The following is a 54,587-nucleotide window of genomic DNA, read 5'->3' on the forward strand; positions in this document are numbered from 1 at the left end:
TTACTTGTAACAAGCCTTTTTAAATACTGGGTTGATCAATTGAAATAATTAATTAGAACAGTACCACCCACCCCTCCTGCCCCATAACATCCCACAATCCCCCAAACATGACCCCTGAAGCAAAAATAAAGGAGCAATCCTCAATATAGGAAGGCAGGATCCAGTGATGAACTCCAAGTAACCTAAAGTTCAAAGCAGACTTGTGAAACGATGGAGCACAAAAACTACTGGAAATACTTCATGATCTTCTGCCTCCCCTCACCTCTCTAAGTACATTTACTTATAAATACGAAAACAAAAACATCAGCTTTGGGAAAGCGACGGCACTTATACAATTTACATTTAAACGCTGTACATGTCACCGTCGGGCTTGGATAGAAAAATAATAACAAAAAAAAAAAAAAAAACGACAAAAACTACCGGGTTAGCTAATTGGGAAGCATAGTTATGTCGATACACGGAGTTGACCGTCGTGCAGCAAATGGCAAACGACGAGGCAAATATAACGAATTGTGCAGGCTTGCTATACACACAATAATAGCAAAAATCCGAAGAGGTTTCGTGCCTTCGTCTATTTACAAACGTCATTTTGAATGCTCAAGTACGATAAATCGGTGACAGGTGCGAAGGTTACACGTAGCATACAAAAACACAAGGGTGGAAATCACGACTGCTCAAAAATACACATCTGTAAAAAAATTCATCTTTCATACCATCATCGGTCATCTTCCCTGTTGTTTTCAAGCGGCAATCCAGAAACTCAATCTGGTACCGAATAAAGGAACGCATATTTATTTATTTACATTGTTACAAAAAAAAAAACTGTCCCAGTGAGCGAAACGGTTGTTCGGGTAATACTACTCGGGGAATGGACACAATCATGATGGCTGGTCTGTTCACCAGCGAGGAATAGATACAAAGAAAAACTTTTTAAGTCCTGGAAGCTTTAAGCACTGAATATCACATAAAATGGAATATAAAAACATGAATGAGTAACTCAGATTAACTCAGTAACTCAGTAAGGTGGAAAAAAAAAACCGAGAACCTCAGATTTGCCAAAAAAAAAAAAAAGAAGAGTTCAAGGAACGGTTGCCACAAGCAGAGGTGACATCCACAATGCCACCACTTTGGCTATCCAACCCAAGGGCCGAGACCACCTAGACCTCGAAAAAGAGTCCTGGTACCAAAAAGAGCTCTAGCTCAAACACAAGGATCCTTTTGTGGCCTAAACCTAGACCTGGCATAAACTTGCGTGGTCAGCAACGTGCATTAATTTGATTTTAAAGAAACTAAGCAGGTCCAGCTGGAATGATGGTTTTGTCCAAGTTTGATCCCAGCAATAGCTCAAATCCTATTGTCTTTGTAAACTCCACACTGCCTCCCTAACCCCCCAACCCACACTGTCAGTGCCACCCAGTCAGTCACCATTCTTTCCATTTCACCAGCTGATCTCTCATGCAACACAACTCGACACTCTTCTCCCTGTAAACCATACAACTAGCAGTCCCCTACCCCTATCTGAGGAATTATTTTCAAGAACATTCAAAAGACACTTGAATCTCATCACACACTTTTAAGATGAGTCAGAACCTGCAAAGGTAATAAGAGTTTGTTGACACGACTCCAACTGGTCATGGCAAACGTCGATCACCTTGGCCATTGACGAAGCAAATGATCTACTCGATGTGACGAGCACATGTGAACCTCGATGGAAGGTCAAACCATTATATTTTGGTACAACAACCACTGCTATACCACCGCACTGTTTCCCAGAGCAGTCACCACGCGGACACGTGGCATTGCTGGGATCAAAACGGTTTCTTCAGCCGTTCTCAAGAACTGCCCGTTTTTCAAATACCAGGCATGGGGCAGAGGCCTGAAGCTGAGCAGTGCCTGAGCCCTGGGAGGTTTCCATAATTGGCCACGGCTGCTTGAGGGCCGAATCAATGCTCCTGCTGTGCGAAGGGATAGCGCCAGGCAATCCTGCTTCAGCTTTACTCGCAAATTGCTGAGAGTTCTGGTTAAGCTTTGGGTTGATCACGGGAAAGGTTTCTGTTCCCGGATTTATCGAATCCATTACTCCGTTATGTCTGACTGTTTTTGTGCCCTTATTTGGTGACGTCGCTGCTGCTATCGGAATGACAGGCATGCTGCTTACTTCACGGGATAAGGCAGGAGCATGCAGTGGTGTACCGTGAGCAGAGCGGCTGCTGCAAAGCGAAGGAGAACCCTTGACTGAACCTTGCACCAAACAAGTTTCGTGTTCCACACCTTTGGAGGGTGCATTCCTCCCCAATTGCTCCACGCTGTTGTGACAATCGTTTCCAACTATGCTCTGCCTTTTCGACAAGCTAAGCACAGGCCTACTGTCTATAACCAAAGTTTCACTTTCACCATTCAAGCCTCCATCAGAACTCTCAATCACATTTTCATAAAGCGAATGCCTCGACGTGCATCGCTTGGAAATATGATCATCCCCTCGCACTACATTGCCCACACTTATAACTGTACTCCAGTTCTGCAGGAAAGTGTCTGTGACTGGAATGATTTTTGAAGTAGAAGCACCATCTGTGGCAGTAGTTGACCTGTCTACGTTCTCTGCAGGTTTCCTCCACTGTGGGACAAAGTGAGGTGATGGCGACACATTCTCATTCGCCAGCAGGTTTGTCAAACCATTTTCCGGGCTTGAAGGAGAACGATGTCCCACAATTTGTTTCTTTCTCTTGTCTCGAGTCACTGCTGCTGACTCCACAGAACGAAGAGATGTCGCTGCTGCAGTAGTGCTGATTGCCAAGACTCGACCCTCAGCCTTGGCTGTTGGTGTAATAGCTTTGCTACTCTTTTGTTGCCCATTCACTGTACCATTAAGCTCGACTGGTGGGCTCGTCTCCTGAGGAAGTTGGCCCAAAGGCCTCTGTGGAAATTCTTCAGGCTTTCCTAGAAAAGTACAAAAGAAAAGAAAAATTAGTCGTGGAGGGCATGGTCAAACGGAAGGGTGGAAATCATTTTGATAGATACCCAAACTTGCAAAATGGACACAAAGATAGTTGGACAATAAAAACTCCCAGGCCCCAATTCATCAAAACTCGGATATTTAACCACAGGATAAGAGCTATTCCTGTGGTTAAAATTCGTATCCGAGGGTTAACTCTAACTAACCGAAGGATAAACTACAGTTGTTCAAAGGGTGGATAAGGGTAGGATAGCTATCTGCTGGATAAGGTGTGGATAAACGTTTGGCAGGTACATGGTATCCCACAATGCATTGCACTGTTGTCTGCTGGCAAAACAATAATGGTGGCAGAAGAGCGTCAAACGAGAAAGAGGAAGGCAAACTTTACACCAAACGCAAGGGATATGTTGTGTCGGGTGACAAGAGTACATCAGGGTCATCAGGAGTAAATTTTCCAACACCGTAACGTATGATGAGAAGAAGAAGCGTGGTTGGTGATTGCAACGACGCCTTCCACGCCTTATTAATTTGACAAACCTAGGTACGCCTTAGTAATCATGGGCAAGGCGTTTATCCAGGCCAGAGGAGACTCGGATAAAGTTATCTGGAAAATCAACACCTTATCCAGCGGAAAAAGTTATCCAGGCTTTGAACAACGGACATTATCCTTTGGATAAATTTTATCCTCTGGATAAGTAACTTATCCACAGGATAGTGCTTATCCGAGCTTTGAGCAACTAGGGGCTGATGTCCGAAGGGTTAGACTACAATAAGCGGTAAAAACACCAGATTGTGTCGAGCCCACCAGTGATTGATAAAAGCAGGGAAGATCCAGTGTTAAAGATAATGGGGTTAAACAAAGTGTGCTCCCTTATGCAACCTTCACATACACGGATTATTCTTACGAGTCCTTACGGATCGCCAACTCGTAGTCAATCACAAGCATCCGTAAATAACTCGCTGGTATCCGTAGATAACTCGTCACAACTCGCAACAACTTTTGACATGTCAAAAATCATCTTCCGTTATTTACGCTCTCGGTCAAAAAGGGAAAATTTTGTCAATCAACTTAAGGCAAAAATTCCTGGCCAAGAGCCTGTGGAACAAAGATTCACGAGTTAGTAGGCAAGGGCAAAATAAAACGTCTTTTTGAATAAATAACCCAGAATCGTAGTACTGCTTCGCACAGTCATACCCTCGTGTGTACCTATGTGAACCTATGCACACCTGTAACCGCCAAATAAACGAACAGAGTGACAAAAACTTCCTCACCCCCTAACAACAACCCCCAAATCGAGATCACATGCAGTTGATAATGAAACATTAGCTAGTTTTTAGAAATGTACAACTAGATATGAAATCAAATCATTCAAATTAGCAAAAAAGTGAAACATTACAATGCTCGACATTTTGTACAATAAGGATGTAAGGACATGGAATTCAGGAAATCTGATCATCTCGGAGGTGGGGACAAGTTGGTGAACTGATCACATCGGTATAACATCTCACGGGCAGACAGGCCACGATTGCATATGCGGGAGTTCTGGCTGTATGTCCCAAAGGTGAGGGTATGAGATGTAACAGCACAACCTTCAGGGGTTTCAAGTTGTAACTTGTCCCTCAGCTCCTCAAGTAGCTCGTTCGGCCACGGGATCCTCATTGGTGTTCTTGATTCATCCAATGTCTATGGAGATACCCAAACCGCCGAGCGTGGGACTATTGGCCATGACTTTCAATCCAAGAGCGGGATCAGTTATAAGGGGACCATGAACAGGGCATAAATCTATGCATAAACGAGTCAGGACATCGAGTTGTGTCGCTTTGCATTCGTTGTTGATAAAACAGGTGGTGGTGAAGGAAGTGGCACTCTCCCGAAGAACAAAGATCAATTGGCGGTAGTATTTAACAATGTCGGCAAATGGCCTCTTAAAGGTGGTTCTTCTATTTAAGAATGTCAGCAGCATAGGAAACTGCTCCTGTATCCTGGGCGTAGATCGAAATTGTCTGCTCAATGACCAGGTTGGGAAAGTGCCTCAGGGATGTGCAGGTATGACATGACTCAGTAACACTTTCAATGGAACCGTCAAGGTCCAGAGCGAAGAAATATCGATGGAACATTTGCTTCAGCTCGTGTTTGTTGCTCGGGTGTCCAAAGCGAATGTGAAGCACAGATAACAGACCAGCAACTACTGACCATGATACAATGATACATTCACGAGTGAGGGCAAGTGGCTCATCATGCCGTACAGACAAGAGTCCATTGCGCAACTGTTGCGACAGTCAGATACCTTTTTACATTGCTGACGGTGGCTTTTTTGATAGGTGAGTACTCTGTCGTTAATGAACATTAACTCGGCGAACATCACTGCGTTCCATCTGCGTAGTGATCCATGCGGATCTGTTTAGTAAAGGGTAAGGGTCACTCAGTCAGAACATCATGGACAGTGACGTCTGGATCATTGTTTATTAGCTGACCATCATCTGTAAAAAGAGGAGGCTCATTTTAGTAAGGGAAACATGAAAATCTGTTAACTAAATTGTTACCAAAAAATTTCTTCACCAATATGTTTGTAAAGGTGTGTAATAACATGTGTTAAAATGTTGAAGTTCAACTCCCGTGGGAAACCCAGAAAAAAAGCTGTTGAATTCGGGTACCGAAAAATTATTTTCGAGAATTTTTATTTTTTTTAATCGGCCCTTAAGTAACTTATGAGGGGTCAAATAAGGGTTTTTCATGATTCTGAGTTGATTGTTAACATTTATATTTCACCACAGACACTCCTTTGTGGAAAAATAATTTCTAAATATATCTCATTTTCTACTTTGCAGGACATGGAGTCTAGCAATATGGATGAAGACGTTACTCCACCTGTGCTCAATTGCTTCATCTGTGCACGCTCGGATACACCAGCTGAAAGGCTCATACAGGCAACTCCAAAGGGATACTCAACTTTATTGAAACAAGCAGAAACTGTCGAAAATGTTACTGTTGTGGAACATATGAAGGAGGCTCAAAAGGAAGGAAAACTGAGGTGCCACCAGAAGTGTAAAAATGATCTGTACAACAACTTTGTTGCAACCACCAATAAGTCAGCTCAAGCATCAAAGGCAGAGAAAGAGTCATCAAAGTTGAAGAGAAGACGCACTACTTGTGAGTTCAGTTCATCAACTGGCTGCAGTTCTAGAAGATCACAGTCAGTTGACCTCCTGTATAAGGATGTATGCATTCTTTGCAACCAACCAGCCCAGCTCTACAAAAATAATCCAGCACAAGCTAGAAAGAAATACAGAGTGCCAGATAATTTGACTGCAGATACACTGAAGGCAAGCTTGCTGAAGACAGCATGGAGTCGCGGGGATGACTGGGGCACTGAAGTCACTGGACGCCTGGAAGGGATCAACGACTTGGTAGCAGAAGAAACACTGTACCATTTGCGATGCAAACTTATGTTTGCGAGAGGTGACAGTTTGTCCAAGACTGATGAGGAAGGAAAAAGGAAGAGAGGACAGAGGAGTATTGATGAGGAGCGAGAGGCAGTTTTTATTGAATTCTGCGAATGGTTAGACTCAGAATTAGAGCATGGGGTAATGAACATGGACCAAGTCCATGAAAAGCTGCAGGAGTTTGATCAGTCACCAGAGAAGAGCCTTTCTTATTCAAAGCATTGGCTAAAGATAAAACTTCTAGAGAAATACGAAGACACCTTGTCTTCCTTGAGAACATGTTGTACCGAATTTCACCCAATGTAGTATCTCGTCCATGGTATCCCTGTTCCCTGTTCCTGTTCCCTGTTCAGCAACAAAGATCAGAAGATGAACAAGGCAAACAAGGCAGACTTTTCAAATATAAGCCTGAAGGCGTTAACTGATCCACTTGACTTGACTAACCAACCCTGCTGCACCCTCGTAATTGATGGCGGATGGCTTGTCTACATGGTGAAGTGGGAACAACGTCAGACCTGGCAGGAGATCGCCAACAGTTACCTGAGCTACGTGCAGTATCTGGGCCGCTGCTCCCAGAAGATCATTGTGGTCTTTGATGGCTACAGCAGATCACCAAAAGATCACGACCACATCCGGCGTACCACGAATTCCTGCTGTAATCTCCAGATTCGACCGGATATGTCCAACTGGACCCCAAGAGCAAAGTTTCTGGACAACACTCATAACAAGAGTGAGCTCATCCACCTTCTCTCTTCAACCTTCCAAAAACATCACATCACTGTGGAGCAGTGTGACAATGATGCTGACACTTCAATTGTGAGAGAGGCATTGGCTGCTGCTTCAGATGGCTCTGTTGAGGTCAGTACCATTTGTGTCTTCAGTTAGTATAACTATTGGATGGAGCCCGGGGGGAGATGGGGTAATTTAAAAATAAGAGAATTCACACTGTTGAAAAGTTTAATCTGTTCTTGAACGGTTCATTATGCTTTGTACATGTTGTTATATTTTCAGGTGCGGGCAGAAGATGCAGACGTGCTGGTAATGCTGGTGCGCCATAGCTCAGACAGCCACCATCCACTCTTCTTAACCACATCAAACGGCTCTTATGACGTCCGAAAGATCAAAGAATCTCTTTCCGAAACACAGAAGAGCTACCTGCTCTTCTGTCACGCCTTCACGGGGTGTGATACGGTTTCTGCAATCGCTGGTCATGGGAAAACAACTCTATTTGCCAGGTAATAATGATAATACTACTATTACGTCGGCAAATAATACTAATACTAAGAATAATAATAATAATTATAATCATTGTCATCATAGTATAAATGTTAAAAATAATAATAATTTTATTTCTGTTTTACATTATACTTTACTTGACATAGACCTGGTGCTTTTTTTTAGGTTTTGCGAAGGGGACGCGGCTGAGTACATCGACATCTTCCTTGACACAGAAGCCACCAAGGAAACAGTGATTCAGGCTGGTACTGCGATTTTCAAGTACATTTACCATGGACGAGATACTACATTGGGTGAAATTCGGTACAACATGTTCTCAAGGAAGGCAGCGGCAGGAGTGATCAAACCAGAGACTCTACCTCCAACAGAGGGTGCAGCTGCACAACATTCACTCCGTGCCTACCTGCAGACCCAGGACTGCATCCTTCTACAGAGCATGTCTCTGAACCCCAGTGACTATGGATGGACAATAGGTGTGCATGGGTATGAGCCAGTTCCAACACTGGACCCCACGGCTCCTGAGGAGCTATTGCAGTTCACGAGCTGTAATTGTCATGGAGATTGCAGCAACCGGCGATGCAGCTGCAAGAAGAATGGGGTCACGTGCATCTCGGCCTGTGGAGTCTGTAATGGCATTACATGCAGAAACTGCAGTCATGATGTTGTTGAGTCTGAAGAAGACATAGACAATGACTGTTGAAACTTCTGACATTGTGAATGAGAAATAACTCTTGAGTATTATATATGTATGTGAAATAAAAGCTACTTTGTGTGTAAATGTAAAAGTGAAAATATAAATGTTAACAATCAACTCAGAATCATGAAAAACCCTTATTTGACCCCTCATAAGTTACTTAAGGGCCGATTAAAAAAAATAAAAATTCTCGAAAATAATTTTTCGGTACCCGAATTCAACAGCTTTTTTTCTGGGTTTCCCACGGGAGTTGAACTTCAACATTTTAACACATGTTATTACACACCTTTACAAACATATTGGTGAAGAAATTTTTTGGTAACAATTTAGTTAACAGATTTGTGAAATATCTCGTAAAATGCCGTTACTATTTGTATGGATCGTGGGTGAAGGCAGTATCCCATCAGAAACGCTGGCAACGGAGTGCACAATTCACACGTGGGTGTGTTTACAGAGCTTTATGGGTAGGTCAATGGTGTTGGAAATTCTGAACCGATCAGCCACAGAGTGAACATGGTTAGGCTCAGGCCAAAATCGCTTAGGCAGCAGCAAACAGGTGCAAGGGGAGTTGAGATAGAGCTGAATGCCAACATAAGACTCGTGGTCGATGCCCTCAGGAATTACCATTTCAATCTAAACTCCAGGACAAATTGTGGGGCCACCAGCAGGAGCACTACAGCCCCTTATGTACGTCGAATGGCATGAGTGTTCATAGGTAATTGGTTCACAGTCAAATATTAAACGAGTTGCATAGTTGGACAAAGGCCTATATAATTGGCAATCAATAATGGAGTTCCAGCTGGTACATCCACATCCAATTCGGGGACCACAAGCACGTTCAAAGTTGAGTAAAATTGTTCCTCAATAACAACAGTCGAGTTTCGCTCACGATGTTTAAAGGCATGGCACCGTCAGCCTGAAACACCTGTTGAGTACTTTGCACAATCTTCGTGTCCACACTCCTGTCCAATAACAAGCGTATCATGTTAGTTTCTGAACAACTGTCCAATGTAAGACGAAGGGGATGCTTGTTGAAAAATGCAAACATGAATGGGGACTTGTTTGTATCCACATGCCTCACAGCCAGCCCAGGGCTGGGAGGCTCAGGTTTCACATCAAGGTGGTCTTCTTCACTGTCAGAACAGTCAGTAATCCCCACATGACGAATACGGGCCATAAATCGATGGTCGGACTCAGGAAGAAACTTGCACTTACTGAAGAAATAATGAAATACTTAAAAATGCTACTGAGAACCTCTTTTCCTTCTATCTTGTTCCCTCAGCCTATCCTTTGTCATTCTCTCTTCCCCCATCCACAACAAATGCCAGCCCATCTCAGCCAGAATTTTACCAATCTCCCCATCAAGCTCATTTGCACACCAATCTCATCCCTCAGTTCATCCATTCTCCTTCTATCCACCCTCTTCATTCCCACAATCCTCCTGACCTAGTTGTTCTTGCACACCTGGAGCCTCCGTTGTCTTTCTGTCAGTGCCACCATCTACAGACCGTAGAGGTAGGCTGGCGTTAAACAAGACAACAGAACCTTTCCTTACAATCTCCTTGACATCTTTGTCTGCCATTGCACTCTACATTCTCTTTGAGGCATTCACACCCACCTGACTCCTCCTCCATACATCTACCTCTGACTTACCATTGCCGGTCACTGTTCCACCCAGATACACAAACCTATTTCCTCGTTTGATCTCCTCCTTTCCCTTCCAACCTGACATTCATTTATTTTTTCTGCTGCCCAACCCACATCACCTCCACCTTCTCCATGCTCATTTTCAGCCCATGTTTCTTAAATGCCTCCTTCCACTCCCCCAGTACTTCCTGCATCTCCCACCAACTCTCCACCCCAACAACCAGATCGTCAGCATACAATATCCTCCCCAGAATATCTTTCATGTCTACCTTCCTACTTACCAGCTCCATCACCATGATAAACAGGAGTGGGTTGCAATCGCTTCTCTGCCTCAGACCGATGTTCACATTGAACTTCTCCGACATCTCAGGACCAACCAAAACTCCTCCTTTTGTTCCCTTGCCCATCTCGTCCACCAACCTAACTTCTGCTTCTGGCACTCCCATCCATCTCAGTGTCGCCATCACCATCTCTCTCGGAACAGTGTCGTAGGCCTTCTCCAGGTCCACAAATCCCAATGACATTTCACCATGCACCTGCAACCTCTTTTCCAACAGCTGTCCCAGCATGAACATCCCTTGTCATTCCCCTATCGTTTCTAAACCGGTTCTGCTCTTCTCCGATCTCCTTCTCCCCACTATTCCTTACCCTCCTGTTCAGAACCCTCTCCAGCACCTGCATAACATGACTAAGGAGTGTAATGCCCCTGTACTTCCCCGTTCCCTTTCCATATCGGCACAATTAACCCTTTCCTCCACTCATCCGAAATGGAACCATCTCTCATACATACAACTGGTCGAGTTGTAACGGCTAGGGTGCTAGTTGTTGGGCTAGCGGCTTAACCCTGGTGTTGGGCTAGCGGCTAGGGTGCCGGCTTAGGATCCTTGGATCCTGGGTTCGAATCCCGGTCAATCGCTGAATTAACGCCAGGGGGGTTGACTCAGCCTGTCATCCTTCCGAGGTCGGCTAATTGAGTACCAGTTCACTGGTAATTCCCTGTTTGTCGTTAAAGGCGGCAAAAAGGGCTGGCGTCAGGAAGGGCATCCGGCCGTAAAACATTGCTTCAAAAAGGGGACCAAAAAACAACAACAACCATGGTTCCCGAAAAAGGCCAACCCCCGCTTTGCGGGGAAAAATGGCCTCTAAAGGTGGGTGGGTTGGTCTCATACATACAACAACCTCTTCGTCCACCAGACTCCGACTTCTCCCGCTGCAATTATTATCTTTGCACACACCTCATCAATCCCTGGCGCCCTTCCCTTTTCGCCCTCTTTAATGGCATCTGCATTTAAACCGTTGCTTAATGAGCTAGCTGATGAAATTGCGGGTGGATAAATTTAAGCCATATTAACACCACCTCATTTTCTAAGGTAGGGGTCAGTTCTCCATCGATGATTGAGAGCTCTCCATGATGGGTTATGGGCCCATGCTTCTGCAGCAGAGTATCCTCCACAATGGTCAAAAACCTTTAGAAAACATCCTCTTGGTGGTAATCAGGCGAACGCTTGATTAAATCCAAGACTATGAAATGGGTCCAAGACTTGATTAAATCCAAGATCACATGGCAGCAGGAACATGCCCTCCGTCATCAGCAAGGCCCCAAATGATCAACTGCTTGGTTTTATTTGCCATGTGAAGCCATCGATGAGAAAATATGAAACGTTTGTGTCGAGGTAAAGAAAATACTGAAGATTTTGTCGCCAGTTCTCGAAAGATGTAATTGTTTTGCGCTTCATTAGACTCCATTGTTTAGGGGCCGAATGTGCCGCCATCTTCGGAGTGTGAAGTTCTCCGGCAGTTCAGAGAAAGTAGAAATAATCCATCTCATCGATCGAAGGACACAGGTTCAGATAACGGTGCCACCACTCCAAGAGGGAGAAGGATCAGCCGGTAACACCTGCGAGGTTTGGAAGCACTAACCCAAGTTTATTTAAGGAGCGGTATATACACGACTAAGTCAGTCGGGAATGCAGAAGCAGGAAACAATGTCAACAGTGACACCTAGCTGCAGTCACCACAACTAACATACATAATGTCGTGGAATAAGGTTAACAAACCATACACCCACGTTTTTGCAGATGGAAACTAGACAGCTCATAGAATACCTTACCCCATGTAGTGCTCAAGTATATAACTTAAATGAAACAAAATAACGATTTTAAAAGTCATATTAAAAATCTTAGCACCGTCAATGCAGTCTTATACACCACCTTACATCACATGTCCTAGTAATGCAATACCGGAGGTTTTGTTAATTAATAAGAAGGTGATTTGTGTTCTACAGTGTTCAAGTATAAAATTAAATTGAAATAAAATAAAGATTGTGACACTCAAAGGAAAAAATTAATTCTGGAAGTTTACCGCCATTGACACAGTGGCTATTACACCACATGATACAACATGTACATTAGTTATCCGTGCCTGTTGTTTTTGACCTTTATGAAGTCCTTAAAAACTACATTTCCTGTTGGGAATAATTTTCAATTTTGTTTGACTGCCGGGCAGGAAGACAGCAAAATAAGTGTTCATGCATCATAAATGGGCACACGACAAACTTGTAGGATGAGGATGTGGTTTGCTCTTGTGATGGAATAACTACATGATGCAGAACTAGCATGGTGAGCGATGGGATGTGGTGGGTGATCTCTACGAATCGCGTGCATTTGACAAAGTCCTTCATTGGCACATCTGAGCTTCTATCCACATACAAGGCTTTCATCCGCAGCTTGATAGAATACTGCTGTCCCCTCTAGGCTGGTTCCCCTGCCTCACATCCTGCTCAGATTGACGTCCTGGAAACCAAGGCTTTCAAAACCATTGGAATCTCTCGCGATGAAGCTGAATCTATGGGCCTATCACTTTGCCATCACCGACAGGTCGGTAGCTTCTCTGTCTTCTTCAGTCTCATTTTTGGTGTTGCACCCTCCACCCTCCCCTTGTCCCCTCAGGTATCTGCAGGACGCACGCGGTCCAGCAGCAACATCTTCCTTGTGAAACTGCCTAAATCCAGAACCATTGCTCACCTCCACTCATTTATTCCTCTTTTTCCCATTTGTGGAACCACCTTCTATACACACTTCAATCTCATTCTTCCCTCCAGGTCTTAAAAACAGCTGTTCACCACCATCTCAAGTCTTTCCCCATCCAAAACCATGATCTTTCCTAAACCCATTTAACTATCCCTCGCAAAACTTTCCTTATGTATCCATCTTGTTCACCCCCGAGTTCTCCCCTACCCCTCGTTACCTGCATCTGCTGGTTGTCCTTCTCCGTCAACTTTCTCTCTCTGCCCAGCTGTTGGTGTTTCCCCTTTCCCCTGCTGTTCCCTTTGCTATGTTGTGTCCTGATCTGTTCTGTGTCTTAGGTCTTCCATTAGCTTAGACCTTGTATTAAACCATTTTTTTAAACCATTTGTGACCTCATTCTTCCAATGCATTTCCAAGGCATTAACGTATCGGGTTCAAAAGGTGAAAACCACAAGGCATTTGCAACATCATGCTGGTGAAGTAATGGCTGCATTAGCCAGTGGAGTTGAGCATGCACACACAGGTGGGCCATGCAGGTGATGAAGGTGCAAGCTACTTACCCTGGTGAAAAAAATGCATTACTGGCACATTCCAAACATACAATCAATCGCTAAATTTTACATCCGACCTGGTGATCCCATTGGGTCAGACGTGTTCGTGGGGATCAAAATAACACGACGTTGTCCACTTTCTCAAACTCACCTTTTCGCTGCTCTTGTATTTGTCCCAGTTTTTAATCATCTTCACCCATTTGCTCACTCGTTCGATCTCCGTGTGCTTTTGCTGAGGGATAAGCAGCGACATCGAACATTTCATTTAGAACACCCAAAACCAAGCGTATCGAATAAACTACTCTGCACTAACTAAAGGAAGATAAACTTTACTTGGGGGGTGGAGGGGGGAGGGGAAGGGCTGAATGAAATGAATGATCGTTTTAGGGCTATTTTTCCCCGCTAGAGCTGGGGTTAGCCTTGCGGGCACCATGACAATCATGGTTCCGTGTTTGAGGCAATGTTTTTATGGCCGGATGCCCTTCCTGACACCAACCACCAACCCTTAGTCGCCTCTTACGATGCGCAGGGATATGTACCAATTCTGAATCGGGGTACACATCGGGATCATTCATCCCAGCAAGCTGGTACTCAATTTGCCGACCTCGGAAGGATGCTGAGTCAACCCCCCTGGCGTTAATTCAACGATCGCCCGGGATTCAAACTCAGGATCCTAGGATCCCAAGCCTGCACCCTAACCGCTAAGCCTGCACCCTAACCGCTAAGCCAACACCAGGCTGGTTGGGGGGGAGGGGCTGAAGGTAGGTAATCAAAGGAGAACAGAATAATGAAAAATCATTATTGTTCGAACTGCAATCACCACTCTGACACACTGGCAGGGAAAACGTTCCCACGGTGGACCCTCAGAGCATCTCAAGGCAATAATGGCAATGCCAAAGATTCAACGTCATCATCAACCAACATCAAATACTCTCACTTTGTCTCTCCGAAAAGACCGTCTGGACAACCCTCCCATCTACTTTCTCAACAATCCTCTCCAAGAAGTTCTGCCACTCAAGCTTTTGGGTCTCACTATCTGCCATGATCTTTCCTGAGAAAACCACATTTCCAAGCTGGCCTCCAAAGCCAGTCGCCAACTGTGCATCCTCCGTCGTGCGAAGTCCTTTCTGGGCACTCTAAGCTCATCACCACATACAAAGGTTTCATCCGCAGCTCAATGCAATACTGCTCTCCCCTCTGGGCTGGTGCTCCTGCCTCACACCTAGCTCGGCTTCACACGGCTGAAACCAAAGCATTCAGAATCATTGGAATCTCCCGCGACGAAGCCGATTCTGAGGGCCTTTCTCTCTCTCACCGCAGGCAGGTTTGTGGTCTTTCTGTCTTCCACTGACTCCTCTCCTGCCTTACTCCCCCTGCTCTGTCTGTGCTACGTCCCCCAAATATTCCTGCAGGACACACAAGATCTGCCAGCAACCCTCTTCTGGTGAAACTGCCAAAATCAAGACTCTCTGCTCACCTTCACTCCTTCATTCCTCTTTTCTCCCACCTCTGAAACAAACCCCACACACTCTTCAATCCCTCTCCTCCCTCCAGGTCTTTAAAACAGCTGTTCACCACCATCTCTTATCTTCCCCCATCCATCCATCTTCCCCCATCCATCCATCTTCCCCTATCCCTTTAAATCCCCAACTTCTTCCTGAAATTCCTAGAAGTGTTCATTTGCTTTAAACCGTGTACCTCTCCCTCCTCCCCCAGCCCTCCCCCTTCCACAGATCTACCGACGTCCCTGTTCTCTTCTGTTGTTGTGCTTGTGTACTTCCCTCCCTCCCCCTCTTGTCTCCTGCTCCCTTCATTGCATGTTTTATGTGTCTGTGCATCTTTTCATGTTCAATGTGTTAGCTCTTACACGAGCCTATATTCTGTATACAAAAACAACAACAGGCATTCTAAGGCCATTTTCCCTGCAAGAGCGGGGGTTAGCCTTGCGGGCCCCATGACAATCTTCTCCATTTTGCCCTATTCTCTGCATCTCCCCTTGCTAATCCCCTTGCCCGCATTTCTTCTTCCAACACCTTCAGCCAAGTCTTTCTCGGTCTTCCCCGTCCTCTACTTCCTTCTGCATTCATTTCCATCACTCTACTCAACCAGTCACATGCATCCTTCCTCAACACATGACCAAACCATCTCAACCTGTTCCTCTTCACAGCATCCATCACAGGCTCTATTCCCATCATCTTTCGCAATTCATCATTTGTCTTCCTCTCTCTCAACGATACTCCGCACATCCACTGAACCATTCGCATTTCCACCCTTTCCAGCCTTTATTGCTGCTCTACGTTTAAATTCTGTATTAAAAAAAAAAAAAAACCATGCCAAAACCAAACGAAGAGACCTGCACCAAACAAGCATCCAGAGCAACCCAGAGATCGATTTTACACAACTGACCTTCTCCTCCTCCGCATTTGGTGTTGCAAGCTCTTCTTGGCTGAAAGGTAAGTTCAAAGCAGGTACATTAACCAACATAATTTTGTGGACCAAGGTTTGCAGATAAGTTGTCATCGAAACAAAGCAAACTTATCCAACAGCTCATTACTCACTGCAGGAAGCCAAAGTGGTCAGTAACTTTATAGAGTCTAAAATCACAGTCTTCCCAGGGGTCGATCGTTCCTCCTTCCTCACGGCCCTGAAACGGTAAAATAAAATAAACAACAAAACTGGACCTTGGTGCACGCAGTTCAAAGAAAATCAGCAAGACGACAACAGCACTCGGTAGAGCGCACATCTCCGCCAGGCTGAACAGTTTATGTTTTGTATCCACTGATAGGCCAGATCTCGATTCTCGACCTCAACCAAAATCTAATCGCCTTGTTCTTGTCATCTAACCAACTTATCTACCTAGTTTCGTCTGAATCTGTCCACAACTTTTTGAAATATCATGCCATATATCATTTTTAGCTCCATCTCTCAACGGCTCACAATCCAATGATGGCATCTTCTTTTCAAACCACGATATGACAAACCACACAACAACAGGCATTTTAAGGCCATTTTCCCTGCAAGAGTGGGGGTTAGCCTTGCGGTCCCCATGACAATCTTCTCCAAATTGTCATGGTTCTATTTTTGAGGAAATGTTTTTATGGCCGGATGCCCTTCCTGACGCCAACCCTTGGTCACGCTCTTACGACACGCAGGGATACGGTGTACCTATTCTAAACCGGGGTACACACCGGTACGATATGACTCTGACCTTAAACATTTGAAAAATGTTAAATCGTCTATAATTAGGTCATGACTGTAAAAAATAGGTCAATATCAACACCAACGACAGTACTCTACAATGTCGACTGATATGCCTCTGTATACATTATTACATCATTATACATACTTTTACCAATTTTGATTTAAATCCCTTCAGCTGTTCTCAAGTACCACATTTTACCCAACATGACCTCTGACCTTTGATGCTGAAATCTAATAAGTTCATCTTTGCATCATAATATATACTTGTACCTATTTTGGTTAAAAAAATCACATCACTGGTTCACAATTTGTCGTGGTAACAGAAATTTCACCTCATGGGACATCTGACCTTTGACCTCTTGACCTCAAAATCGAATCAGTTCATCTTCGTATCATTATACATACTTGTACCAAGTTTGACTTGGATCCCTTCCGGCCATTCTTAAGTTATCATGGTAATGAAAACCTATTACGGACGCAAGGACATGCGGACAATCCTTAAACAATGCCTCTGGTAACTTAGTCGGTGGAGGAATAAAAATATTTACATAAAACTCCACATAATTTTTATTCCCAATATTAATGCAAAATTTCATTCCGAAAATCCCAGACAACTCCGAGATTCAGCTCAGACAACTCCGAGATTTGCCGAATGCCTCAACTCTGTGTTTGCCTCAAAATCCTTAGTCCCAAACCCATCTCTCTCTGTTCCCACCTTTCCCAGTCGAACCAAACTGCTCCTGGACTCTGTGACCTTCTCTCCTGACAAGGTGGAGGAGTTTTTGTCAAACCTCGACTCTGATTCTGCAACTGGACCAGATGGCATCAGCCCACGGGTCCTAAAATCCTGCTCTGCCGCTCTATCTCACCCTCTCTCTGTTCTTTTCACCCTATCTTTTGCTCAAGGTCATCTGCCAGCATCCTGGAAATCAGCAAACATTACCGCTTTACACAAAAAAGGTGCAAAAACAGATCCTTGCAACTACAGACCAATCAGCCTGCTCCCAATTATCAGCAAAGTCATGGAATCCATCATTGCTTCGGATATGAAATCTTTCCTCTTCTCCAATGGCTTGATCTCTGATCATCAATTTGGTTTCAGACCAGGTCACTCTACTCTGGACATGCTGCTTCTGCTGTCTCAACAATGGATGGAGGTCCTCAATGCCAAACAGGAAATCAGAGCTGTCTCCCTTGACATATCACGTGCCTTCGATACGGTCTGGCACCCAGCTCTGCTCACCAAACTCTCCTCCTATGGTATCCATGGAAATCTCCATGCATGGCTTGCGGACTTCCTCTCTGGTCGTAGTCAACGTGTGGCCCTGAATGGATTTCTCTCATCTCCCCTTCCCGTTCAGGCTGGAGTTCCACAAGGCAGTGTGCTGGGCCCTGTGCTTTTTCTGGTCTTTATCAATGATCTCTCCGACTCTCTGGAAAATCCTCTGTATCTCTTTGCTGATGACTCCACTCTCTGCCGCTCCATTCCTCTTCCCTCAGATCGGCAGTCTGCAGCCTCCTCACTCTCTGAAGACCTGGACAAAATCACAGACTGGTCAAACATGTGGAACATGTCTTTCAATCCTGACAAATCTCACACTCTTACTATGTCTCTCCGAAAAGATCGACTGGACAACCCTCCCATCTACTTTCTCAACAATCCTCTCCAAGAAGTTCTGTCGCTCAAGCTTTTGGGTCTCACCATCTGCCATGATCTTTCTTGGGAAAACCACATTTCCAAGCTGGCCTCCAAAGCCAGTCGCCGACTGGGCATCCTCCGTCGTGCGAAGTCCTTCCTAGGCACACCTGAGCTCCTCACCACATACAAGGCTTTCATCCGCAGCTCAATGGAATACTGTTCTCCCCTATGGGCTGGTGCTCCTGCCTCACACCTGGCTCGGCTTCACGCTGTTGAATCCAAAGCTTTCAGAATCATTGGAATCTCCCGCGATGAAGCTATCTCTGAGGGCCTTTCACTCACTCACCGCAGGCAGGTAGGTGGTCTTTCTGTCTTCTACCGACTCCTCTCCGGCCTTGCTCCCCCAGCTCTCTCTGTGCTCTGTCCCCCAAATATTCCTACAGGTCGCACAAGATCTGCCAGCCACCCTCTGATGGTTAAACTGCCGAAATCTCGGCTCTCTGCTCACCTTCACTCTTTCATTCCTCTTTTCTCCCGCCTCTGGAACAAACTCCCACACTCACTTTCATCACACTCCTCCCTCCAGGTCTTCAAAACAGCTGTTCACCACCATCTCTTATCTTCCCCCATCCAAAACCTTGATCTTTTCTACCCCCACTAATTCACCCCAGATCCACCTTGTTTGAAATTCCAACTTCTTTCCTGGAAGTCTTGGCAGTGTCCATATGTTTTATACCTCTCCCATCCCCCCCCCCCTTCCCATGCCTCCCCCCCAAAGCCCTCTCCCTCCCACAGTTCTCTCGATGTCTCCATGTCTCTCGGTCCCTGCTCTCAAATGTTGTGTTTGTGTCCTTCCCCCTCTCTCCCCATCTTGTCTACCGCTCCCGATGTTATTTGTTTTGTGTGTCTGTTTGTCTTTCTGTGTGATTAATGTTCGCTCTTTCACGAGCCTCGATCTTGTATACAAAAAAATAAAAAAAAATAAAAAAAGACATTGGCAAGAAAAAAGGACGAAGAAGAAAAAAACCCCAAATGGGGGGTTAGTAGTCGTAGGGGTTGAAGAAACTCTGAGGTACATTTAAAATTGGGGGAACTAATTATATAAAGAAACCCTACACAAAGGTATAAGCATTCCCTTATTCTATGGGGCGGGGGCTTGAAAAAAAAATTAGCGACACATTCCCATTTCACACGATACCAAGACACGTAATTAGACATCTCCAACTTACAGACATCACTACTCAAAAACACCTAGCCAATCCTAAAATACCGACCATTCTAATTCCTGCCAACTTAGTTCATGCCAACACACCCCTCTACGCTCATTGCTTCCAAGTACTTATGCAACTCCAGTTTAAACCTATCGACTGTCCCTGCTGCCATCACCTTCCCCAGAATAACAGTCACTTGCCTTGTCATACTTGGCAACTATGGCAGCACGTTCTTGTGCCACTTTGGCTGCTGCAACTGCAGATTTGTCCGAATCTGGGGGGAGGGGGGCGAAGGTAAAAAGGGAAGGGGGTTTACAATAAAAACATTTTCAGGCAGATAAGCAGACAGGCGAAAACATTTCATTTGCAAAGAAAGTGGTACTCGGACCGATCACCAAACGAAACCTGTCATCTTGGCTGCAGTTAATAACGAGAAGCCAATGACAGAGATAGACTTCCTGGATTTTTAACATCAGACTCCAGTAATGAGAAAAGAAGTTGAGCTTTAGCTTTCACAAAGTCACGAAAGGTTTAGTAACAGTTGCTGAAGACCAAACGTTCTTCAGCCACAGGTACTGCCTTCATTGCCATACCTTTCAGTAAGCAGATATGACTTTCCCCATTTGAGTATATCAGCAGAGTACGCACCCACAACCTCTACCCACCCTTTGGGTGGCCAGAGATTGCTCATTACAGTACTTGCTGAAAAAAAAGTATAGTCTGAGTTTTGCCAGAAGACAATAGATGTTTACGTGGTGTGTGTCTAGAAGGTTCTCGATTTGTGGTTCTCAACTGGTGGTCCATGATGACTTTTTACGGTGGTCCACAGGAACATTGTCCAAAGTCACATGGCATGAGAAATAAATTTCAAACCAATATGTTTGTCGTCTACTATTTTTTTTATCATGTCTCAAAAAGGAGGTGGTCCACAAAAAGTTTTGATTGGCCTGGTAGTCCATCAACTGAAATGAGTTGAGAACCACTGTTCCAGATGGTCCAACGGTCTAGAGTCTACATCAATGTGTTGGAGGCATACTCTATATGGATGTGCTGGAGGCTTACTCTATATGGATGCGCTGGAGGCATACTCTACATGGATGTAATGGAGGCATACTCTATATGGATGTGCTGGAGGCATACTCTATATGGATGTGCTGGAGGCATACTCTATATGGATGTGCTGGAGGCATACTCTACATGGATGTGCTGGAGGCACACTCTATATGGATGTGCTGGAGGCATACTCTACATGGATGTGCTGGAGGCACACTCTATATGGATGTGCTGGAGGCATACTCTATATGGATGTAATGGAGGCATACTCTACATGGATGGGCTGGAGGCGTACTCTACATGGATGTGCTGGAGGCATACTCTATATGGATGTAATGGAGGCATACTCTACATGGATGTGCTGGAGGCATACTCTGTATGGATGTGCTGGAGGCATACTCTACATGGATGTGCTGGAGGCATACTCGATATGGATGTAATGGAGGCATACTCCACATGGATGTGCTGGAGGCATACTCTGTATGGATGTGCTGGAGGCATACCCTATATGGATGTGCTGGAGGCATACTCCACATGAATGTGTTGGAGGCATACTCTACATGGATGTGTTGGAGGCATACTCTATATGGATGTGATGGAGGCATACTCGATATGGATGTGCTGGAGGCATAGTCTATATGGATGTGCTGGAGGCATACTCCACATGAATGTGTTGGAGGCATACTCTACATGGATGTGTTGGAGGCATACTCTATATGGATGTGATGGAGGCATACTCGATATGGATGTGCTGGAGGCATACTCTACATGGATGTGCTGGAGGCATACTCTGTATGGATGTGCTGGAGGCATACTCTACAAGCTACATGGATGTGCTGGAGGCATACTCTATATGGATGTGATGGAGGCATACTCGATATGGATGTGCTGGAGGCATAGTCTATATGGATGTGCTGGAGGCATACTCCACATGAATGTGTTGGAGGCATACTCTACATGGATGTGCTGGAGGCATAGTCTATATGGATGTGCTGGAGGCATACTCCACATGAATGTGTTGGAGGCATACTCTACATGGATGTGCTGGAGGCATACTCTGTATGGATGTGCTGGAGGCATACTCTGTATGGATGTGCTGGAGGCATACCCTATATGGATGTGCTGGAGGCATACCCTATATGGATGTGCTGGAGGCATACTCTATATGGATGTGCTGGAGGCATACTCCACATGGATGTGCTGGAGGCATACTCTATATGGATGTGCTGGAGGCATACTCTACATGGATGTGCTGGAGGCATACTCTATGATTGACGACAAGAAGGACGCGCTCACTTAACTACGGTCAAATGCAGAAACTGAATTCTCTCTGTGGTTCGATCACGCCAAGGCCATGATAGAATCTGTAGGAGGTGATGTCACAATGCCGAGAGTTGTAAAACGACAAATCTATCGTCCAAACACTGCCGTGAATACTCGCTTGCTCTTCTACCTCAGAAACATGTCCATTCCACCACCTCAGCCAGGAAATGGATACCGATTCTGCGCTGAAAACCGGGAAGGTAGTGATCTGTTTCTGCTGATGCCATCCGCAATAATCGCCGATACCTGCGACATTCCAGCCCTACCTACATCAGAAGCTGTTGCGTTGGAAAAACGACATGGAACATCCTGCAGGACTGATAAATGAGCTTAGAGACTGCAGATGTTTTGGAGAAGGAAGCCCAACAACACGCTTCCACGCACATTCATGGATTGTTTCTGCGCAGCAGATGGAGACGAATTTCCATCCATCAAAGTCCTACTCCATATTGGATGCACCCTCCCTGGAGGCTCCTGTGAGGCCGAACGCTCATTTTCTTGCGTGCGTCGTCTGAAGGCCTACCGAAGAAATTCCATGGGAGAAAGTCGGATGGCATCTCTGGCCCTCATGAACATACACCATGACTTCACCATATCTCCACATGATGTATGTGACATTTTCGTTCAGAAACACAAGCGCCGTCTATTGCAAAATAGCAAAATTTACGATTAATAAAATAATTCACATTCCGCTGTCCAATCTGATCTGTTTTGTGGGGAGAATCCCCTGCCTTGATCTTCACAACCTCGGCGCATGGCTGTGCCAGGCTTTGTGGGGAGAACGCCCTGCCTTGAGCTTCACAACCTCAGCGCATGGCGGTGCCGGGCTTTGTGGGGAGAACGCCCTGCCTTGAGCTTCACAACCTCGGCGCATGGCTGTGCCAGGCTTTGTGGGGAGAATCCCATGCCTTGATCTTCACAACCTCGGCGCATGGCTGTGCCAGGCTTTGTGGGGAGAACGCCCTGCCTTGAGCTTCACAACCTCAGCGCATGGCGGTGCCGGGCTTTGTGGGGAGAACGCCCTGCCTTGAGCTTCACAACCTCAGCGCATGGCGGTGCCGGGCTTTGTGGGGAGAACGCCCTGCCTTGAGCTTCACAACCTCGGCGCATGGCTGTGCCAGGCTTTGTGGGGAGAATCCCATGCCTTGATCTTCACAACCTCGGCGCATGGCTGTGCCAGGCTTTGTGGGGAGAACGCCCTGCCTTGAGCTTCACAACCTCAGCGCATGGCGGTGCCGGGCTTTGTGGGGAGAACGCCCTGCCTTGAGCTTCACAACCTCGGCGCATGGCTGTGCCAGGCTTTGTGGGGAGAATCCCATGCCTTGAGCTTCAGAACCTCGGCGCATGGCTGTGCCAGGCTTTGTGGGGAGAATCCCATGCCTTGAGCTTCACAACCTCGGCGCATGGCTGTGCCAGGCTTTGTGGGGAGAATCCCATGCCTTGAGCTTCACAACCTCAGCGCATGGCTGTGCCAGGCTTTGTGGGGAGAACCCCCCGCCTTGAGCTTCAGAACCTCGGAGCATGGCTGTGCCAGGCTTTGACCAGCACACAGTCTGTCATCGCCATCATTTCACACTATGGGAGTGCTCAGGTCTTATATATCTACGAGTGAGCCCGTTGGTCCAAATGGACCAAATTTTCATCGCCTTTCATGGCCTTGCAGCATACCTGCCTCCTATAGTGCTTGAGTTGGAATAAATGGTTTGTAAAATATTATCATTGTTTTTGGTATTTATTTATTAATGAGAATGGCATGCCATGGAAGGACCTATGAAGCTGCTCTATACCCTTAACATGGCGTGCATTTAGAAACATGGGAATTCTTCTGGATTCTTTGTAGTTAATGAGACTAATTAATTCAGATCATAACAATCATTTCGCGAGAAATACACAAATCAGAAATTCCATATCAGAAAGCTCCAGTAGAACTGCACAAAAAACATGCCGCACACACACACACACACACACACACACCTACACACACACACACACACACACACACACACACACACACCTACAAAATTCATCAATCTATAGCAGAAGGAACAGCTGGGCAAGTCGTTTCCCCACTTCCTCTATCTGACCATTAGTCATCACGAATCTGTTGAACTGTTGGATCACGGAAGAACACAAGGAACTGCAGAAACTTCCAAGAACGCACGAAATTCAAAAGGGGTTGGGAAAGACTTCGAACTATTGCGACAATTGATCCTGGTGGAGGAATTCCAACAGTGTGTCCACGAGGACATTAAAGTACATCAGGAGGAAAGGAAAGTACCAAAGTTGTATGAGGCAGCAACCATGGCAGATGACTATGCCTTAACACACAGGATGAGGTTCCGACGGCTCCCAACCCCTTTTGAATCTCCTGCGATGAAGCTAACTCCGAGGGCCTTTCACTCACTCACCGCAGGCAGGTTGGTGGTCTTTCTGTCTTCCACCGACTCCTCTCTGGCCTTGCTCCCCCAGCTCTCTCTGTGCTCTGTCCCCCAAATATTCCTACAGGTCGCACAAGATCTGCCAGCAACCGGACCCTCTTATGGTTAAACTGCCAAAATCTAGGCTCTCTGCTCACCTTCACTCTTTCATTCCCCTTTTCTCCCGCCTCTGGAACAAACTCCCTCACTCTCTTCAATCCCACTCCTCCCTCCAGGTCTTTAAAACAGCTGTTCACCACCATCTCTTATCTTCCCCCATCCAAAACCTTGATCTTTTCTACCCCCGCTAATTCACCCCAGATACACTTTTTCGAAATTCCAACTTCTTTCCTGGAAGTCCTTGTGGTGTCCATATGTTTTATACCTCTCCCACCTCCCTCCAAGCCCTCTCCCTCCCACAGTTCTCTCGATGTCCCTGCCCTCAAATGTTGTGTTTGTGTCCTGGCCCCTCTCTCCCCATCTTGTCTACCGCTCCCCTTATTTTGTGTTTTATGTGTCGGTTTGACTTTTTGTGTGATTAATGTTTGTTCTTTCATGAGCCTCGATCTTGTATACCAATGCCGTTTCTGACGATCAATTTTTTAAAATTTCCGGGGGGGGGGGGGGGGGGCTGTGTTCAAATGTGAAAGTCCCAGCTGTATTCACGTTCGACACATCAGCGGATAATGCTTCCAACTTAAAGTCAGTGAAGATAACAGCAGCGTAGTGAAATCAGAAGTCAGCACCTTGGAGTCTTCCCATGAAGAAGCGGATACTAGGATGCCCCTACATGCTGCTCACGCATCGGAACAGGGGGCACAGTCAATCGTAATCAAATCCCCAGACACCGACGTAGTCGTGATTGCGCTTTATGCAAGTTTCACAATCCAAGCACAGCTGATATTTCGCATACAGAACAGCGCAAGCGATACATCGACCTGACTGCTATCGGCAAGAAGCTAGGACCAGATATATGCAAAGCTCTTCCAGGTACCATGCATTCAGCGGATGTGACTCGACAAGTGCCTTCGTTGGAAGAGGAAAGGCTGTTGGGTTCAAACTCCTCAAGGACGACGCCACCTTCAGAAGCACGATGATGGATTTAGGTAGTACTTTTGATATGACCTCACAACAGCTCACGGCAGGTGAAGGCGCCATCTGTAGACTGTACGGCGATAAGCGACAGACCCGTGTCAATGATGTCTGACATGCCATGTTTGGATGTCAGACAACTGACCCTAGCAGACTTTCGCCATGTCAAAATGTAGCTGAGAAACATCTCAGACGTGCTAACTTCCAAGCTGCCATTTGGAGCAGGTGCTTGCAGCGTTGCCCAGTGATTCCTTCTGCCCAAGGGCATGGATGGGATGTTATTGGTCATGAGATCAGCATACTGTGGATGGATGTAAGCCCTGCACCTATGTCAATCCTGGAATGTATCAGCTGCAAATGCCAGAAATGCAGTGACATGAGGTGCTCCTGCCGACGCAACGGTCTCAGTTGTTGCACTGGGGCATGCACATGCAAGGATGGCATGTGTGAGAACAAGAAAGACACAGCTGGGGACGGAGAAAATCTATTGGAATCTGACGATGATTCGGACAACGAATAGACAATAGTTTGACAACATCAGAACTATGAACATTGGGTATGTTATTGATATGTAATCAAATTAGTTAAACACATTTGAATGTTTATATGTTAGTTTGTAATAATACGTTTATGCAAATTAATTATTGTGATGTAATTTTTTTTCAAACAACGTTTCGATGTATCGTGAGAAAATGCCCCTTTTTCGGTAACTCACAATATGTTGCACATGCACTCAAATATATCTGGTGACTTTAGTAATTGTCAATTATAGTTATATAATACACCAACGGAGAGATCAATACATCACCATTCTATTGATATATGCAAATGTGATATGTGTATATCAATAAAGTTATAGACCATAATATGACCACACACCCTTAATCTGGTGGACCAAAAATGGCGCATTAAGCAACCGGACCCCTAGTGTCTAAAGTTATCCGATTAAGGTCGTTTGGACACTTTCCCAGAGGGGTAATGTTTTGAAATTATCATCTTATATATCAAAGAACATTAAAAAAATCATGAAACGTAAGATGCCAGGGGGTGCAGCAAATTTCAAAATTCGAAAATCAGCCCCAGGTCTATCTGTCTCTTCAACGTCTGTTTGGAGTTGAATGTTCTCACATTTCTTGCATTGGCACAGACCTGTACATCTCAGTCCAAGAGAGATACAGCATGACTCCTCAGCATTTGGAGGTTTACACTTTGATCCCTTACATCTGTTACGGATCCCGGATTTAGGTGAATTACGATTCATGTCATTGCTTATTAATGTTTATTCAATTAAAGGTTGTTGTGGTTAAATGGTTAGAGAGGCTCTGGATAACAGGAGACCGGAAACGGGATAGTGAACCGGAAGAAAAAAGAAGAAGACAAGGTCCGGGAGAAGCGGCCATCTTCTTCTCATCGCCCAGCTCTGACGCGAGCGGTGTCGATATTGAGCAGCGTGGGGAACGCTGCGTTTGAAAGCCCGTCTGGCGAGAGGAGTTACCGGTGCGGGGTAATTACCGGTTACACGTCAAGTTGCCGTGGGTTCGTGCACAGAACCAAGCGTCCGGCACAGTTCGCCTCCACGTCTACAAGGACGCGTACGGGTCGCACCTTGGGCCTCGCGCGCTTTGCTTTGCCCGCTTTGCTTTGCAAGGAGGTGTGCGCTGCAGCAGCTGTTCCCGGTACGCAACGTGCGCGTTTGGAGCACGTCAGCCAGGGGTTCGTTCAACCGCCCGTGTGCGGAGAAGTCGACCTTCACCTTGGTCTGGAGGGGCCCAGAGACATTGTGAGGGACAGTGACCATTGAGGGGTCGTGAGTGGGGAAAGGGGGGAAATATATGAGATGGCCATCTTAGTAATATTGGTGATTGATTGTTGATGGTTGTTGATTGATGGGGGAATATATTATTGAGTAATCCGGATCCTTCGTGTGGGGTTTCTTATTGACTTGAATTATTGTGTCTTTCATATTGATTGCGCTACGAAAGCATATAAATCAGAGATCTTTCTGGCGGGGTCCTCCCACGGTCCGGGGGTCACCAAGACCAGGTAGTTACCGGGAGGACCATGTAACACATCTGCAGAATGCAAGTTCTAGAACACATTCAGGAGCTGGAGCTAGGTCCATCCAGTCAATTGTGAGCTCATTGCCATCCATCTCCCAACCATTGCCTGCAGGAGATGGCAGATCCTGGTGCTGCATCAGGCTTTTCTTGTAGATGCTGGCTTGATAGTTAGCCCTCTGGATGTGCTTTTTGAGGGAGTCCTAGTTTGGCAGCATGACACTTTCAGTCCTGGTTGCTGTCTTCAACATGAGATATCTCCCTTCATTTACTGAAGTAATTTCCTTCTGCCCATACAGTAGGCATACAAACTCTTCCAGATGACTGACCATCTCTTCAGATATGTCATAAGATGTACCAAGTTCCTTGAATGACTCTTATAAGGGAGGGATTCTTCTGCAGTAGTTTAAAGGCTCTTATCTACACATCTGGACAGTGGTCTACTGCAGCGACTGCCTCCGTCATGCTCGTGACAAAATGTTAGATCATCACACGTTGTTCGGGAAACATAATTTACATTGGTAAACAGGGCTGAGCGTACCCATGGCGAATAAATTGAAAATGTAATCACTTTTTCACTTCAAAATCTGTGATCGAAGTTGTCAATGTGGCCTTTCTAAGCCGAATCACAACAGGCAATTTTGAGACTGGGAAGTGAACGTGTGCGTATCCGAAGTTGGTGGCTGCGCACAATTTTAGCTTCCATGATATTTTTATGCACATCTTTTGCAGCACTCGAATCCCCCAGAAGTGGAATTACGGTGGCTTCGACTGCTGAAAAATATGTGCAAAATCATGGATTCTTCACTGCCCCGAGAAAGACGGTATCTGCCAACCTATTCTGAACTCGAAATGTTCGTGTGTAGAAAGTATTTTTTAACATTTTATTTATTTTTTCCCAATACTCTTGTAGAAATTTGTGTGCATATATATACAGTCACGTGAAAAAGTAAATACACCCCATGTAAAGTTTTGACTTTTTCAACATATTTCAACATACAGCTATTTGATCTTCATTTCAACAATATTGATAGATAAAGGTGATATAACATTACAAATATCATGAAGCATTTACATTTTTTAGTCCATTGTATAATTTAAATAAACATAAATGCAAATTTTGCATGTGGAAAAAGTAAGTACACCCTTGGCTCTAATAGGTGGTATTTCCCCCTTTGGCAGAAACAACCTCAAGTAGGCATTTCTTATAACTGTCTACCAGTCTCTGACATCGACTGGGAGAAATTTTTGCCCACTCCTCTATGCAGAATTATTTCAGCTGTGCGATGTTTGAGGGGTTTCTTGCATGCACAGCTCGTTTCAAATCCCCCCACAACATCTCGATGGGATTTAGATCCGGGCTTTGACTTGGCCATTCCAGAACCCTCCATTTATTTCTTTTCAGCCATTCTTTGGTGGATTTACTGGTATGTTTCGGGTCATTGTCATGTTGCAAGGTCCACCTTTGGTTGAGCTTCAACTTTCCGACAGATGGCCTCACATTATCCTCAAGCACCCTCTTAGTTAGAAGCACCCTCAAGTCCCATCCATGCCCTTGGGCAGAAGGAATCACTGGGCAACGCTGCAAGCACCTGCTCCAAATGGCAGCTTGGAAGTTAGCATGTCTGAGAAGTTTCTCAGCTACATTTTGACATGGCGAAAGTCTGCTAGGGTCAGTTGTCTGACATCCAAACATGGCATGTTGGACATCATTGACATGGGTCTGTCGCTTATCGCCGTACAGTCTACAGATGGCGCCTTCACCTGCCGTGAGCTGTTGTGAGGTCATATCAAAAGTACTACCTAAATCCATCATCGTGCTTCTGAAGGTGGCATCGTCCTTGAGGAGTTTGAACCCAACAGCCTTTCCTCTTCCAACGAAGGCACTTGTCGAGTCGCATCCGCTGAATGCATGGTACCTGGAAGAGCTTTGCATATATCTGGTCCTAGCTTCTTGCCGATAGCAGTCAGGTCGATGTATCACGTGCGCTGTTGTGTACCGGTGCGAAATATCAGCTGTGCTTGGATTGTGAAACTTGCATAAAGCGCAATCACGACTACGTCGATGTCTGGGGATTTGATTACGATTGACTGTGCCCCCTGTTCCGATGCGTGAGCAGCATAGGGGAGTTATGAAATTTGAAATTACCGGCCGGACTAAAGCACCAAATTTTCACAGGAGTTAGAACATTGATTTAGGAAGATAATTAGCCTCTCCAAACAACTTTTGGCCCCCTATGAGGCCCACAGTGGCCCGTGCAAGATGATACACTTTGGTCTCCATTTATGGATCAAGGGAAGTAACTCAACTTATCTAAAATGATTTTAAATAAATAGATGATAATGTCTGTGTGCTCTAAAACATATCAGAAATCATAAACATGCATCAAATACCATTTTAGGTGTATAAAACTCTCAAATAGTTATATTTTAACAGTATAATAAATGATTAATATCGAATTACCTCTCTTGAAATAGCTTATATTCCATCAAAGCATAATGCACTATCTTTAGCTTGATTTTTCCTGCAATTATCCAAGAATATTTATTCTACAGTTGCAAAGTAAGGATAAAGGAGTGGTAATGTGCCATTTACAGAGTTACGTTGCATGTGTACGCTATCATAACATTTAATCATTACCGGAACTGTTATTAAGATATTTCACAGTTACATGTGCATAGCCTTGTGCATGGAAGGTCACTCTTTTTACATTTACACCGAACGCAGTTTCCGGTACATCGGCACATCAGATCACCTAAACTGTTCAACAGTGCCTTTTCAGTATGGAGGCCGTCTAGCATGATCAGCATTTTCCCCTCGCCATATAATTCTGGAAAGCGCCACTGAAGATACTTGCATTGGGCATATATGGGACAGTCGCAGGCTAGTATTGACATCTGACCAGGATTCAAGAAGCGTGTTGCCGATATTAGGATGTCCATGCCGTGTTTGATCATTGCAGGAGAGTCTGCCTTTTCCATGAAGAGAGGAAGAAGGGAAATAATGGCTGGTGGAGAAGTTGGTGATCGTTCTTTGGCTGCGTGAAATGCCGACCAAGACATAGCCTCGTAATCATCAAACTTCCCGTGCGTTACAAGTTCTGATGTTGAAGCCAGCCAGTCATTCTCCTCTCCAATAGCATCGTGAAGATTAGATTCACTCGTTTGCGTCGTGATTTTAGGTACTTGGATAGTTGCCTTGCAGAGCGGAGGAACTATGGTGTAGCTATCTGGTAGATCGTACGTTGACCTAGATGCATCCTCATTAATTTCATGACGATCTTGACCCTTATTATGTTCAGTGGGATGCTGCATAATTGTCATTGCTGTTCCATGCAGTGATCCAGAGGCTGTTGTGCTTGACGGGTTATGATCTATGTTGTCAATCGCGCCCACAGTTACAAGATCGTGCCGAAGTTGCAGCGGACATACTAGACCATCACTGTCAAACTGGGCCAGCTGTTTTTGAGAAATTGATTTTTCGATTTCTAGTACACGCTTATATGATATGCTAACACCTAACTTTTCAAACTTCTCGATCATAGTCTTGCTCCTCGTTGATGTGTGAATGTTCAATCTTATATATACAGGAGCGGGCGGTTCGTGCAAGTGAGAATGTCGTTGTTTGGAAGGCGCTGAAGATGAGGATTCTGCTTTTGGCTTAGGCCGACTCTTCCCATTGTGGATCAGAAGTTGAGTGATAGTATTGCATGGTTGTGTCTCATATATGTCTCCTTTCAAATTGGCACCATACAACAACATTGAGATTAGTGTTTTAGTGTTTGGGGCTATATCTTGGCAATTTTCTGAAAAGTTTCCATCAAAGCTTATTGTATCTTTGAAAATTTCGTTTCTGCACATTTTAGCAACTCTGGAAAATAGGAGTACTTCGGCACCGTAGTCACATGTTTCTAACGCTTCTTTGATCAGTTTTCTCACTCCATCTGGAAATATTAGAAACACATTCTTATTAACGGTCTGTTCCTGAATTCCATATTCCATAAAATTGGCGATAATTTTTTCTTTCAGACGTGTTTTGTTTGTGGTGTAATCACACCCCAATTGTTGTAGCCTACTTTGGTGAAGATCATACAGATCTTTGAGTCTGAACATATTTGTTTCTGACATTATTTGTTCCTCGATGTGGTCAACCAGCTCTACAAATGCTCTTCCTTTGGCTCGTTCATGACTAGTCAGCATTCCTGTTCCTGTTTCGTATGTGCGAACGATACACATTTTTATACTTCGTCATACACGATGAGTGGTATTTTGCCTCGATGGCTATCACATCTCCACCAGCGAGTTTGGCTAGAAGATCCGTGTCCTCCATCTCGGTTGCCATCGTTCTCAACCTTACGTCTATATTGTGCGTACAACATTCATGTAAATCTTCATTGGTGTTTTCAGAACAAAATACACAAGACATGGTGATGATAGTACTGTAGCTTGATTTAGTATCAGACGAGGAGAGGGACTGTCTTTTCGAAGATCTCACTACGTTACCAGAGACGTTGTCATGTTTTCGCTTCTTGTTTACCGCACGTGTTAACATTGTGTCTGTAAACAGCTGGCGACAGGAGTTGTGCCAACATGCGTTGTTCTGATGGAGAATTTCTGCGGTGACGTCCTTCGAGAATGAAACTTTAACGGGCATAGCATCGAGATCTTGAAATTTCTGTACGTTCTCTAAAAACGATGCGTATATTGACAATAAATCTGAGTTTTGCCTGTTCTTTGGACATTTGGGTAAATCCGTCTTTTGTTCTTGGCAGATTACACACCTGGACCAATCGATTTCCTCGGCCTCATCCATTTTGTAATCACTGTAACAGTAACACAAAAAAGGATTAAAATATAGGTATCCATATATATGTACAAACAACGGTCAACCCATGCTAATATAGGTATAGGTTAATAAGGTATAATATAATATTAGTTAGCAAGTTTGCCACATGGCGCTGGGACGAATCTACTTTCATTGGCGACACTCATGTAGCACGTCCTATATGAACCGATAGTATTAAAAGTCAATTACAAAAATAAAAAAATAAGGATACATACCGAACATATATTTATAATCCACGATATGTTTGGGTTTCCTGCTCCTGACAGTCCCTATCCCAGTTGATTTTGGATGATTTATCAGAAGAACGCTTGAAGATTTTCGGCGGCCTTGATTGATTCAATATGCATGCGCCGGGAAAGAATCCTCCTGGAAAAAAAGTATGTTTACAGTTGAGGTATACCATTTATATTAATCATAAAGCAGATATTTAGATGCTATGTACATAGATATCAAACGTCATCATAAACACCCGTATAGGGGAGGAACAATTTAGGTTTATTGCTCTTCCAGGTTTATTGCTCTTCCAAAGGTTTATTGCTCTTCCAAAGGAGATAATTCGATATTAATCATTTATTATACTGTTAAAATATAACTATTTGAGAGTTTTATACACCTAAAATGGTATTTGATGCATGTTTATGATTTCTGATATGTTTTAGAGCACACAGACATTATCATCTATTTATTAAAAATCATTTTAGATAAGTTGAGTTACTTCCCTTGATCCATAAATGGAGACCAAAGTGTATCATCTTGCACGGGCCACTGTGGGCCTCATAGGGGGCCAAAAGTTGTTTGGAGAGGCTAATTATCTTCCTAAATCAATGTTCTAACTCCTGTGAAAATTTGGTGCTTTAGTCCGGCCGGTAACTATATTGACTATATTAAGCCGTAACTCCCCTAACCATCTGGTACAATGAAGAATTCATAGTGGTTTTTTGATGGTGAGCTGTCCAGGCCCTGATGCAGCAAAGCTGCCCCAAACCATAATATTTCCACCACCATGCTTTACAGTTGGTATCAGGTTCTTGTGGTCAAATGCTGTCTTTGGTTTTCGCCAAACATGTCTTCTGGTACTGTGCCCAAATAGCTCTACCTTTGACTCATCTGTCTAGAGCACATTGTTCCAGAAGTGCTGGTCTTTGCGGAGGTGTTCATTGGCAAACTTAGTCTTGCCCTGATGTTCTTTCTGGACAGCAAAGGTTTCCTCCTGGCGCACCTCCCATGTAGATCAAATTTGTGCAGCCTCTTTATAATGGTAGACTCGTGCACTTTCACATCAACAATGGCAAGAGCTACCTGTAGGTCCCGTGATGACATTCTGGGGTTCTTAGAGACTTCTTTCAGCATCTTGCGGTCCGCTCTCGGGCTGAACTTGCTGGGGCGGCCTGGCCTGAACAAGTTGGCAGTTGTTTGGAATCTTCTCCACTTGCAGATGATCTTCCGGACAGTCGAATGATTGATTTCAAATTGTTTGGAGATCTTTTTAAATCCCTTCCCAGACTCGTAGGCATCTATAACCTTCTTTCTGAAGGCCTCAGAGAGCTCTTTTGATCTAGGCATGGTGACGACGCACACTTCAACAACAAAGAGCAAACCAAACTAAATGTCTGAGGTTTAAATAAGACAGGTTCCTCCAAGATCCTCTCTAACAATGTTCTAATCATTTGCACCTGAGCTGGTGCACCTGATTCTAATTTTAGGTATTTGAAGTAGTGATAAATGTAGGGGTGCACTTACTTTTTCCACGTGAGAAATTTGCATTTATGTTTATTTAAATTATCCAATGGACTACAAAATGTAAATGTTTCATGATATTTGTTTTGTTATATCACCTTTATCTACCAATATTGTTGAAATGAAGATCAAATAGCTGTATGTTGAAATATGTTGAAAAAGTCAAAACTTTACATGGGGTGTACTTACTTTTTCACGTGACTGTATATGTGCAAATTTCTTATGGTGGCGTCAATGAAACTGCGATAACATGTATCAAACGACAAACCATTGCACGAAGCTTAGCCTGGTCGGCTTTCATCATCACGAGATCACATCTAAATTAGTAAATATAATACCCATGAAGCTCACCTTTGATTAGTTCTGTAGGACAGTCATTTGCAGGCTTTCTTCTTTTTCTTTGAGCTTGTTCTATCTTAGATTTATCGGTGAATTTCTGATAGCATCACCGATGGAATCGAGCATTATGAGGCTTTGGATCACTTGTAGTCGTAGCTGTCGTACTCGTACTGGGTAGATCTAATTGCACACAGTCCGAGCTACTGCCGATGGAACTTATGAAATCGGTGGCGATTTTGGCCTCACAGTCTATTAGGCCCGGTAAGTCCGAGGGGAACCGAGGATACCCCCCTCTAAGTAGACCCAAAACCCGTGGCCGTAACTGTGTGTGTGTGTTCTGGCCGGTTAGGTTTTCCAGCTCTTTCAAGAGTTTGTACACAAAAAGCCTGTAAAGATGGAATTTATTGTAGAATTGCTTTATTCCAAAGAAGAGACAAAATGAAATGCATTAAACAATCAGAACCAACATCATTACTATACAGTGAGAAGATCACAAATTGAAATGATGTCATAAACTTTGATGATGTATGTATCAAGGGGAGTGCAATTCTAATCCATATGTCCCCAACCTAAGGCATGAGCATCACCTGAAGCCTTCACATGCAACAAGAAGCAAGTGGTCTCGTAAATAACAATAGTTGAGGAATGAAGATAATGCAACAAAACAAGCAAAACTCTTGTGAAACACGCAAACAGAAAATGGTGCAAACAACACCGACTCAAAGGAGGAGACGTAAAGGCTCTGAGGGTTGTCAATCCTCTTTATCTGAAGGCAAATAAAGAAATAAACAGAATGCAGCTTTTGCCACTCCCAATGCTAGTCACGTGACAATCTGAAATTCTGTATTAAATGATCCTTCATAGTTTATTCTCCACTCTACATTTCAGGGAGTTTGGTACTACCCTACGAATCGCCTCCAATTGAGATCCAAGGTGGAGCAATGATGAATTCACAAAAGCTGTGATATCAAAGAGCACATGACGTTCTTAATCAGGGTACATGTTAAGTACTCGATTGGTACCTTCTGTGCCTTGATCTTGATGCCTGGGCTGTTGTTTGACACAGAAACCCGCATCCAGTAACAAGTGGTTGATTAGTGTGCCGGAGTCTCCCATCAGGTATAGCAACACCCACAGCGCATCAGTCAGACTCCTTCGCATCACACGAGCAACCAACACCTTTCCCAAAATAATATCTTCAAAAAACTCTCTGAGGAAGTTGGTAGAAAGAAGGGAAGAAAGTATTTTCAGCCAAGAGTTACTACGCTGAAGACCTCAACCTCTCTTTTTTGCTTCCCAAGGTGGTTACCATTCCTCAATTAACATTCTGTTTATTTCAGCCATTGTTATACCTGTCTGCCAATGCAAATCGACACTAGCCTCCACCAGCAAGATTATTCTTCTTTATATATATATATATAAAAGAAAGTGTTTGTTTGTTTGTTTGTTTCTTTGTCTGTGCAAGCTAATCTCCTGAACGGTGAAAGATAGGAGGAAACCTCTAACTAAAAATCTAACTCTAACTAAAAACCTCTAACTAAAAAAGAACTAAAAATATCGGGACGGGCCCCGGAAATGTTTTAGGCTAGGTGGCGAGACCGGTCGAGGCCCACCTCGGCCGGGCTGGGCCCATTTCGCAATTTAAAGCTGGGCTGAATTATAGTAGTCAATCTTCTACGGCCGCGAGTAAAAGCTGAATTATAGTAGTAAATGCATTCAAAAAGAACTAAAAATGTCGGGACGGGCCCCGGGAAGTTTATAGGCTAGGTGGCGAGGCCGCTTCGGCCGGGCTGGGCCCACTTCGTAATTAAAAGGTGAGCTGAATTATCTTAGTCAATCTTCTACGGCCGCAAGTAAAAGCTGAATTATAGTAGTAAATTCATTCAAAAAGAACCAAAAATGTCGGGACGGGCCCCGGGAAGGTTATAGGCTAGGTGGCGAGGCCGGTCGAGGCCGCTTCGGCCGGGCTGGGCCCACTTCGTAATTAAAAGGTGAGCTGAATTATCTGAGTCAATCTTCTACGGCCGCAAGTAAAAGCTGAATTATAGTAGTAAATTCATTCAAAAAGAACCAAAAATGTCGGGACGGGCCCCGGGAAGTTTATAGGCTAGGTGGCGAGGCCGCTTCGGCCGGGCTGGGCCCACTTCGTAATTAAAAGGTGAGCTGAATTATCTTAGTCAATCTTCTACGGCCGCAAGTAAAAGCTGAATTATAGTAGTAAATTCATTCAAAAAGAACCAAAAATGTCGGGACGGGCCCCGGGAAGGTTATAGGCTAGGTGGCGAGGCCGGTCGAGGCCGCTTCGGCCGGGCTGGGCCCACTTCGTAATTAAAAGGTGAGCTGAATTATCTGAGTCAATCTTCTACGGCCGCAAGTAAAAGCTGAATTATAGTAGTAAATTCATTCAAAAAGAACCAAAAATGTCGGGACGGGCCCCGGGAAGGTTATAGGCCAGGTGACGAGGCCGGTCGATGCCGCCTCGGCTGGGCTGGGCCCATTTCGCAATTAAAAGCTGAGCTGAATTATAGTAGTCAATCTTCTACGGCCACGAGTAAAAGCTGAATTATAGTAGTAAATTCATTCAAAAAGAACTTTAAATGTCGGCACGGGCCCCGGGAAGGTTATAGGTGAGGTGGCGAGGCCGATCGAGGCCGCCTCAGCCGGGCTGGGCCCATTTCTCAATTAAAAGCTGAGCTGAAATATAGTTGTCAATCATCTACAGCCGCAAGTAAAAGCTGAATTATAGAAGTAAATTCATTCAAAAAGATCTAAAAATGTCAGGACGGCCCACGGGAAGGTTATAGGCGAGGTGGCGAGGCCGGTCGATGCCGCCTCGGCCGGGCTGGGCCCATTTCGCAATTAAAAGCTGAGCTGAATTATAGTAGTCAATCTTCTATGGCCGTGAGTAAAAGCTGAATTATAGTAGTAAATTCATTCAAAAAGAACCAAAAATGTTGGGATGGGCCCCGGGAAGGTTATAGGCTAGTTGACGAGGCCGGTCGAGGCCGCCTCGGCCGGGCTGGGCCCATTTCGCAATTAAAAGCTGAGCTGAATTATAGTAGTCTATCTTCTACGGCCGCGAGTAAAAGTTGAATTGTCGTAGTAAATGCATTCAAAAAAACACCGGGCAACGCCGGGTGCTTTCGGCTAGTCCGACATAAAATAAGAATTTCTACTTTGGCCAAATGAGTAAAATTGCAACCATAGGCGTAGTACATGAGCGGCTGCATCTCGACCTATTTCCCTTTGGGCAAGCATGATGCACGTCCATCCTGCCACTTACTGGTGTTCGGTTTTGTACCTTATCGTCATGTTCTACATGTTCTTGGCATGTCATGTATGCACTGCACTTGCAACCAAGTGGCTACAACAACACACCATTGAAATAAACCAGCTACATTCAATGCATCAAACAATTCAATATGACCATCACAACCACAGCTAGCAGATACATTCCCAAAGGGCAATATAAAAAAAATACAGCCTCAACTACTCACCAGAAATCGCACACCTCAAACACGAGACAATCTAAAACACAACACACCAACACCTAATGCACCAGACATAGTAGAAAGGATTCAAACAATAGAAATCAACAAAATACTCGTGAAAAATAACCCACAAAACTGGCACTACTTTTTACAAACACTAAACCGCTCAACCACTACCGAACACGTGTACAAACACATAAACAGCATCAATAACTCCAACAGCCTCACATGCAGCCATAACTACCACAGAAAGTATACAACAAAACACAACATGCATTATAAGGCCATTTTCCCTGCGAGAGCAGGGGTTAGCCTTGCGGTCCCCATGACAATCTTCTCCATTTTGCCCCATTTTCTGCATCTCTCCTAGTTAACCCCCTTGCCCGCATTTCTTCTTCCACCATCTTTAGCCAAGTCTTTCTAGGTCTTCCCCGTCCTCTACTTCCTTCTACATTCATTTCCATCACTCTTCTCAACCAGTCACTTTCATCCTTCCTCAACACATGACCAAACCATCTCAACCTGTGCCTCTTCACAGCATCAATCACAGGCTCTATTCCCATCATCTTTCGCAATTCATCATTTGTCTTCCTCTCTCTCAACGACACTCCGCACATCCACCGAACCATTCGCATTTCCACCCTTTCCAGCCTTCGTTGCTGCTCTACATTCATGACCCATGTCTCGCTCCCATAAATCATAACACTTCTCACACATGCAGCATACACCTTTCCCTTCAGCTTCAACGACACTCCCCTCCTCATCAGCACACCACTCAGTTCCCGAAACTTCTTCCATGCACATCTCACTCTAGCAACCGTTGCTGAGTCTGATCCACCTTCTCCATTCAGCATGCCTCCGAGGTAGCAAAATGTTTTCACACCTTCCAGCTTCACGCCGTCTCCAAGATCCAACTCAACATTTCCTCCATCTGCAGCTCCCTCTGTGCACACCTTACATTTGAATGTAGCTGCCACACTGGTTAATGACCCTCTCAGACCACTACATTTTTGATGAACCCACTCGGCGCACATTGTACATTGAATGGAGTTCACTCCGACACCCTTCCTGCACACAGCACATGGCCACTTCCCAGTTCTTTCCACCTCACCACATGCTTTACCACTTGCCATCACCTTCGTCTTTCCTATATTCACCTTCAGACCTTTTGTCTCCATTCATTCCTTCCACTTGTTCATCTTTTCCTTCAGTCCATCCATACTTTCCGCAATCAACACCAGATCATCTGCATACAACAACTCCCACGGTAAACCCTCCTGGACGGTCTGAGCAAGCACCTCCATCACAGCTACAAATAGTAGTGGACTTAGTACCGACCCCTGATGCACTCCCACCTTCACCTCAAACTCACCACTGTTCCCGTCCTTCGTCCTTACAGCTGTGCGCGCTCTTTTGTACATTGCCATCACAACTCTGATCAACCATTCCTCCACTTCTAACTTCCTCAATGCCCATGTCAATACTTCGCATGGAACCCGATCGAATGCTTTCTCCAGATCAACAAACCCAAGAAACAACTTCTTCCTCTTCTCCATGTACTTCTCCTGCAACTGCCTCACAATAAAGAGCGCGTCTGTCGTTCCTCTTCTGGCATAAATCCAAACTGCATTTTGTCGATCTCCACCTTCTTCCTTATCCTCCTCTCCAACACCCTTTCCAATACCTTCATTCCATGCTCCAATAACTTTATCGCTCGGTACGAGCCACACTCCAGAGGGTCAGGGTCACCTTTCCCCTTGTATAGAGGGACGAGGGTACTCAGTTCCCAATCCACTGGAATGCGACCTTCTTTCACCACCAGATTACAGATCTCTGCCATTCTCTTCACACCCCAACTTCCTGCTGCCTTCAACATATCTCCCACAACTCCCGTCGGCCCTCCCGCTTTTCTACTCTTCATTGCTTTTATCGCTTCCTCAACTTCCTTCTCAGTTATCTTCTCTGCCGGTCATAAAACTGGGTTACTCTCTATGTTGCCATCCCATTCATTCTCTGTATTCAACAGCATTTCCATATATCTTTTCCATTGAAGGAGCTGCGCTCCAACGCGAGTCGAAAGAATTGACGCGACCAAAGATGGAATTCGTCCGAGTTGCTTTAATGAAACAAAACAGCTCAGGTATTCTGACAAGCCCGTTTATCGGGCAGCAATATTTATACACGTTTATTCCGGGGCGTTTGCCCGGGAAAACCGAGACCGGGGATGCCCGGGTATCTAGGGCGAGTCCTGGAAAGGCGAGTCTGGACATGCCCGGGCGTCCTGGACGCGGCCTGGCAAGTCGAGGCTGGGCGTGCCCGAGCGCTCTGGGCGAGCCCTGGAAAGGCGAGAGCGGGCATGCCCGGACGCTCTGGGCGAGCCCTGGAAAGGGGAGTCTGGACATGCCCGGGCGTCCTGGCAAGTCGAGGCTGGGCGTGCCCGGGCGCTCTGGGCGAGCCCTGGAAAGGCGAGAGCGGGCATGCCCGGGAAAGACGAGACCGGGCGTGCCCGGGAGGTTCGGGCGTGCCCGGGAACAGCGAGTGGGGGGGGGGGGGGGGGGGGGGGGTCCGATCCGGTGGTGGGTGGTCAAGCGGGGGGAACTGTAGATGGGGGGCGGCCTCGCCGCGGAGGAAGAGCCAACCGTGGTGGTCGGTCGACGTCCACGTGCGCCGGTTTGAGGCGGTCCACAGAGATCCGGTCCGACCGGCCGCCGACGTCGACGACGAAGGACTTGTCGCCCCGTCGCAGGACCCGGAAGGGCCCGTCGTACGGCGGCCGGAGTGGCCCCCGGTGCGCGTCATGACGCACAAAGACGTACTCCGCTGTGCGAAGCGCCGGGGGGACGTAGGACTGGGAGCCACCGTGGCGGGACGTTGGCACGGGGGCAAATCGTCGGGCGGCCTCCTGGAGGTCCGAGCGCTGGTGTGCGGCGGACCAGGGACTGGTAGCGTCGGGCACGAACTCGCCCGGGACGCGGAGCGGCTGGCCGTAGACGAGCTCGGCGGCGGACGCCCGGAGGTCCTCCTTGGGGGCCGTGCGGAGGCCCAAAAGGACCCACGGCAGCCGGTCGGTCCAACCGTCGTCCTGAAGGCCGGCCATGAGTGCGGCCTTCATGGAGCGGTGAAACCGCTCGCAAAACCCGTTGGCTTGGGGGTGGTAGGCCGTGGTGCGGTGCAGCGTGACCCCCAACGAGCGGGCGACCGCGCCCCAAAGTTCGGACGTGAACTGTGGGCCGCGGTCGGACGAGATGTCCGCCGGTGCGCCGAAGCACGCAACCCAGGTGGCGATGAACACCTGCACCACGTCGGCGGTGGTGGTGGAGGTGAGGGGCACGGCCTCCGGCCACCTGGTGGTCCTGTCCACCATGGTGAGCAGGTGGGTGAACCCCCGCGATGGGGGCAGGGGACCCACCAGGTCCACGTGGACGTGGTCGAAACGCCGTGCAGGCACGGTGAAAGGTGCTAGCGGGGCCTGGGTGTGGCGGTGGACCTTGGCCCGCTGGCAGGCCATGCAGGAGTTGGCCCAGTCGCGGACGTTCCGTCGAAGGCCGTGCCAGACGAAACGCGCCGACACCAGCTTCTGAGAAGCTTTCCGGCCCGGGTGAGAAAGGCCGTGGATGGAGGCGAAGATGCGGCGCTGCCAGGAAACGGGCACGATGGGGTGAGGCTGGCCCTGGGAGACGTCGCAGAGCAGGACGGTGCCCGCGAAGGGGATGTCGGCCAGGCGGAGGCCCGTGTCCGCCGCCCGGAGGGCCTGCACCGAGGTGTCGGTGGTCTGGTCGGCCGCCGTGAGCGCGAAGTCCACGCCGAGGTGGACCGCGTTCGCGCTGGCCCGAGAAAGACAGTCGGCCACGGCGTTGTCTTTGCCGGCGACGTGCCGGATGTCCGTGGTGAATTCCGACACGGCGGAGAGGTGGCGCTGCTGGCGGGCCGACCATGGCTCCGTGACTTTGGCCATTGCGTAGACCAACGGCTTGTGGTCGACGAAAGCCGTGAACGGGCGGCCCTCCAGGAGGTGTCGGAAATGGCGAACGGCCAGGAATAGACCGAGCAGCTCGCGGTCGAACGTGCTGTATTTTAACTCGTTCGGCCGGAGCTGCCGGCTGAAAAAAGCGAGTGGCTGCCAAACCCCGTCCACCCATTGTTCATGGACGGCGCCCACCGCGTAGTTAGAGGCGTCCGTAGTGAGGGCGATGGGCGCGTTAGAGCACCGGGTGAGCCAGCAGCGTTGCGTCGGCGAGGGCCCGTTTTGCGCTCGCGAAGGCCGCGTCCATGGCCGCGGACCAAACGATGTCATGCTTGGCCGGCTTGCCCCGGAGGGCCTCGTAAAGGGGCCGCATGAGCTGAGCAGCGCGGGGCACGAATCGGTGATAAAAATTCACCATGCCGAGGAACTCTTGTAGGGCCTTGATGGAACGGGGACGCGGGAACGTGGTGATGGCCTCGACCTTGGTCGGCAGCGGCACGGCCCCGGTCTTGGTGATGCGGTGGCCCAAAAAGTCAACGGTCGTCGTGCCGAAGTGGCATTTGGCCGGGTTGACAATTAAGCCGTGCTCGCTGAGGCGACCGAACAGTGTTCGGAGGTGGAGGAGGTGCTCGGCGCGGGACGTGCTGGCGACGAGGATGTCGTCCAGATAGATGAAAAGAAATGGCAGGTCGCGCAGCACGCCGTCCATTAAGCGCTGGAACGCCTGGGCCGCGTTCTTGAGGCCAAACAGCATCCTCAAAAATTCGAACAGGCCAAACGGCGTGATGACGGCCGTCTTCGGGACGTCGGCCGCCCGGACAAGTACCTGGTGGTATCCCCGTATCAGGTCAATTTTGGAAAATATGACCCGTCCCGCCAAACGGGCGGAAAAAGTCCTGGATGTGCGGGATTGGGTACCTGTCGGGGGTGGTAGCGTCGTTGAGGCGGCGGTAGTTGCCACACGGGCGCCATCCGCCCCCCGGCTTTGGCACGATGTGCAGTGGTGAGGCCCACGCGCTATTGGAGCGCCGCACGATGCCGAGGTGCTCCAACGCGTCGAACTCGGCCTTTGCCACGGCGAGCTTGGCCGGGTCGAGGCGGCGGGCCCTGGCGTAGACCGGCGGGCCCGTAGTGGGTATGTGGTGCTCGATCCCATGCCGCACTGCGACGGCCGAAAACGTCGGCCGCGTGAGGGCCGGGAATTCCGCGAGCAGGCGAGCGAACTCATTCGCCGTCGGGAGGCCGCACGGCAGTTCGGTCGGCGCAGAGCTGCTCATCGTGCACGCCAGGGAGCTGAAGGTCTCGGCGTTGACAAGGCGACGACGTTTGACGTCGACCAGCAGCCCGTGCGCGCAGAGGAAGTCGGCGCCCAGCAAAGCCATGGGGACGCAGGCGGCCACAAAGGTCCACTGAAAGCGCTGGCTGCCGAAGCAGAGGGTGACGTCGCGCAGGCCGAAAGTGCGTATGGCCGAGCCATTAGCAGCGACCAAAGAGGGGCCGCAAACGGCGTCCCGCCTGTCCTGCTCGGAGGCGGGTATGACGCTCAGTTGGGCGCCGGTGTCACAAAGGAAACGCCGCCCGGACGCTTTGTCCCGAATAAAAAGCAAGTTGCCCGAGTGGCCGGCGCTCATGGCTGGGAATGAACGCCGGCCCGGCCGTTTCCCGACTTGCCGAAAGTGCACGGGGGTCGGCACGTCCGAGCCTCGTGTCCGAACCTGGCGTGGTAATAACACCACGCCTGGTCAGGTGGAGGCCCTGGCCGTCGTGTCGGAAGCGGTCGGCGCGGCGTGGCGGCCGCCAGTTGCACCGGCAGTTCGGCCTCCAACCGCGCAGGGCGCTCGGGCGTCGCCTCGGACGGCGGCAGGCTCCAGGTAGCCGCGCCGATGTGTTGGCCCGCCGAGGAGATCTTATCGGCTTCCCTGGCGAGGGCGCGGGGATTGGTGATCGACGTGCCAGCCAGGGCGAGGCGTACCGGGTGAGGCAGCTGGCGAAAGAACAGCTCGCGAAACAGAAAATCCGGAGAGTGCTCACCGAGCAACGAGAGCATATAGTCCATGCGCTCGGACGGGCGCGTGTCGCCGAGCTCGGGCAGGTCGAGCAGGCGCCGTGCGCGTGCCGCCGGTGAGAGGGCGAAAGCGTCGAGGAGGAGCGTCTTCAGCGCGTCATACTTGTCGGCAGCCGGCGGGTGCTCGAGGAGGCTCAGGGCGCGGGCCGCGGTGGCGGAACCGAGCGCTGCCACGACGTGGTGGAAGCGGGTGTCGTCCGCGGTGATGCCTCGCAGAGCGAACTGGGAGTCCGTCTGGGCGAACCAAACAGCCGCGTGAGCCTCCCAGAAGGTAGGCAGTTTAAGAGTCACTGCCGTGTCCATGTCGGTAGGTCACCAGTGAAGGAGCTGCGCTCCAACGCGAGTCGAAAGAATTGACGCGACCAAAGACGGAATTCGTCCGAGTTGCTTTAATGAAACAAAACAGCTCAGGTATTCTGACAAGCCCGTTTATCGGGCAGCAATATATATACATATACACATTTATGCCGGGGCGTTTGCCCGGGAAAACCGAGACCGGGCATGCCCGGGTGTCAAGGGCGAGTCCTGGAAAGGCGAGTCTGGACATGCCCGGGCGTCCTGGACGCGGCCTGGCAAGTCGAGGCTGGGCGTGCCCGAGCGCTCTGGGCGAGCCCTGGAAAGGCGAGAGCGGGCATGCCCGGGAAAGACGAGACCGGGCGTGCCCGGGAGGTTCGGGCGTGCCCGGGAACAGCGAGTCCGGGCATGCCCAGGAGAGGCGCGTCTGGGCCCGTCCGGACGAGCCCGGCATGGCGATCACGCCCTGGCCGCGTCCTGGCAGGTGCAAGGCGATTGTGTACATTCAGCGGGAACCGCTACACCATCTTCCTTTAATTCCATCTGGGTCCACAACGATTTGTCCCACTTCATCCTTCAAGCAACTCACCCCCATCACATCACACCTCTCTTTCGCTATCTGCTTTGCAATCCTGAATGCCGCTCTCCGACCCTCTTCCGAATCCAAGCGTTCTCCGAACATTTTCCTACATGTCTCCTGCGCCTTTGCTACCTCTTTCTTTGCATCATTCTTGGCTGCCTTATAACTTTCATGCTCTGCTTTTTCTGCTCCCGTACCCTTCGCCTTCTGCCACTCCTTGACCTTCTTCCTCTTCTCATCAATCCTCTTTCCAAATTCATCATCCCACCACCATGTTTCCGAGTGCCTCGGTGGTCCTTTTGTCCATCCACATACCTCACCAACGGCTCCCAACAGACTATCTTTCATTGACATCCAACCACGTTCAAGCTCAACCACATCATCCTCTACCCTACTCAGCCTCTCTTTTAATGCCTCCCTTACTGTCACCTCTTTCAACCTCCACACCTTCATTCTCGGTTGGTACTTCACCCGCCGAGCTCTCCTCGCACCTTTCACCCTTATGTAGCAGACAACCAAGTGGTGCTGTGAAACAGCCTCCTCCCCAGGGATCACCTTTGTGTCCCGGAGGTGCCCCCTATCTCGTCTCCGCACCATCAGGTAGTCAACAGTTGTCGTAGACCCACCTGACGTGTATGTAACAAGCTTATTATCCCCTTTCTGGAACTAAGTATTACAAATGAACAAATCAGCTCCATCAGCAAACTTCAAAATCCTTTCACCTTCTCCATTTCTCACACCATATCCGTAACCCCCATGAACTCCCTCAAAACCGTCCATACTCCTTCCCACATGTCCATTTAGGTCTCCTCCTACCACAACAACTTCCTCATCTTTCACGTTTTCGATCAGCTTCTCTATCGCACACCAGAACTTGTCCTTCTCTTCATCGCTCCGACCAACCTGCGGAGCATATCCCGAGATGACGTTCACCAAGAGCTTTCCAATCATCATTTTCACCATCATCAACCTATCACTCACTCTCGTCACACTCACCACACTGTCTACAAACTCCTCTGAAAACAGGACACCAACACCATTCACGCCCTCCGGGCACCCTTGCCACACAAACTTGTATTTCTGTCCCTGCCTACCCTTCACCATTCTCACCCCACTTCCCTTCCATCTCGTCTCTTGCACACAACATATGTCCACTCTTCTTCTGATCAATACTTCCACCACTTCTCCTGATCTCCCTGTCATTGTCCCTACATTCCATGTCCCAAACCTCAGAAACCGATCTCCACTTCGGGCTGTACCCTGCCCATATGTAGTTGTAATTGTCATGGTTCTCTTTTTGAGGCAATGTTTTTATGGCCGGATGCCCTTCCTGACGCCAACCCTCTTAGTCGCCTCTTACGACACGCAGAAAGTATATCATCAGAAAAACAACAAGCTAACATCCTCATCGACCATTACGCAAACACAAGTCACATAGGATCCAGAAAAGAAGAAAGATAGATTACAAGATGCAAACTCGGCTACCAACTCAACACCGCCACCATTCACTCCCACACAAACAACAAAAATCATCAAAAACTCACAAGCTACCCCACCGGCCCTGACATCTATTTACATTTAAAACACCTTGGACCACACGGTATATCAGAACTCACAAATATAATCAATTTCTCCTACCAACACTCAAGAATTCCCCAAATTTGGAAACGAGGCAAAATCATTACCCTCCTTAAACCAAATGTAGATCCCACAAAACCGCCTCAACAGACCTATCATATTACGTTGTACACCTTCCAAAGTTACAGAACACCTTGTACTTACACTCACAACCCCTCATATCCCCCTCACACTCTCAACATGGATTCAGACCAAACCACTCCACCATCACTCTTTTGACAAACCTCACGCAAAACACCTTTGAAGGCTTCAACAATAGAAAACCACCAAAACGCACTATTCTCACTCCAGTAGAGATCAACAAAGCGTTTGACACTTTCCCAAAGCTCTCACTCACAAACAAAATACTCAACATAGACATGGACAACAACACCAAACGCTAGCTGGCCAACTATCGATCACGCAGTCATTCGTGATTTTTAACGGCAGGTCATCACGCACACGATACTTTCCGAATGGAGTCCCTCAAGGCTCAGTCCTCTTCCCCACACTCTTTAATCTGTTCACACACGACATTCCACAACCACCCGAGAACATACAATTAGCCTCGTATGCGGACGATATAACCATCGACTCCACTCATAACAACATCTACACCACCACAGCACAACTTCAAACCTTCCTCAGCACCCTACAAACCTGGCTCACCATCAATAAACTATAAGAAGCCCCCTCAAAAGCAACAGTCACTCAGCCCTGCACCACACATCACACTGAACGACATCCATATCCCACACATACATCAAACAAAAATACTCGGGGTCACTTTTAACACATCCATGTCATTCTCAGATCGCATCACAAGCATTAAAAAAACACATGCACACCCAGACTGACTACACTTGGGGAACTCCCAAGCACCGACTTCAGGCACCACAAAGAAACAACATCACTAACATCCAAACAGTACATTCGATCAGTCATCATCTATCTATAATTCCAGTAATCTCTGTGTGTATGTTTGTATGTTTGTATGTTTGTATGTCTGTGACCGCTGTTTCTCGACAACCACGGGTCCGATATACTTTAAACTTGCCAGGTATATTGCTGGGGACCCGAGGATGTGCCTTTTCAAGGTTTCATATTAATCGGAGAAGTAGTTACCGAGCTATGTCCAAAAAACGATTCAACCAATCAGAGAGCAGCGAGCTATCACGTGTGCCGAACGTGGCGAACAGACTCTGCCTCGGACGGCACATTTGAGAGCGTATTCATTTATTTCACGTTGGCAAACTATGTTGCCGCTATGTTGGCGTTAAACGATGTTTTAAAACTAATTAAAACTAATTTGCGATTCTTTCGCTTTCCTGCGCGTTTGTGCATGCTATGGCGATTTCTTTACCAAACTCCGCAAGCCGTTCGCTTTGGACCAAACCATTTCATGTAAATAGAGGGGGGGGATTGTCACCGTACTCGCAAGCCGTTCGCTTTGGACCAAACCATTTCATGTAAATAGAGGGGGGGGATATAATTTTAGATATAGATATAGTACGGGCATGCCCTAGTCTATCTATAATTCCAGTAATCTCTGTGTGTCTGTGTGTTTGTTTGTTTGTCTGTGACCGCTGTTTCTCGACAACCACGGGTCCGATATACTTGAAACTTGCCAGGTATATTGCTGGGGACCCGAGGATGTGCCTTTTCAAGGTTTCATATTAATCGGAGAAGTAGTTACCGAGCTATGGCGATTTCTTTACCAAACTCCGCAAGCCGTTCGCTTTGGACCAAACCATTTCATGTAAATAGAGGGGGGGGGATTGTCACCGTACTCGCAAGCCGTTCGCTTTGGACCAAACCATTTCATGTAAATAGAGGGGGGGGATTGTCACCGTACTCGCAAGCCGTTCGCTTTGGACCAAACCATTTCATGTAAATAGAGGGGGGGGATTGTCACCGTACTCGCAAGCCGTTCGCTTTGGCTTTGTGAATGGACCAAACCATTTCATGTAAATAGAGGGGGGGGGATATAATTTTAGATATATATATAGTACGGGCATGCCCTAGTATCAACAATGCCAGCTCATCTTGGGCCTTCAGCCTATAAAACACACATCTCAATACCCTGCAGATCATACAAAACGAAGCCCTTCACATCATCACAGGTTACACATTAACAACACACATCGAGCCCCAACACACAAAAGTAAAAATACCAAAAAAGGAAAGGCCACTTGGACATGAGACATGCACAGTTCCTTACAATGACAAATGCCAACCGTAATTACCCATGCTACGACAGTACGACATGTACAACCACCCACAGGCCCCCAGACACATTACAACTATACCACAAAGACACTATAGTGACATCCTTCATAACATCCCCCCCAGCAAACAACGGAAACTACAAAAAACACAGCCACACCCACATCATCATAAACGCAATAAACAACCTGGGCCCAAACAGTATAATGGGACACAAAACCCTCACCCATTGATGACAGAGAGAAACTACTCCCCTGGCCCGATCGGACACCAACCCCAACTTTTACACTACAAACATAGACTCGATGACACCACTGATGACACCTGCAACCACCGTTAGGAGGTGCCACACTCAACAAAACACATCATGGAAGACGGTGCAGTCTTGGCTTCACATAGCATCTTGGATGTGAGGGATCTCTGGGTCACTCATGTGAGATCAATTGGTTATCGTCGTGCCGCTGGTCTGTTCAACCAGAACCGACTGGGGCAACACAACAACGACAACCAGCTGCAAACCTCGCGGTACGTCTGATGCTTTCTCCAGGCACAGGCTCCAATTCGTAGAGAAATACTTGGACTGCTTGAAAGGGTACACGAAGGAACCGAGGCAGGAGCTGGAACAGGTCATCTTTTCTCAAACATTCGGTGTTTCCCAGATCCAAGAAAAACACCTGTGATCAACAGCAGAGTCCAAAAGCTATTTGATCAGGTTATAGGGGGAATATTCATGCAAACCTATAAACATACAACCTTTGGCAGTTGGTTCACAACTGCACACTAATAAGCTAGTGAGAAGAGACTGCAGGTTAATGGACTGCCTTTTGTAAACACGATATAATGGACAAATAAACAACTGCAAAAGCAGAAGCTTGAAGAAAGCTTTCGCATTTGCTTGCATGTATGCAACTAAACAGTCATTCAGATAAACATGGCTGCAAGGCTAACCTTCACAGAGGATATCTCTGGAAGGACATCACAAACACGTCCTCGGTAGAACAGCCCACTGGAAGACAGCCATGCTGTGACTAACTCTCCGCAAGCTGGTAAGTCCTGTTGGGAATGACTTAGCCCATGCTGCCTGTAGTGTTGCTGTAAGTCTCGCATCATGGAAGTGTATGATTGTGAGATGGCCAGATGTCTGGCTGGTATATCTATCACACAAGGAGCATACAGGAAGGAACAATCACTGATAGCAAACAGTATTACTTTCATGACTCCATGACTTCAGCGATGACCATTAGAGGGAAGGAAACAATAGCCATAATTAGTCATTTACCTCCCAAATAACTGGCTACGTCTTGTATTTCCAATACAAGATCTAGGCTCCTGGAAGAGTGAGATGACAGAGGGTAAAGAGGCAACGTACTGACAGTGGAGTAGCAGGTGCACACAACAATTAAGGGGAATGAATGAACAGAAAAGAGAGAGAGAAAGAGAAAGAGAAAGAGAAAGAGACAGAGGGAGAGAGAGACAGAGAGAAAGAGAAAGAGAAAGAGAAAGAGAAAAAGAGAAAGAGAAAGAGAGAGAGAGAGACTTTTGAAGTCCTTTTATTATCAAAATAATACAAAAAAAATGTATTTATATCTTCACACCAATCATAAATACATGAAAAAGCAATGAAACGAAAAGGTTACAGAAGTATCACGGCACACAATTTGCCAAAATAAACCATTAACTTTATACAACCTACAAAAATATTACCAGTTGGTTCTCACGAACCTCACACAACCCTTCATGACACCAAGTATTGGTGAATTCATCAAGATTGTTTGCATCCTTATAGAAACAAAACTCTAGTTTAAGTCTTGCTGACACGAGGGCATTGAAAAACAACATTACATTGCATTCCCCGGCAGGTTTACCGTTCAATTTCTCCCTTCTTGAGAGATATATTGCCAGCTTGGCTGTTGCGACAAGAAACCTCATTAACATATTTTCCTTGCTTGACTTGGCATTAAAGCCGAAAATAAAAGAACGCAACGAGAAAACAACCTTCATTCTGTGTGCCACAAGATTAAACCACCGAAACAAAGGAACCAATCTCACACAATTAATGAAGGCGTGGAACACGTCCTCCGTACATATGCAGAATGGGCAACATGTGGATGTAGGAGAGAAATGGTTGATTAACTTATTGGAGGGGACTATCCAGTGGATCAGTCTCCATTGGAGATCACCAGATCTTTTACTTATGAGCTTGCTATACATGGAGTTCCATACAGGTTCAGAGGGGGGTCCCACAGGCAACAGTCTCTTCCACCGGATTATTCCATTTAGCGGCGTATCCCCCAGCAGTAACTTGACACATGACTTGTATAGCTCTTTACTGCTAGTCTCTTGAAAGGGGCTTATCCCCATGCTAACCGGGGGTAAGTCTTCCAACTTGAAGTGCACCAGTAACCCAGGAAAAACCCACTCATCATGCAATGGTTCGAGCTCGTGGGACCAGCATACTCTCAGCCGTACCCCTATTCGTATCACCTCTCTCAACACTTTTGCAGTCACTCTTTCGGACCGAATTCCTGCTAGCTCGGCTACTTCTCGAGCTGATTTCCACCCGCAACCTGAAACTTGCCGGAGGTGCCATACTTTTGTGATGCCGGCAATTATGAAATGCTGGCAGAGGTCCCTACTTTTGGGTATGTTTGGGAAAAGCCGATTGCAGAACAAAGGCTCTTGTGCAAACATATGGATGTCGTAGTTGTCTTCTTGACGGCACACTGTGAGGTTCTGCCAAGCATTCAACACACTCTGATAAAAAACAGGAAGAGGAGATGTGTCAACTTGTTGAAGCAGGACCAAGAAACATTCGCGGCCATATCCCAGCCCGCCAGCTTGCCGCAAAATGTGGGTGGCCAAAACATGGTTTGGTAATTGTTCTTTCACCAAAAGTTTTTGCACAGTGCATAGCCGAAAGGCCATTATGCGGCTCTTGATGTCGACCATACTCTGGCCACCCTCGGCCAATGGACGGCATACAACGTTTGGCCGTAACCAGTGATGCCCTCCCCAAAAGAACTCCAACAGTTGCCTTTGCACTTCCTTCACCAAGCCTTCTGGTGGTTGCAGGCAGATGAATCTGTGCCACAAGAAGGAGGCGACGAGGTTCTTGACTACCAAAACTCGGCCCTTATACGAAAGGTGAGGCAGGGCTCTCCTCCATCTACTCAATCTCTTTTTTACGCATTCAGCGACACCTTCCCAGTTTTTCTGGCCGTACTGTGGGGATCCAAGGAACACTCCAAGATAGCGAACACCTCCATCCACCCACTTTAAACTTGCAGGAAGGTGTATTGGCGGGTCTTGCGCCATTCTAGATGCACTGTCCCTGACAGAGGGAACCCATAGCGCTTTGCTCTTTTCCCAGTTGCACTTCAACGAGGAAGCTAAACCAAACAAATGTAGGCACTTAGCCAGAGCTGCAATGTCGTTATTGTTTTTAACAATGATTGCAACATCATCAGCATACGCCGATACGACAACTGGAGGATGATCAGGAGATATACTCATTCCAGAAAGGTTATTCCTTAGTAACACGAGAAGTGATTCCATTACAAGGGTGAACAGTAAGCCGGAGACAGGGCAACCTTGCCTTACCCCCCTTTGAACCTGTATGGGAGAACAAAGCTCATTGTTCACCTTAACTAAACGGAATATATTGTTGTACAATAAAGCAATATAAGTTCTGAAATTATCTCCAAATCCACAGGCTTCAAGCACATGATTCAAAAAGACATGATCGATGCTATCAAAAGCCTTTTCTAAATCAAGAAAAATTATACCAAAGTCATTCTGCACACAGTTGCCATCTATGAGATCTCTAATGAAAAATATGTTATCATACATAGATCTACCTGGAATACAATAACTCTGATCAGGGTGAACCAAATCGCAAATTACCCTTTTAGCTCGATTCGCCAGAACTTTTGAAAGGATTTCATAATCAGTGCATAGTAGAGAAACAGGTCTCCAATTCTGCATTTGTCGCAAATCACCAGCCTTTGGAAGAAGGGACATCACCGCTCTTCTCAAACTTAAAGGCAATTCTCCATGAGTCAGTGATGATTCAAGAACATGCATCAGTTCTGGACCTAATAGTTCCCAAAATTCCACATAAAATTCAGCCGGCAGACCATCGATTCCAGGGGCTCTTCCCGAGTCCATTCCAGCCAGGGCTTGCGTTAACTCCTCGAGCGTAATTGGCGAGTCCATATCCAGCCGCTGGGACTCGGTTAACGAGGATAGGTGAGAGGTTAAAAGTCTCATTGTTTCATCACAAACAACCTGTTTTGAAAACAGTTTGGAAAAGAAGTCCTGAACACATAACCGTCTGTCTCTGGGATTTACAACGACAGCTCCGCCAGGATTAATTACAGAAAAAATGTTCTTGGGTGCTTTACTGACAGAGTCCAGACGAAAAAAAGCTTTACTAGGGGTATCTAAAACCTTTAAGTTCTTAACCCTTAGTCTGAGCAACAACCCTGCTGCTTTCTCCTGGATTAACTCTCTCAGCCGAGTCTTCTTTTCTAGTAATAACTGGAAGTTTCTTGCATTATTCTTTTTAGCAAGTTTACCTTCGAGCTGTACAATGTCAGCTTCCAAACAAGTCATTGTTATATTCTTAACATTTGTAATGTTTGCTCTAAACTGTTGACAAAACACCCGAATCTGGGTTTTCGTATTGTCCCACCAAAGATTAACTGAAGAAAAAGAGGCCTTTCTTTGGATTTGATTAGCCCAGAAAACTTGGAAGGCTTCTTTAAATAGACCATCTTCTAGAAGACTGGTATTAAATTTCCAGTATGCACTTTTATTTATTGACTGAGGAAAAAGAAACCCCATGGTTACTAAATGATGGTCTGAGAATATTGACGGAAAATAATCTGGAGAGACTATAGCGTTTCTAAAAGGTGAGTTTATATACCATTGGTCGAGTCTCGCAAAGGACACTCTTCCTCTGGTGATGCGGCTCCAGGTGAACTGAGGTTCATTGGGGAAAAGTACCCTCCATACATCTAGCAAACCCACCCGAGAAAGGAAAAGGGATAAATCAATACATGATTCGGGATGAGGTTCTGCCGAGTTCCTGTCCATTACAGGTTCAAAGGTACAGTTAAAATCACCCCCGATACACACACATTGGTTTAGATCAACTGGCTGCAGGTGATTAATCACAGACGCAAAGAAAGCTTTCCGTTCTGTGCTCTCACTTGGTGCGTACACATTGAATAATGTGAAATGGAAATTATTAACCTCCAGTTCAAGAGAGCTGAATCGGCCTTTAACAATCTCCTGGAAGAGGATTGACTCAGGTACTAGCCCTGGTCGAAGTACGAAAGCAACACCTGCCGAAAAGGAAGACAGGTTGCTAAAAAAGCACTGTCCCCCAAAAACGCGACACCAATCATATTCTACGTTTTGGGTGATGTGCGTTTCCTGCAGTAAAAGTACATCGACATTTTTGCGCCGAAACAAACTTTGCACTTGAGCTTGGCGGTTTGGGTTTGCACCTCCACCGTTAATGTTCAAGGTGCCAAAGGTAATTTGCTTCATTCCTTATCAAAAGGTTTGATTGGGTGTTGCGAAATCTCAAGACTGGCTTTTGTAATAAATTTCCTGAGTCGGTGAAATTGTGACCTTGTTAGTGGAAATTCTTTGCCCTTTCTTGTTATTTCCTTTGCTGATTGAATAAATGAACCTAAATCAGGAAATGTATCCCTGATAACTACATTTCGCTGTCTGTCGGTTTCATTCAGAAAGGAGAGTACGAGTTGAGGAGATATCATTGGCTGACTCAACTGAGACTGAGACAACTCAGGCACCTCCTCATCCTCATCAGATTCCGACAAGTCTGACAAGGTCCCTCCAGGATCGAGGATGT

At 46.7% G+C, this 54,587-nt stretch overlaps 1 protein-coding gene and 1 long non-coding RNA gene across 3 annotated transcripts; both read right to left on the bottom strand.

The window, feature by feature from the left end:
* Window positions 1-13,643: 13,643 nt before the first annotated feature.
* Window positions 13,644-19,966, bottom strand: LOC144893139 (uncharacterized). The gene is made up of 4 exons (XR_013624205.1): window positions 19,803-19,966; window positions 16,110-16,195; window positions 15,958-15,997; window positions 13,644-13,783 (listed from the first exon to the last, which is right to left on the bottom strand). It is a non-coding gene; the product is annotated as an uncharacterized LOC144893139 (long non-coding RNA).
* A 15,245-nt stretch (window positions 19,967-35,211) lies between these two features.
* On the bottom strand, window positions 35,212-49,853 carry LOC137433084 (tudor domain-containing protein 1-like). Of its 2 annotated transcripts, XM_078782779.1 has the most exons (4): window positions 49,652-49,853; window positions 49,223-49,377; window positions 35,489-35,676; window positions 35,212-35,232 (listed from the first exon to the last, which is right to left on the bottom strand). In XM_078782779.1, exons 1-4 carry the CDS (start codon window positions 49,811-49,813, stop codon window positions 35,219-35,221), a joined length of 519 nt encoding a protein of 172 aa, XP_078638905.1. In that variant the 5' UTR covers window positions 49,814-49,853; the 3' UTR covers window positions 35,212-35,218. The 2 variants fall into 2 exon arrangements, with proteins under 2 accessions (XP_078638905.1, XP_067981639.2); XM_068125538.2 differs by lacking the exon at window positions 35,212-35,232 and having other exon boundaries at window positions 35,277-35,676.
* Between the last annotated feature and the right edge of the window lie 4,734 nt (window positions 49,854-54,587).

Source organism: Myxine glutinosa, chromosome 8 (assembly GCF_964187855.1).
Source record: "Myxine glutinosa chromosome 8, kmMyxGlut1.1, whole genome shotgun sequence".
Taxonomy (NCBI): domain Eukaryota; kingdom Metazoa; phylum Chordata; class Myxini; order Myxiniformes; family Myxinidae; genus Myxine; species Myxine glutinosa.

Coding starts and splice junctions, on each gene's coding strand:
- LOC137433084 (XM_068125538.2), bottom strand. CDS start 49,813: ATGATGCGAGACTTACAGCAACACTACAGGCAGCATGGGCTAAGTCAT. Junction 49,378..49,651: donor CAGAGATATCCTCTGTGAAG/GTTAGCCTTGCA, acceptor TGTTGATCACAG/GTGTTTTTCTTGGATCTGGG. Junction 35,677..49,222: donor AGCATCAGACGTACCGCGAG/GTTTGCAGCTGG, acceptor CAACTTCCTCAG/AGAGTTTTTTGAAGATATTA.